The 72,089-nt window shown below is 38.8% G+C and overlaps 4 protein-coding genes and 1 pseudogene across 6 annotated transcripts; 3 read left to right on the forward strand and 2 right to left on the reverse strand.

Moving 5' to 3' along the window:
• Positions 1 to 794: 794 nt before the first annotated feature.
• LOC130726684 (photosynthetic NDH subunit of subcomplex B 5, chloroplastic) lies at positions 795 to 2,593 on the reverse strand. Its single transcript, XM_057577982.1, has 5 exons — positions 2,231 to 2,593; positions 2,098 to 2,161; positions 1,459 to 1,521; positions 1,307 to 1,365; positions 795 to 1,165 (listed from the first exon to the last, which is right to left on the reverse strand). The coding sequence occupies exons 1-5, from the start codon at positions 2,441 to 2,443 to the stop codon at positions 935 to 937; spliced, it is 630 nt and encodes a 209-aa protein (XP_057433965.1). The 5' UTR covers positions 2,444 to 2,593; the 3' UTR covers positions 795 to 934.
• A 7,206-nt stretch (positions 2,594 to 9,799) lies between these two features.
• LOC130722781 (acylamino-acid-releasing enzyme-like) lies at positions 9,800 to 19,313 on the forward strand (annotated as a pseudogene).
• On the forward strand, positions 19,148 to 38,017 carry LOC130722319 (acylamino-acid-releasing enzyme). 3 transcript variants are annotated; one of them, XM_057573011.1, is made up of 18 exons: positions 19,148 to 19,338; positions 19,429 to 19,592; positions 19,694 to 20,009; positions 20,122 to 20,343; positions 20,420 to 20,635; positions 20,719 to 20,787; positions 21,440 to 21,578; positions 22,325 to 22,476; positions 22,569 to 22,651; positions 22,739 to 22,860; positions 22,958 to 23,036; positions 23,807 to 23,984; positions 34,564 to 34,624; positions 34,779 to 34,901; positions 36,771 to 36,968; positions 37,394 to 37,462; positions 37,585 to 37,661; positions 37,740 to 38,017. In XM_057573011.1, the coding sequence occupies exons 1-18, from the start codon at positions 19,166 to 19,168 to the stop codon at positions 37,801 to 37,803; spliced, it is 2,505 nt and encodes an 834-aa protein (XP_057428994.1). In that variant the 5' UTR covers positions 19,148 to 19,165; the 3' UTR covers positions 37,804 to 38,017. The 3 variants fall into 3 exon arrangements, with proteins under 3 accessions (XP_057428994.1, XP_057428993.1, XP_057428992.1); XM_057573010.1 differs by having other exon boundaries at positions 19,432 to 19,598; XM_057573009.1 differs by having other exon boundaries at positions 19,149 to 19,338; positions 19,429 to 19,598.
• A 7,483-nt stretch (positions 38,018 to 45,500) lies between these two features.
• On the forward strand, positions 45,501 to 50,423 carry LOC130724476 (pentatricopeptide repeat-containing protein At3g23020). Its single transcript, XM_057575702.1, has 5 exons — positions 45,501 to 48,281; positions 48,507 to 48,603; positions 48,903 to 49,019; positions 49,675 to 49,779; positions 49,867 to 50,423. Exon 1 carries the CDS (start codon positions 45,698 to 45,700, stop codon positions 48,149 to 48,151), a length of 2,454 nt encoding a protein of 817 aa, XP_057431685.1. The 5' UTR covers positions 45,501 to 45,697; the 3' UTR covers positions 48,152 to 48,281; positions 48,507 to 48,603; positions 48,903 to 49,019; positions 49,675 to 49,779; positions 49,867 to 50,423.
• A 1,403-nt stretch (positions 50,424 to 51,826) lies between these two features.
• LOC130723186 (CBL-interacting serine/threonine-protein kinase 7-like) lies at positions 51,827 to 53,476 on the reverse strand. Its single transcript, XM_057574145.1, has one exon. The coding sequence runs from the start codon at positions 53,407 to 53,409 to the stop codon at positions 52,144 to 52,146; it is 1,266 nt and encodes a 421-aa protein (XP_057430128.1). The 5' UTR covers positions 53,410 to 53,476; the 3' UTR covers positions 51,827 to 52,143.
• Positions 53,477 to 72,089: the final 18,613 nt, after the last annotated feature.

Raw genomic sequence — 72,089 nt, forward strand, 5'->3', positions numbered from 1 at the left:
CAATTCAAGTAGAAAAGATATACAAGTCTTAAACTTACTTAAAATGCATGAAAGGTCCCTATAAAACTATGAAATTACCAAAACAAAGTAGAAACACAAATAAAGATAAAAATGCATGAGAATGCATGAAACACTACATGAGACTCAACAAAAAGACTCAAAACAAACTAAGAAATGACCCTAAAAACACTACTAAACTAGGGTCATCAACAGGATAACAAAGTCAGTTAGTTTGTTAATAGTCAGTTAGGAAGTTTGTTAGGACGTTAGAGTTAGTTGCAGAATTAGTTACAGTTGCTTTAGGCTAACTAGATTAGTATTTAAGCTAACAGCTGAGAATGATGTAAACTACAAATTCATTTTTTCACGTTTCTGAATAACAATCATCAATTCTCAATAGTTTTGATTCACCTTCTGTAAATTTGTTTCTTTCCCTCTTCTTTCAACTGTCATGGAGTTGAAACCAAAAAAAATACCAAGAACTCATAAATTAAAACGGTTTGTGCAAGAACTAGGTGTTAGATTTAAGAACGAAGAATTCCACATCAGCACTCTCAAATGCTTAAGAACCAGTTCTTAGCCTAAGAACTAAGAACTCACATCTATGAACCAGGGATCAAGTAACTCTTTATTCTATGTGGCATTTCGGACATACAAAAAGAGTGATAAGATAATAACTTAGGTAAATGCCTGAGATATGATAACTCACTAGTCGCGAAGTCTTTAATCACAAGAATTTTGACTAGGATGTTACATTTTTCTGTTTGTTTAATGACAAATAAGAAGAGGGAATATACACCTTTTGATCCAACATTAACATAAAAGAGGGAAAAGTATACAGTGAAAACAACATAACAAACTTAAAAGGGTGGCCTTAATATTGATGAATCATTATATTCAAGAATTGACATCAAATGGCATATGTTCTAAAGAACTATCTGGTGATTATGTCATCCTTCTTGATTGTAAAATCCCAAATGTCCCCATATTTTTCATTGAAATCCCATATGCTCATGGTGTTGTAGTCACTTATCAACTTGTCTCGAGATCCCCTCTCCATGTTGTATATTTGAGGTTCAAAGTGGTGAGGTTTATCAGGTTTATCCATCTCAATAACGCAAAATACAATTGTAAATATGCCTGCTGCAATGTACAAGTACTCCCCCTGAAAAACAGCTAAAAATTAGGATTTGGGATTGTAAACTTAGAATGTGTTATATGCACTGTTTATATCCAAGCAAAATCGCCAAGTGATAATTTGTATAATGATCCTTCTTCATTAATGGCAATTGATATTCAGAGTTACCGGAACATCGAAGAACACCCCAGCAGCGATAGCTGGTGGGAAGAGCCATGAAATAATCCCTACACAAGGGTGAAAATAAGAAGCAAACGATGGTCAAAATTGACAATTGTAATAAAAATGAGTAAATGATGAATAGTGTGGGGAAAGCACACCCTGGAATCCTGTGGGGGGCTCTGTTGCTGCTATATCTTCTGCAATAGAACCCCAAAATGTTCCTGAAATGCATATTCATTAGGAACTTTGTCAGGAAAACAGATGCACTTAGTCAGGAACATCTTTCCTTTCCTCATAATTTGGGAATACAATCAGCAGAAGATTCTATCTTTAATGAATTAAACAAAGTGCTATCAGATTTTATACCAAAGAAAAGCAAACAAAAATTTAATGATTTCCATAAATTAAAAATATCATCTGTAACGTGTTTACCAATTCAGGTTCAAATGTTAAAAGTCAGCTAGCTCTAAGAGTAAGGATTGTTCTACTTTACACACTCTCTTAGGTCCTGAACTCAACATATGAAATGTGAAGTTTGTAGGACAGCAGTCACAACACCTCTTATTTATGGATGGTCTCCAATGAATAGATCTAAAATAGTCTCTAATATAATGTTTAAAATTTCGGCTCGGTTGAACTCTGAATAAATCATGGGAAAGCCAACATCCTCCTAGTATCTCAATTAACCATGAGAATTACCTCCTCCAATATCAATTAGAAAAACAAAAGTGATACAAAAAAAAATGAAATTAAGGAAGTAGGCATTAGTGATACTGTGAGAGTGAGCAAACAAATACCTTTCTCATGTTCTCCTTCATAGTAAGTGTGATGTCCATCGAAAATTCCATACTCGAAATCTTCCTGAAAAGAAACGAAACTCATAAATAACAAAAAAAATATAAAAGGAGAGATTAAAGTATAAGAATGTACAGAGTCAATGCTGTTAAGGGCAAACTGATCCCTAGGATCTTCGTTGAGGTCAGGCTCAATCTCATTAAAACCAGCTTTCAAAGAGAACCTGTTAGTCTTGGTCAAGAGGCCATGCAAGTTGGGTGGTATTGGAGATGAGAAGGATTTGGTGGAAGTGAGTTTGGGCTGGGAAGTGATGGGAGGGAGTAACGAGAGTGATGAACAAAGCGCCATTCAAAGAGTGGTGGTTGTTTTTGGCTATCTCATCCGTTTACAGATACTAGTGACCCATGAATTTTTATCTACTTAATTGACAGATATCAGAGCTTCCGCGAGAGAGAAAAATTAGCTGTTGGAAAGGCTCTCGTTCATTTGGTGGGGTTCAAAACATTTTTTGTTCAAATAATGATTTTCAGTTTAGGAGCCTATTAAGCGAAAGAAATGTTTATGGTGAGAAATGAGATGATGGAATCTTGACCATTTGATCTAACATGAGTGGTGGAGATTAAATGCTAATTAATGATCATGTGACTTTATGTTTTAATCTTGATCATTCATGTTAGATCAAATTGTCAAAATTCAATCATCCCATCTTTCACAATAAACATTGCTCTCACTTGATACGCTCTCTTTCAGTTTAATTTTAAAAGATTAAAAGCTTAATATATCTCAATTAGCCGAAAGGTCTTTGCGACTAAGCAAACACTCTAAAGTGGGTGATATTGATACCAAGAATAACCCTTTTAACACCCAAAACTCTACTAATTACCATTTCAGCTACCCATATGGGCAAAGTTCGGAATGTTTCGTGATTAAATAGATTGTTTGCTTAGTGTATTGTATTGCATTTTAAGTTTTTTTTGTAATTTTACTTGTTTTAATAATGACTATCCCTATATCTCGTCTTTATTACTTGCAAGAAAAAATTAATTAAGAATATAAAATTAAAAAAATAAATTTCAAATTAATTATTAAACTAGAAAGAAAAAAAAAATTAACTCATAATTATTTTAATTTAACTAGTGTTTTTTACCCGCGCGTTGCACGGGGAATTTGTTTATTGTATTTGATACATTGATTAATATTTTAAATTATAAAATATTTAAGATGCTAAGAATGTAAGAACAATCATAATAAAGATGTAGATATTTAAAGAACATAAATTCAGACACTCAATTTTAGTGTTTTGTAAGCATACACTTCATTAACTAATATAAAGATTTTGAAAAACACAGAAGTTAATAAGCCAAAAGCTTTATGTTTTGCACATGTGAGGTATAACTGAATTTTGTTTGTGAAGATGTACTCGTGTTGCATAAAGGGTAATGTTTTTGTGTTTTAGATATGTAATAATACATAAATATATAATTATTGTTTAAATTATTAAAAATACACTTAAGTTATAGAAAAAATGAATTTTTTTTTAACTCCTACAAATTTTCATTTTACATATAAAATGTTCCTCCCCGTGAGATCTCGTAACTCTAATTTGTTAGCACTAATAAATTTAGGTCATAATTTTATAGTACATATGTATTAATATTTTTTACTCCTCGTACTTTTCTTACTATCCAATTATTATAGTTATAAACATATATAAATATACACTCTTAAAATTTTGAAAACAATACTAAAATTAATTATATTAAATTTTTCTATTAAAATAATATCAATCAATTAGTTTATAATATAATGATTGTATAAAAAAGTATAATGATACTTTTTATATAAAATAAAATCTCAAGTAGGTAGCATTATAGTAGTTTAAAATTAAAACATATCAATTGAAAATTATACGCAAATACAAACAATAGCCGCTTTTAGGTTTCAGAAAGATAAGCAGTAGAAAATTGTGTGCATCTCCAGAACAAATATCTCTAGTGTTTTTACGGTGAAATTTGCTCTTGTGTTTGAGGCATGGATCAATACCTTGGTTTATGTCTAGCTTTTTGCCCCGTAGGAGCTTTTTCTGTTAAAATGTTCATCCACGTGGGAACTCTTAACCCTATAGTTTAACTTAAACAAAAATACACTATATATGTATTAATGTTTTCTAATCTCCGCACGACACATTTTAATCATCAAATTATCATGCCTTTATATTTATTTCTTTTTAAAATTTTCAAAAAGTTATGAAAAAAGTAATGACATCATATTGATTTTTTATTTACCACTCATAGGAATTAGATTTCGACCTATAAGTTCAAACAATCACTTTTTATCTATGTGTTGCACGAAGAACTTTCTCTTGTGCTTAAGACATGTTCAATACCATACTTTAGCAATATTTTCAGATACTAAAGTACATACTTAATGAGAGATATATAATGCTACATAATGTGTTCCTCTAATTTGATTTCTCTCTATTTATAACTCATCTCGTTCTAGTACTAAGTAACTACTATAATAACATCTAATTAACTTAGCAGCCCCTGATTAATTTCCCCTTCTGTTACATCCTTACATGAGTTTGAAAATTTAAGTAAACACACTTCTCCTAGGTGATAAATGGAAACAATATAGAAACAACCGCAGTCCGCAGCTAATGAGAAACTCTGCTAAATTCACCTAGCAACCATCAAATCTCTGCGTGTCCATGGTAGCTCTGTGGACCCTCAGCACCAGATCAGCTCCCTTTTCCTGGAATTAATATTTAATAAAATTAAGACAAATTAAGAAAAAATCAAGAAATAAACAACCTAAATCCTAATCAAATCTAAAATTTAAAAAGGTACTAATTAAAGATAGATAAAAACTATCAAAATCTAGCAAATCACAATAAAAGCTTATAAAATCATAAATTAAATAAAAATCCGAAAATTCAATAAAGACACCATAAAAATTAATTAATAACCTCAAAATAAAATAACAGATCCAAGATATAATCAAGAAATAAACAACCTAAATCCAAATCAAATCTAAAATTTAAAAAGGTACTAACTAAAGATAGATAAAAACTACCAAAATCTAGCACATCACAATAAAAACTCATAAAATCATGAATTAAATAAAAATCCAAAAATTCAATAAAAATACGATAAAAACTAATTAATACTCTCAAAATAAAATAAAATACCCAAGAAAAAAATCAAGAAATAAACAACTTAAATCCTAATCAAATCTAAAATTTAAAAAGGTCAACATGTGCTTGGATAACTTGTTGGATTTTTCTTCATATTTTTGGTCAACATGTGATTTTTTTTATAAATGCCTTAAATTTAAATCCAGTTACCTATTCAAAAAATTAATTCAAACGGCTTTTTGTGTTTTCCAATATACAATTTTTTAAAAAAAAATATACACTAACTATTTAGAATTATTCAATTTGTATATATTTTATTAAAAACAACATTCAATACAATGTTATAACTAATAAAATAGGGTCAGGAATAACAGAGTGAAGTATGCAACTTTAGATGACACTATGTCAGAGAACTATATCACTGTTGATTAAACAACAAAGCTACATGCATATGTATACAGTAACAAACACTGAAGTTATTAAATTCTAGAGTGCAGTCCACAATATAGATGAGGCAAATCCAAGAAAAGAAAGGTGAGCAATAACAATGATCACAATTCAAATAACATATCAAAAACATAAAACACAAAACAGTTTCTATTTCTATGTTAGCTTACCTCTTCAATCAATTTATTCCTCATTCACGGTCTCTGAAATAGACACCTTGAAGGTCATCATTGAGAAGGATCTGTGGGAACATAGCAATTTCAAAAATTCTCACATCGAACCTGAATCAAAACACATTTACTCTTTGTCGGTCAGGAAAAAATTAACTAAAAGTCAATCATTCAATCAAGAAGGTAGTCTCCATGGATTAAAGGTAGCATAAAGCAGCAGAAATAGAACAAAATATTGTCTATGAAAAGGGAACAAAGCAAGTTGTACGAATAGAGAAGATAGGGAAGAAGAAAGTCCTAAAAATGCAGAGAAGCCAAAGACATATAAGGACTCTGTTGAATATCTGTTAAGATTTAGTTTATTATTAATCTAACAAAGAGATAAAAAGTGTGATGCCTTGAGCTGACGAGGGCGAGGATTGATCGCCTTCTATGTGGAGGGACGCACCACACCCGAACAAGAGGTATTCCGAGACTGTGTAGGGATGGACTATACAGTTGAGGAGGGCATATATGATTTGATTGTACTACCCATAACAACAAGTTGCAACTTCTTTTCGGGAGCCCAACTCATAAGAACTCCACAGTTAAGTGTGCTAGCCTTGGAGCAATATTATGATGGGTGACCTCCTGGGAAGTTTTCCCAGGAAGCGCGCGAGTGAGGACAAAGCGTGCTGAAAAGACTCGTGTTGTTACCGTGAGGCCAGTCGTCAAGTTAGGATGTTACAAAAAGAAACTAAATCTATCTAAACCTATCTCTATTTAACTATTTAAGTAGATACTAATCTAAAATAGAGTAACAAATCTAAACTATATCTCAATGAGATAAGACTAATAATAATTAATCTAACAAATAACAATAAAAACAAAACAAAACAAAATCTTTAAAAAATATTTTTTATGTAGATACTAATCTAAAATAGAGAAACAAATATAGATAAAAACTACCAAAATCTAGCAAATCACAATAAAAACTCATAAAATCCTGAATTAATTAAAAATCCAAAAATTCAATAAAAATATCATAAAAATTAATTAATACTCTAAAAATACCTGAGAATGACACGTGGAATTTTTTTTTATGAGAATTAACGTGAGAATGACATGTCACTAAGAATTAATCTGGTGCTGACACGTCATGCTAGAAGTTGTTCTTTTCTAATCTCAATGAGATGAGATAAGACTAATAATAAACTAATCTAACAAATAACAATAAAAACAAAACAAAATCTTAAATTTTTTTTTATGTAGATACTAATATAAAATAGAGAAACAAATATAGATAAAAACTACCAAATCACAATAAAAACTCATAAAATCCTGAATTAATTAAAAATCCCAAAATTCAATAAAATACCATAAAAATTAATTAATACTCTAAAAATACCTGAGAATGACACGTGAAATTTTTTTTATGATAATTAACGTGAGAATGACACGTCACTAAGAATTAAACTGGTGCTGACACGTCATGCTAGAAGTTGTTATTTTCTAATATATATTGATTTTGATTTTAATCGATAATTGTTACTAATATATAATCACAAAAACAAAAACATAAAAGAAAATAAGAATATAAAATAAAAGTGGTGGGGTAGGATGTTGAATTTTATCAAACAAAACCATTGTAGTGAGTAAAAGTTGAATGTGTGTTGAATTATTAGATGAAAGAGAGAGAAGATGATGTGGAGTGTAAAAAGTGAAAAAAGTGGGGGTTGAAAAACAAAACCATTGTACATAGTCTTACAAAAATCTGGACCCGGATCCTCTCCTGCAAACTTTTTCCTCCAGCCCCTCCATCAGTAATATTAACCGTTTGATGGATCCAAGGGTTCAGATAATTCAAGTGTTGAAATTATGATAATTATATGAGTAAAGTACACTCACCCCCCTCAAGGTTTGTTAGAATCTACACCCCACCCCATTTTATATAGAGGCAAATTTAGTGACGAAAAATATTCTTCATTAATAATTAGTTATTATTTAAATTGTTAATAGATAATTTTAAATTTTTTTTTCAATATAATCCAATAAATTTAAAAAATGAAAACATCACAGTCATCCTCATTCTCTCAATCGCGTTCTTCCTCCGTAAATTCACAATGCAAACTTTGCAATAGCACACCTGACCGATTGACAAACCATATCTCGAACATAGTGAAACATGCTTGTGTTTTCATATTTGAAAATAATTTAATTTTAATCAAAATAATTTCTTTATACCTCCAATTTTCAAAATTGGATTGTAGACCCAAAAAGCAACATAAATGGGTGAAGAAAATAGAGAAACAAAACTAAGAAATATGAAGTGGATCGGAGGTTAATTATTAGAACCCAACGATGCGGTGGAGCACCGTTTTTAACAAAATCCAACAACATTTTAAACCTACAGAGCGTTCACTCACAACTTAAAGGGGTGAAGTTCACAAGAAGTAGTTGAACAAGTGGCTTTGGGGATGTGCGATTCACATTTTGGGGTTCAAGTCGCAACAAAACTTTGAGGCATGGTAGTGCCATGGGGTTTCAAATTCTGGGACGGTGACCGCCGTGTTAAAGGGAGCAAAGGCTTGGTGGTGACCGTTTGCGGTGAGAAATATGATTTGGAGATAGATGAGACATGGACTTAACAGACAGAGTGGATGGTTTTTTTAAATTTAATTCAGTAAAATTATTTTCATAAATTAATGTATGATAGTGTATATGCATTAAATTTATTTAAATTTTAACTAAGTAGTAATTATTTTTTATTAGTGACCAATTTGTTTTCGTCACTAAATTTTGCCTTTATAAAAAATGGGGTGGAGTGTAGATTTTAAAAAAGAATGGAGTGGAGTGTCATTCTTGCAAACCTTGAGGGGGGTGAGTGTATTTTACTAAAACTATATCAGCTGTAAGATTAATCAAATGGTTGGAATTTAATAGGAATTAATCAATGAAAATCCCAAATGAGCCTGCTTCGTTCTCCTTGGTTCCTCACTGCCTTCGTTCTCCTTGACTCCCTCCACTGTCAGAGACTTCCCACCGCTGGAATCGGTTGGTGGCAGCGAGAAAAGAAGGCAACCTTGACGCCCTACACTGCCAGAGATTCTTCGCCGCTATCGCCGTAGTTCCGACCACCCTCTACTACTGGAATTGCTGTGCGAGACTAGTTGGTTTTTACTTTTTATTCTTAGCACCATCCACAGATTAGATCTATCCATTATCTTCCTTGCATTTTACCCAATTTTGGTATCTGCAATTTCCCTTTTACTGCACTTTTTTGACAGACAGAGTGTTAATGAACTCAAGAATACAATAATGAAAAAATGGAATTGGTCAGTTTAGGAAAATTGTGTCAATTTCATAGCAAGCACATGAACAAAAATGAAAAAAACAGAAGGAAACGGTGGAGGTTACAGTTCATGGAGAAAGAGAGGCGTGGGAATACAAGGAAGAAGGTTATTGTTTTGCATCTTATTTGTGCACCGCTGGATGGATCTAATGGCTGTCTTTTAATGTCTGAAATTTCTTTAGTCATTTTATTTTAGTTATTTTTCTGAACCTTGGATAGATCTAACGGACCACATTACTGCTGGAGGGGCTGGACACAAATATTTTCTGGAGAGGATCGAGATTCTACAAGTGGACAAATCTCACTATTACGTCTCCGTAGGATAACTCAAGTGGTAGGAGTTGGAGATCCGTAGGATAACTCACGTGGTAGGAGTTGGAGAACATATGTGTTAGGTATGAGAACATCCATATATCGATTCCTAGCGGAGACAATTTATGTTTCCGATATAATAAAAAAACCCCATAAAAAAACATACAGATTATTAGATTATTAATCTGAGCATACTTTCATTTCATTTGATCTCTTGAATCTTGAATCAAGTTTTAGTTCTTCCTTTCGATAATTCACTGTCACACAACAAAACCAAGCAAGATTGTCGTCTAATCTGTGACCTGGAAATGGCACACGCAAGTGCAACCACCGAGGAAGACTATGCTTCTCTTTCCAACATACTTCAACAATTCACCAGTATTCCCACCGGGAGTTGGGTTTGACACCCTATCTATGGGGCTTGCCACCCCACTTTATCAAATACGGAATTTAAAATTCCGTATTCTCCCTATTGAATACGGAACTTAAAATTCCGTACTGTATTTAAGCATGCGTGTCACATTTTCAACCACTCATTATATACTAAAACAGATACGGAATTTTATTTTCCGTATTGATACGGAACTTTAAATTCCGTATTTAATAAAGTGGGGTGCAAAGCCTAAGGGGTGGGGCACCAAACTCAATTCCCCCACCATTGACAAGGCATGGCTTTTCAAGTCCGACACACACAGCAGTAGCAGTAAGCTAAGATTCATTCATTTCTTCTTCCTTTCCTCTTTCATCCTCAATGCTAATGAGTTTTTGTCCACAGCACTGGGCATGTTTTCCATTACCCAACCACATCTCTTAGCAAACCAGAAGAGGACGTTCATCCTGTCATGTAGCCTTCTAAAAGAAAGTGAAAGTTCTGTAAGTTTCTGTGGGCTCCATTTCCAGTTGAGATGTCTAGCATCTGTTATTAGTTGTTTGGTTTCTAATGTTCTTAGGTTTTGAATTGCAAAGGTAATGCTACCTGCCATTTTTGCTCTGACACTTGCTCATGATAAAGTCATTCCTTTTTTTTTTAATCTTAATTTAGGTTTGAGGGTGTCTCTTGGAACTTGGATGAAACGTTCATAGCATATGTAGCAGAAGAGCCCTCTCCTGCAAAACCCATATTTAATAATCTTGGCTACAAGAAGGATGGTAGTAGTGCAGACAAGGATTTTGGCAGCTGGAAAGGTCAAGGGGACTGGGAGGAGGATTGGGGAGAAACATATGCTGGAAAGAGACAGCCTGCACTTTTTGCTATCAACATCAACCGGTTTATTCATCATGTCAGATAATATTTAGATACATTACTCTGTTATGTTAGGAAAATTTAGTTTGACTAGGATTTTCACAGTGGAGAGGTACAAGCTGTTAAAGGAATTGACAAATCTTTGAGTGTTGGTCAAGTTGTATGGGCTCCATTTACCAAAGACTCATACCGATATCTTGTTTTTGTGGGGTGGTCATCCGCAACAAGAAAGCTTGGAATGAAGTACTGCTCTAACAGGCCTTGTGCATTATATGCTGTTAGAGCACTACATTATGAGTCTCCGAAGGACCGGTGGTGAGTCACTTCAGTAAGATATTGTATGTTCCCCCAAACCTTTTAGGAAGTGTCTATTTGTAGCTAATTTTGGTTATTTCTGAACTGTCTTATGAAACTAATGTTTTACATGTAGCTTAACTGAAGAATTTCATGCACTGAACCTTACTCCTACCATAAGCAGTGCACTCTTTCCGCGATTCAGGTAAGCTGGTTGAATCAGGTAGTGTTTAGAACTTCAGTCCAATATTTATTAGGTTATAAGTGTCCATTTATATATTAGTCTCCATTTGTTTCATATGCTTCATGCTTGAGGGTGAACAAACATTTTCTGCACAAGTTTCTAGTTTTTGGTGTGCACGCATGTTTGTTTAAAATAGGATATAATATGTAGTCAAAGACGATCAGTGGCTAGATTCAGTTGTTCTCCCCACTTATATCAAGCTAGCAGTCAACGGCAGTGACAGGCACTAAACTGTAGGGTCTAGTGGACGGTGGTTGAAGTAGAAAGAGTGCGTTAAGTTTACGAAATTAATTTCTATTCAAGAAGTTCTTTTGCCTTTGTTTTTTCGAACTTATAAAGATCTGTATACACGATAGATTATTTCTCCATTTACTGGAAAACAAATATGAAAAATATTTCTTGAAAGTTACTTTTGTATCAAAGTTGAAAGGAACAGAGTTTCTTATTATTGCTAATTTGTCAGTAATGAAACTCGTGTGCTATAGAAAACTGTCTACTACTATTCCTTTTGCCTAAGAGAGGTAATCATCTAGTGGCTTTATGAGTTATTTACTCACTTAGCACTTACAGTCATTATGAAACTCAAGAATGCTTAATAGGCATAACTTGGTGTTATGTTAGAAATGATTCATGATAGCTTCTTTAATTCTTCTCTGTCGCATATGTAGCAGAAGAATCATCTTCGTGTTAGTCTTTGCTCCTTCTTTATTGTTATTCACGTATTCGACCAATTTAAGCCACTGCTTTAGCATAGTGATTCTCATTCTAGCTATACGTTCCCACAGTTTACAGAGACAATATCTACACTATTTTTTTCAGTTAGAAATGTTATATTATGACATGGCTGCTTGTACCTCATTCTTGCAGAAATCATCAAAGTTCTTCTCTGCATCAAATTTCATTTGTTTTCTTTTGTAATACCTCTGTCTCATGGATTTCCAGTTACCATATATGTTCTAGACAGTCAAAGTGACTTGCCTCATGTTAATAAAATATTGACTTTCCAGTTACCAGTATGAGTTGTGTCCCTAACACCCTTACCTTTATTGATGAATTTTGTACCAGCCCAAATGGAAAGTTCCTTGTCTTTTTATCTGCAAGAAGTGCTGTGGATTCTGGAGTGCACAATGCTACAAATTCACTGCATAGAATCAATTGGCCAACGGATGAAAAACTGTTCCAGTCTGTCAAAACTTATGACATTGTAAGCTATTATGTGGCCAGTTTAATTTGGATGTATTTGGTTTGATTATATTACTTTATAATTTAGAGTAAACCACTGAATTAGTCTTCCAAAAATTATAGTATTACCATATTTTTCTATCGAAGAGTTTTTTTATTTGTTCATCAAATGAGTTCTTGTAGATCTAAAATGTCACAGCGTTCATCTTTATGGATAATTAATTTTGTCACACAAAATGATGAATTTGATAACTGTTCTGTGTATTTGAGCGCTTAACTTGATGACAAAAATCTTTTGAAGGGCTAATGTGTTCCCGTGTTAATCTCTGGAGAACTAATTTAAGGTTTTACCATATAATTTATTATGGGCTTCAAAATTTTGATAATGATCTTCTGCTTAAAAGGTATCCTTGAGAAACTCAAACATCGTACTGTGGACATTATATGTTCAGTCTAGTTGTCTGTTGTGTTTGTAGTCCTTAGACACTCATGCATTGCTACTTTTAATGACCGTGAGACAGGTTATGTTTTTCTTGTTACCCGACGGTAAGCACTCTAGGGAATTTGGTTTAGTGAAATATCCACGCGGCCACGCCACCTTCAAAATTTTAACTTATTGTGACAAAGATTCCTTGTAATAGTTTCAGGAACATTTTGTGGACTAAAAGAAGAATTCATTAAGAGAGAGATATTGAAATAAATGCAGGATTTGGCAAATGGTTTTGGTATCTTGGCTAAATAACATGATTGTTATTCAGAATGCACGGTAGAGGTTTTACTGGAACTCCATATTTGCTTTCACATCTAGTTCTTTTATTGAGACCCTAGATTCTATATTTCTATTGTAGTATAGGGCATTGGATTCACAAATCGCCACATAGGTATTTTTTCAAATGTGAGATTGTTTATACTGTAATTAAAGAATTTTCATCATTCACAATGTTTTATAAGGTAGACACTTAGTTTACTTGATAGATGGTTAGCTCTTAACTCTTAAGGTATTATTTTGTGTTTTGCTGTAAGTTGATTTTCAAAGAACAAATATGACATGTCATTTGGGTGCCATAAATAAGATAATATAAATGTATTCTTAGCTTATTCTATCTTGCCAAGCAATAACATTGGTTTGAAACATCTAGTATACGTATTTATTTTCAATGTGTAATCTTAAAGGAAGTCTTTGAGTGCATTTTTGGTCATCTGATGACTCTGGCTTTTAAATCTATTTTGAAGATACCTGTTGCAATGTGTGCTGAGGATGGTTGCTTCCCTGGGCTTTATTGTACAACTATCCACAATAATCCTTGGCTTTCCGATAACTGCACAATGATCATATCATCCGTCTGGCATAGCTGTGAAGTTCTTCTATCTGTTGATGTATTGAAATAAATATTTAACAATAGGAATGTTTTCTATCCATTTATTGAAGGTTTATGTATTATTTATGATGAACTCATTTTTTTATCATACTATAGTGGGGAAATACTTCATATCAGCCCAGCAGACAAAAATTTCTCGTGGAATCTTCTTGCGCTGGATGGGAACAATATTTTTGCCGGTAACAAAAAATGCTCGGCTTATCAGTACTTTGGTCTTTTGAAGCGGAGAAGCATGTTTTCTCCATTTTGTTGTTATTTTTTGCAGTTTCTAGCAGTCCAGTCAATGTTCCTCAAATCAAATATGGAATGTTTATTAGGAAGGAAAACAGAAATACCACATGGGTTTGGTCAAATATATCCAGTCCCATATTCAAATGCTCTGACAAGGTTTATTCTATTTTCTTTTAAGATACTAATAAAAACTGTTGTCTCAAAAATATATTATTTGTATACTTAGAAGTGAATCACTGGATTTTGGATGCAGGTTAGATCTTTGCTGTCCTCTCTCCAGTGTAGCATATTGAAGATCCCAGTCCAGGATGCTTATGATGGTCTAACAAAATGTCTTTAAATTACTTTGGTTTCTTGCTCATGGATATTTAGATTATGTTGAATGACATAATGAGATTTGAGACATGTTTTAAATTTCATGTCTTTATTCTCACAAATTAGTTGAGGCATCTGATTCCATCTCTTGAAATTCAATCTGTATATGGCTCGTCCATAATGAGGTGAATTAATCTGATTTATATAGCAATGATTATCCTTATAGAAAATCTTAGGGCTTGTTTGGCTTGAGAAAACATTTTCTATTGTCAATTTTTATTACACAAATGCTGCATTGTTTTTACTCGATTCCCTGTTTACGAGATTTGTATTGAAAACAATGTAAACAACAAAGAAGTTATTTATTATTGTCATTAAAAACAAAACATTAAAAAAAAAAACATTTTATCAAGCCATACTGATAGGTAACCCTTTTCTTGGTTAGTTTAGTTAGGTAGTTTAGTAGATAGTTTAATGGATTTGGTTAATTAGTTAGAGAGTGATAAGGAATATTATAAATACGGGTTAGATAGTTCAACCTCTTTGGGATCATTTGTAATTGAGAATTAGGGCGATGTTCTCAGACTCTCTAATTAGTAATTACTCAGCAACTGTAGTAGTTTCTATTCTCGAATAATATCCGTTTTCTTCTTATTATTGGCTGGTATCTGTCACAGACAGGCTCTTACTGTTTCTGCCCTCCTCCCTTACCATTAGGACACACGTGACACGACCTCTCAACATAGAAAAAGAACAAAAGATAGTTTTTGATTTGTGCTTTAGGATAATGCAATCTCTTAGGTTCTTCTTAAAATCTTGGGAAAGCTTGATTTAAAATGAAATAACTGGTAAAATGAAGAACAAGAAATTAGAGAAGGGTTAAGCTTTGTAGTTTACAGTGCTCAGCATAAGGGCACAAGTTTTTTTGATAAGCAATAAGGGGCAAAGTATAATCATTTGTAACTGTAGACATAAGAAAACTTTATGGATCATTAGTTATGTAACCATTGAAAGCACATGACACCTTAAAATGATTAAGATCGTCTCCATACAATGCAACCATTTAGTTGGTCATAGCCATTGATCTCAATCAAATTTTGGGATCAGATACCTGTCTCGTTAAAATCTATGTTTTTCATTTTATTTTATTTCAGGAGCTGCTAAACCTTTTGAAGCTATATTTGTGTCATCTAAAACCAAGAACAAGAATGTAGTTGATCCACTAATTGTGATTCTTCATGGAGGGCCACAGGATGTCACTTTGTCACACTTCTCAAAGTCTTGGGCTTTTCTATCTTCAGTTGGATACAACTTGCTGATTGTAAATTCCAGGTAATATGTACTCCTGAACTTCCAAGCATTAGTAAGGGGCAGTATTGTTAAAATCATGCCAAGTATGACGAGTTCTTTCATATTTCTATTGGTTCCTGTTTGAAATATGAGATAAAACCATTCATGTGTCTTCTTCACCCAACAGTTTAAGCTTTTGGGATAGTTGGTTCATGACATGGTATCAGAGTCTCTATAACCAAGTGGTCTAGAGTTCGATCCTTGTTCCTATTATTCTAATATATAATTTAAATTTCCGCCCATTGGGATTCGGTGAGGAAGCATTACAATCTCTTCCAGGAAAAGTGAATTTATAGAGTTTAGGAAAGAATGTTAGCCTTTATGGATGAAGACTTATCTACTAATTGACTGTTTTAAGGTTTCTTAATTTGTTAATATTTCTCAGAGGTTCATTGGGATTCGGTGAGGAAGCATTACAATCTCTTCCAGGAAAAGTTGGGTCTCAGGTATTTATTATTTTCTACTTCAAGATACGTAGTTTTATTTTTGGGTAAGTCAAATAATTTTTGGTAATGCTATTTGAGCAAACATTTACTTTATAAGTAAGTACACAGAACTTTCTGGTAGGGTATTGATTTTAGTTTTTCATCTGTAGGATGTCAATGATGTTCTCTCCGCTATAGATCAAGTTATCAATTTGGGTCTTGCCAGTCCATCCAAGATTACAGTGATGGGTAACTCACATGGTGGTTTTTTGACAACCCACTTAATTGGCCAGGTGAAATAAGCCCAATTACTGTGACTTGACATATCCATATATCTATACATGTTCTATATCTCATTTTCTTGCAATACCAATTTTATTGTAATATATGAACTCTGCATTGTCTGTCAAGCATCCCTTAACTGGTTATTATACTACTACTAGTTATCCTTTGCCTTGGACCTGTTGTGGTTAACATCATTTAGAGTTTATTACCAAAGTGAAAGCAACTTATATTATTTTTGTTGTAGAAATTGTTTATTAGAGGTATGTGATGGATTAAAAGAAGCTTGCAATTGGAAATATTGTCAAAAACTAAAACAAACGGGGGGGGGGGGGGGAGGTATTGTAACAAGCTATGGGATATAGTTATTTTCAGAAGCCTAACATATACTAAGCAATTAGAATGGTTTAAAAAATAACAATGTATACTTAAATGGCAAAAGGGATTCTTATTTCAATTGAGACTGATACTTGTGAATTTTCCGTGGTGTGGTGACTTTTGTTGACCATAGAGCATTGTTTTCTTGCTTTCTAATTGCTGCAGGAACCGGAGAAGTTTGTGGCAGCAGCAGATAAATTAGAAGGCCACAAGAAGGTTTAGTATAGGCCTTTGAGCATCAATAATCCCTGCAAGCCTTTCAATGTCTTTCTGAGGCCTAGAGCCCATTTGGATATTGACTTATTGGAACTTCTACTAGAAAAAGCACTAAATTAGCTCCAGTAAGTGCTCTTTAGTTTGTATCTTCCTAGTATTTTGAGAAAACAGTATGGTCTAAATTGTTTTTTCTTTCAAACAGATACAAAGCATGCATTTCATCTCCTTTTGCCCTTCCTTTCCTTTCTCTCACGTTTTATGTAGCTAAATTGTATTGTATTCCCATGGAGAAGTGGATCTCCCAAGGGGAGTGTTTTTCACCTTAAGATACATGTTGAGATTCTCACCTTAACCTTACTGAACAATTCAGCCAATAGAGTGATTTGAAAAACCATGTCAACTAATTACAGTTCTGCATTGAGTGGTATATGAGTATATCTCTCTATTCATTACCCTACATTCTAATATTTCATATAATTGAATTTCATGATGAATTGATAAGATAAAATATGTCTAAATCATGATTATGATATATCATATTAGATACAGGTGATTTATGTCATTGTAGTTTTATTTCAATAAATTCTGCAGGTAAAAGCACCAACACTTTTCCTATTAGGTGCTCAAGATCTTCGTGTTCCAATTTTTGATGGGTTGCAAGTAAGATTTTATGAGCTTGAAGTATAGTTTTATGGGTCTCGTTATTGGTATTGTATGAGTGACAGTAAAACTATCACTTTTTGAATGTCTAGTATGCCCGGGCTTTAAAAGAGACAGGAGTAGAGGTCAAAACCATTATGTTTCAAAATGATGTTCATGCACTCAAAAGGAAGACAAGTCCTACTTAAACCCTTTGCCTTTCAACTGCATAGAATCATGGTTTATAATTTTAATACAGTATGATTCTTTTTTTTTTAAATTATCTGATAACTTTGCAGGCCACAATCCGACTGGGAATGCATCCTTAATATTGGGGTGTGGTTCAACAAGTATTGCAAAAAAGTGTGAGTAAGAGTCTTACATTGGGAGAAAGATGAAAGTATTGAGCAATATATAAGTGAAATAAGTGAAAGGACTCATACACCCAATGCCTTAAGGGGTTGGGTGAAAGGTGTGGTGTTCATTCATATATCATATATGTGGTTTGCTCTTTGTCCAATGTGGTGTGAAGATCCCCTCTTGAGCCAACAGAGGGAAGATTGGTGGCACTGAGGCGGAAACTCTATCATATCCCTGGTGCTCAAAATGGGGAATATACTTTGTTATCCTCTACACAACTTGGGTAAAGTAAAGACTTGCCCTTCACATTCAGTAACCAATATTTAAACGTGTTTGGAGAGTGCAAATGATACCTGTGACAAATGAAATGCAACACTAGATTCATATTTAGTCACTTACATATTAATCCTGAATGATTGTGAAATACACTGATGATTTAAAAACGGGAATAGAGGAGGGCTATTACTATTAAATCATGGGAACAAGTGCCGGTTGCAGTGCATTGTACGTATGTCTTCTACATAATTAAAAAGAGGCTCTTTAGAAATAAAGTCATGATGTTAGGGGACAAAATGACGATCGTATAATATGTAAGATCACCACTTATTAGAGCTAATGTTCTTCCCCATCAAAGACCACAATTTAGCTCCTTGAAAATCACAGCATAAATCGAAATAAGAGCATTCCGAATATATTATCATGTATGCAACTGCTGATGAAGGGATAACCGATGATACGAGGCATTACATACAACAAACCACTTTGAGCTGAAGAAATAGGCACTCCCTGCAATGAGAATGAACTGAAAATTAACACCATAAGAAACTGCCACTATTATTTAAAGGAATAAGCCACTTGATTGAGACTTGAGAGGAAAGGAGAGAGAACTCATTCTGATGAACTCATGCTAGTTTAACCTAAGATCTTGTCAAAGAATGAAGCACGTATCCGTTGAACCAACCACACATTCACACTCAACTAACCTAACTAATACTACTGAACTAATTTGTTTAGCCGGTCGCTCTCTAATAAATTAACAATTATAGGATAAGGACAGATGTTTTTTTTTTAAGAGAAAGGACAGATGTTAAAATGACATTGGATTGGAGAAGAAAGGACCCAGAGTGAATGTGGAAATGGAATGCAGGAGCCCACTCTTGAGCATCAGCACTCATTCACACTGGTTTTTAGCGTCAACTCGCTTCCCCCAATTTTATTCTCTTCCTCTTCCAGTTCCTTTTAAGTATCTATCACCTTTCCCTTCCACGCTCAACGCAACAACCACACCAAAACCACTCTCTCTCATCGCGTAACCCCTCTCTCTCTCTCTCATTCATCACACGATGCTTCTTCTCCATTATTCTGTTATTTATTTATTTCCTTGTTATGTAATCTGCAGCAGAAGATTCTCAGCCACGGCCATGGATAATCCAAAAGGTCAAGAATCCCCATCGGTATTGGATGAAGAAGCATTCGCACTTCCCTCTAAGTTACTTCAAGAATTCACATCCATGTCCACCATCGACAAGGCGTGGCTTTTCAAACCTGACACTCACATTGGTGGTAATGGTAATGCTAAGTCTCTCTCTTCATTTCTCATTCTTCTTTACTTCAACTTAGTTAGTTTCTACTTGCTAATGATGATGGAAATTCGTTATTTTCAGCTTCTACTCAGGGAATGTTTTGCGTGAGTCAACCGAACCTTTTGGCCAACAAGAGAAGGAAGTTCATTCTGTCGTCTACAATTTCCAAACAAAGTGACAGTGGTTCCGTGGAATTTGAGTGGGCTCCATTCCCTGTTGAGATGACTGGAGTCTCTGTGATGGTCCCTTCTCCATCTGCATCCAAACTTTTAATTGTTCGGAATCCCGAAAGCGGAGAAGGTACTCCTTCCTGCTTCGAAATTTGGACCTCCTCTCGTCTCGAAAAGGAGTTCCACATCCCCCAATCCAAGCACGCGTCAGTGTATACTGATGGATGGTATTGCAATTGTTTTATCTATTGGCTTGGCTGTGAATGATAATACAAAACTAAATGCATTAAAATCCAAAAGATTGTGTCATTGTGTGTGTCTTGTTCTGTGATATTATAGGTTTGAGGGAATCTCTTGGAACTCGGATGAAACACATATAGCGTATGTTGCCGAAGAGCCATCCCCTCCAAAGCCTGCATTCAATGATTTGGGCTACAAGAAAGGTGGTTCTGATGACAAGGATTACGGTACCTGGAAAGGTCAAGGGGATTGGGAGGAGGGCTGGGGAGAAACATATGCGGGGAAGAGGCAGCCTGCGCTTTTTGTCATGAATATCACTAGGTTTTCTACAGTTTATATATTCATTCAATAATGAAGAGTATAAAAAAGAATACTAATTACAATAGTGGTTTTACAGTGGTGAGGTACAGGCTGTCAAAGGAATCGACAAATCCTTGAGTGTTGGGCAAGTTGTCTGGGCTCCATCGAATGAAGGCTCTGCTCAATACTTGGTCTTTGTTGGATGGTCTTTTGAGACAAGAAAACTTGGTATTAAGTACTGCTATAACAGGCCTTGTGCAGTATATGCTGTGAAAGCACCACACAAGTCAAAAGCTAATGAAACTGAGATTCAGTAAGCCACTTTGGTTTCTATTTCCTATTGTTGAGTTTGGTTATGCTGGAGCTCGGCTGAATTTTGAAGGTGTGCTGATGCAGGTCTGTTGAAGATGTCCAGGCGTTTAACCTAACTAGAACCATAAGTAGCGCTTTCTTTCCACGGTTCAGGTAATATGGTTCTCACTTTCCCTATGCTATGCATATCAGAGTCAGGATATTTTTCATAGCTCTGTTTACACCCGCTGAAATAGAATTTTAAATAGTTTTCCAGATTCTAGTGTGCAAGTAATGTATAGGTTGATGACAAGATAGGAAAGTTGTCTAATGATGAAGGTAAGGGGTTTCTGGCTTGAGGTGATTGATTTCCACGTCTATCAATCTCCAGATTCAGAGAGCTGTACCAAGCATTCAGCATTGAGGGTGGGGGGTGTTTGCTAAAGCAGAATGAAGAACTTTTTTGGGAAAACTATTTTTCATTTTGACAATTTATTTGTTTTTTGGTTTCAAAAGGATTTGTAGAGTATTGTTTAATTATTTGAAGAATATGAAACAGAATTTATGGGACCAATATTCCTGAAAATATCACAGATTCTCCATTATCAGTTTTTAAAGTATGAATACTTATGTGGTTTAAAACCTATCTGATATCAGTCTAAACCTTCACCTCAGTAAGTTATCTCAATTCTAAACATATTGTATCTTTTTCAGTCGCATGAAACTTGTTCAGCCTTTTCTAGATGTTAAAGCAATGAGTTATTAATGACAAGTGTGTGAATTTGGTTTCTATGATCTTGATTCCAATGCATGAATTTTCTACCAGCCCAGATGGAAAGTTTCTTATATTTTTATCTGCAAGAAGTTGTGTTGATTCGGGAGCCCATTCTGCTACAAATTCACTGCATAGAATTGATTGGCCTAGGGATGTGGAACCTTATCAATCTGCAAAAGTTCATGATGTGGTAAGCTTTTTTTTTCCAGTTTAACTTTAATCTTATTGTTGCCATCGAGCTTTATGATCTATCGTTGCTCTTGGTATTATTTTATAGTTTTCTCATATCAATTAACAGCATGAGCTTCTTCACAATCATACACTTAAGAATATGATTTGGAATACATAAAATGTTGACTATTATAGTTTGTTCTTATTATACATGTGATAGTTTTGCTTCAAGAACATGCCAAATGGTAAGGTTTTTCTTTAACTGTTGAATGAGTGTTTGATCTGGTTGAATATCTGTACACATCCATCATTGTTTCCTCTTCGGATTACCTATTTTAAGTTGGTTTTGGTATCTTCACTGATAGAACAGAATATTTTGAAAGCATGCTCTATGGATAGCATATTCAAAATCATAAGTTAATTTCCTTTCTTATCTTTTTCTTTTTTCCGAATCCTGATCTCAATTTTCACAAATTTTTTTTGCACCTTGCTTGCTCTTGTCGGGTATCAATTTCATGAGGCTGTTTGTACTGGCCTCAGATTTCTTGCTGTTAACAACGGTTTAGAAATTAGAACCTAAATACTAGTAGTCTTGAATAGATGTTTTTCAGGTTCTCATATGACTGAAGCATCTTTAAAATCTGAACTCATTTGTAAAAATATATTTTCCAAATTTAGTTTTTGTTTACTACATGAAAAGTGCTTATTGTTTCTGTAAAAATTCTTGATAAAATTATTGTGACTTTTTTGTATAACTTTTTTAAGATTCCAGTTGTGCTGTGTGCTGAGGATGGCAGCTTCCCTGGGCTTTACTGTTCAAGTATCCTTAGTGATCCATGGCTTTCTGATGGCTACACTTTGATTATACCCTCTATCTGGCACAGCAGTCAAGTTTTACTTTCTGTCAATGTGTTGAGGTAACTAGAGCAGTATGTATGATTTTTTTATGTTTTCACTGACCATTACGCAAATAATCATGAGCAACTCTGTACATTTTCTTCAAATCAAGTGGAGACACATTACGTATTACCCCTGCCGACTCAAATTTCTCTTGGAGTCTCCTTACGTTGGATGGGAACAATATTCTTGCTGGTAACATTGGATGCTCATTTTATCTTTAACCTTACTATTCGAGTGAAGCAAATGTTACTTAGTTCTAACTTGTCCAACTTTATGCAGTTTCAAGCAGTCCAGTAGATGTTCCTCAAGTCAAGTATGGAACCATTGTTAAGAAGGCAGCTGATAGTAATGACTGGAGTTGGTCAGATGTATCAAATCCTATATTTAAATGCTCTGACCAGGTTTTGGTTAAGTTTCCTTTTGGATTATCTGTATGGATAATTTTTGCAAATAAAAATAATCCTATGCTAAAATTGTACCGTTGGAATTGGGCTACAGGTTAGATCATTGTTGTCCTCTCGTATGTTCAGTGTAATGAAGATCTCAGTCAAGGATGCTTCTGAAAGTACAACAAAAGGTATATTCCTTACTCTAGATTTTTAGGCGATTAAATGCACAGATTTATCATAATGTAACTCTTGCGTTCGGATTGGTGAGTATACAACTGATAGCGTTATGTGGAGCTTTGTGTCTTTAATTGTTCTGCAACAGAACCAATTAACCACTCAGGGAGAAGAAAGGATGAAGTCCTTGAAAATAATGTTCATTGAATTTTTGTAGTTGTGTAGTATGGCATATGGGAAATATTTTTTATTCTACTGTCTTTTCCTAGTTCGTACGGCCCTTTGAAAGTTAAGGAAAGAATAGAAAATGGCCAAATGGCCACCTGTATAAAGGTGCTGAAATTAAGACTGATAGTTGCACGATGATAATAATATAAATCTGTAAATCAAATGGCCACCTGTATAAAGGTGCTGAAATGGAAATATAGCTAAGCTAAGTTATCAGATGGGAAAAAATAGAAAATGAAGAACAAGAAATTTGAATAGAACTAATTAAATTTTTGGTTTATGGGTAGCAGGTTAAGTATAGCTAAACTTGCATGAAAAAACTGTAAACGGAATTACTTCATAGTTATTCTGTTATATCATCACTAAATCTTGCTCATACCTAGTGCTATAAGATTGGTGGCCAAGTTGAGTTATTGAAAAATGTAAGGAAATTTCAAAAAACATTTTATTTGTTTACCCTTTGATTTTATCATGTAAGTTAGTATGGCCATACTAAAAAATTTATTGAGGAATTTAATTTTATTCTGAATTTTTTTTATCTCAACTTCAATTTCAGGTGCTAGTAAACCTTATGAGTCTATATTTGTGTCATCAAAAACTAAGAAAAGTGACACATGTGATCCACTAATTGTGGTCCTACATGGAGGACCGCACTCTGTCTCATTGTCAGGCTTTTCAAAGCCATTGGCTTTTCTTTCTTCACTTGGATATAGCTTGTTGATTGTAAACTACAGGTAAATGACATCTTCCTTGGTGCCCGAGCATTTAGTCAAGACCATACGTTTTAAATTTATTATAATTTGATGTGTTGCATCATATTCCTGTTGATTATATACATTGTGCTTGATCAAGATATCAGTGCTAGGATAGTTATAGTGATTCTGAGCTTGCAATAGCATACATATCAGGAGAAGTGGCCTCTAATGAGCTGTAAACCTGCTATACGTCTTTCATGTTAGTAATAAGTATTATTTCTTTTAAGCACTGCTGACCAAATACAAGACCCCACTTGAGGGGGATGTTTGGACTTTCAAAGGGGTTTATCAAGATTAAAGGTAGTATTCATTGAAAAGTTAGAAACTATGGAAAGAAAATATTTGCACAATAAAACTACAGTGTGATGAAGAAACTAAATCCTTATATTTGGGCTAAGGAGCCCAGGCCAAAAAATTTCTTTTGTTTAATGTGATGAGGTTCCAAAGGAAACTTCCATATCCATTTTCCCGCCAAAGCAATGTTCTAAGACATCAAGTTTCCAAGTCCAAAACCCTTGTCCTAAGGAGGACAAGGAAAGAGAATCCTTTGAAGAAAACTAGCATAAATAGAACGAGAGGAAATAAATGAACATTGCAACTGACATAAGAGAGAGAACAAACAAGGACCCTTGGCAAGATATTCAGGAAAAAGATAGTAAGATACTCATGCATTTCTAGTATCACGGAATACCAAAGCTTAATTGTTTTGATCTTATTCTTTGAAGTCCTAAAAGTCATACCATAACAGGTGACCGCTGTTGAAATCTGTCTCTGGATGCTACTTGTAAAACATAAGTGAACCAACTTGATATTTTGGTTTTGGCATCATGTGGTAAAGACATACACCTCCAATAATGATTTAGATATAGAAGTTATTTCATAAAATTTTAACTATATGCTACATACTTTTTTTAGAAATGCACGACATTGTCAACACTCAACACCTTTATGAGATAGCCATTAGCTAATGTTCTGTATTAGGGAAAGCTTACGTAAGATAATGACAGAAAGTAAACCCTAGCAGAACACTCAAAATAGCAATGTTATCATAAAAGGAATATTCTCATTAATGCTAAAAAGTCGTCTGGTACAAGTTGATGACCTCCCCTTTTATAGAGGGTGCGGTCATGATGTGGATTTTTGCTATATTTGGGCCTGACAATCAGGGCCCAAACCCCTATGCATATAAGACAAATCCAAGAGAATCTTCCAGCTGGCTTGCGGGTCCACCTGAGGAAGAGCAAAGCTATTACACCGTGTCGTTGATTCTCGCCAGGCTGTCTTCATTAGCGTGATTGCTCCTATTTGGGCGGGCACTTTATGTCCCGCCCAGTCCACATGCCCCCAAGACATGAGACTCAGGTAACTTGAGTCGAAATGTTTTTATATACTGTTTTGTCGCCCGATGTGTCGTGATATTGTCTTTCGCTGATTGCAGGTATGTCGCCATTCTATTGTTTATTTATTCATCGCCAGCGTCGCTGGTGAATGCAGCTCCGGGAAGACCTTCAGATCTGATCGCTAAATCAGATCCAGGCGTTCGGCGGCGTTCAACGCCGCCTGACTACGTGAACTTAGAAGATCTTAAAACCACTGCTCCACGGAGAGCGCAGGAGGCAGTGACGGGTATCACGCCTGCGGCTTTGCAACAAATGTTAGATACCTTACAGAAGGTGCAGTCCTAAAACGAGCAGTTGCAAGCCCAAGTTGAGTATCTTACTCAGAGGCAAGATTTCAAGCAGGGACAACGTCTGGAGGCGGAGGACGTAGTTGAATTTCAACCTTTTGTTCCAGCCATCACCAAGGTGGACATACCAAAGCACCTGCAAACCATGACATTGGACGCCTTTTCGGGCGAATCTGATCCTATGGAGCACCTGAGGTATTTCAACACTAAAATGGTGATCGGCGGGGCAACGGATGCGGTAAAATGCCGATTATTGCCTTCCACGTTCAAGGGCATGGCGATGCAGTGGTTCATCCGACAACCGCCCTTTTCCATCGATAACTTCACTGATCTGTCTACTAAGTTTCTGACTCAATTCTCCGCCAATAAAACCACAAAAGCAACAATGTTTGATCTTATCAGCATACATCAGCAACCAGGCGAGAAATTAAAAACCTACATGGCACGCTTTAGCAAGATGGCGGTGCAGTTGGAGGAGGATAACCCGGATGTATGCTTGGCATCGTTCAAAAATGGTCTTCGGGCGGGAGATTTGAATAGAGACCTAACAAGGCGGCCGGCGAAAGATATGATGGATCTTCGTGCTCGCGTACAGGAATTCATATTGATTGAACAAGATGATCAGAAGAAACAAGAAAGAGAGGAAGGACGCAAGCAGTCTCAGTCTGGCGGTGTTCCACAGGAGAAACCCAAGGCGGGGAAGGAAACCAGGGTAGCGCAAACCCCCCGTGTACCAAGACCGGGACCATATCAAAACTCCAAACCTGGCTTTCAAAATACATGGCACAGAAATTCCCAAGGTCCCGCTGCAGCCACAATTGGTCAGCATGGTGCTTCGCCAGCGCCAGTCCCACTTACTAAGTTGAATGCACCCTTAAGTACCATTTTAAGGGCAGTTGGGCAGACAAACGTTGTGCAGTATCCGCCACCACCACGACGGCCCCCGGCTAATGTGGATACCAATAGGTGGTGCGAATACCACAAGACGTTGGGGCATACGACAGATAATTGTTGGAACTTGAGGCGGGAAATTGATCGCTTGATTAAGGCTGGCCATTTGGCAAATTTTGTTAAAGACACAACAACGCCAGAGACCGCTAAGATAACCCACGGGGACAAAGGCAAAGGGAAGGAGTTGGTTGAAGAGTTAGGCGATCCTGTTGGAGAATGCTCGTCTATTGCAGGAGGATTCGGCGGGGGTGCAATTTCAAGTAAGGCTAGAAAACGCTATGTGGCGGCAGTACACTCAGTACATGAGGCGAACGAAGGCGAGTGTTGGGTGAATCATTCCCCTATTATATTTACCCCTCAGGATTTCGCGCATTTGATCCCCCATGACAACGATCCAATTGTGGTAACAATTAGGGTTAACAATTACGTGACGAAGAAAGTATTTTTAGACCAGGGATCTTCGGCGGATATCATTTATGGAGATGCCTTTGATCGCCTGGGGTTAAAAGAATCAGACTTGAGGCCGTATAAAGGAACCTTGGTAGGATTTACAGGGGACCGTGTCACTGTGCGGGGATACGTGGAAATACCAACTGCCTTTGGCGAAGGAGAGTTCGTAAAGAAATTTCAAGTGAAGTCCTTAGTCTTGGCTTGCAGAGCCAATTACAATGTACTCTTGGGGCGGGACACCCTCAACAAGCTATGTGCGGTCATTTCAACTGCTAATTTGACTGTTAAATATCCAGCCTGCAATGGAAAGGTCGGGGTATTGCATGTGGACCAAAATGCAGCAAGAGAATGTTATTTAAGAAGTGTGGCGCTCTATGGGCGTAAGGCCGCCAAAGAAAGTCACAGAATCACAGAAATCTTTCCACGAGGGATTTAGTTTGGATCCAAGAGACGATGCTGATGATTTCCGCCCACAACCTCTGGAAGAAACTAAGCAAGTGCAAATTAAGGATAAATTTTTAAAGATTGGCAGCAGTTTAACAAAGGAGCAAGAGGAAAGATTGATTACTCTACTGGGTGATAATTTGGATCTCTTTGCATTGACCATCAATGATGTACCAGGGATTGACCCCAATGTGATCACTCACAAATTGGCCATTCGACCAGGGGCGACCCTAGTCATCCAGCCAAGGCGAAAAATGAGTGATGAAAAGAATAAGGCAGTACAATTAGAGACGGAGAAACTAATCAAGGCCCGCTTTATCCGTGAGGTGCAGTACCCAACATGGCTCGCCAATGTTGTGATGGTCAAAAAATCCAATGGGAAATGGCGAATGTGTGCAGACTACACAAGCTTGAACAAAGTGTGTCCCAAAGACTCGTATCCACTTCCCAATGTTGATAAGCTTGTGGATGGAGCGTCGGGGAATGAACTTTTAAGTCTCATGGATGCTTACTCGGGCTACAATCAAATCATGATGCATCCATCGGATGAAGAAAGTACAACATTTATGTCCAATCAGGCGAATTATTGTTACAAGACAATGCCTTTTGGTTTGAAGAACGCAGGAGCCACGTATCAACGGCTCATGGACAAAATTTTTTCAAGACAAGTAGGCAGGAATATGGAGGTATATGTGGATGACATGATTGTAAAGTCCGCCAGGGCTGGTGATCATGGCGGTGATCTTAAGGAAGCATTTGCTCAATTAAGAACATATCAAATGAAGTTAAATCCTGAGAAGTGTCCAGGGAGGAAAGTTCTTGGGATTTATGTTAACCTCAAGAGGGATAGAAGTGAATCCAGACAAGGGGAAGGCGATCTTGGAAATGAAAAGCCCAACAAGTGTAAAGGAGGTGCAACGTCTAACAGGACGAATGACCGCTTTATCACGTTTTTTGCCAATGGCGGGTGACAAAGCAGCCTCATTTTTCACATGTTTAAAAAAGAATTCAAAGTTTCAGTGGACAGAGGAATGCGAACAAGCTTTCGCCAAGTTAAAAGAAACATTAGCAACATTACCGGTACTCTCCAAGCCAACGCCAGGCGTCCCTTAATACTTTATTTAGCAGTCACTGACAAGGCGGTGTTGCTTCAGGAAGAAGGAAATAAGCAGAAGGTTATATATTTTGTAAGCCATACTTTGCAGGGGGCGGAGTTGCGGTACCAGAAAATTGAAAAGGCGGCTTTGGCGATTTTGAAAACAGCAAGGCGCCTCAGGCCTTATTTCCAAAGTTTCCAAGTAAAAGTTAAAACTGATGTTCCTTTACGGCAAGTATTACAGAAGCCCGATTTATCAGGACGATTGGTCAGCTGGTCAGTGGAGTTATCAGAGTATGACATACAATATGAGCCGAGGGGCCAAGTCACAATCCAAAGTTTGATCGACTTTGTGGCGGAGTTAACACCCACGGAAGGCGAGAAAACTCAAGGAGAATGGGTCTTATCTGTGGATGGGTCCTCCAACAACACTGGAAGTGGGGCTGGGATAACCATTGAGAGTCCAGATAAAATGATAATCGAACAGTCTCTAAAATTCGAGTTCAAGGCAAGCAACAACCAATCTGAATATGAGGCTCTGATCGCCGGTTTAAGGCTAGCCATTGAATTAGGAGTCCAAAAGTTATTCATCAAAGGAGATTCACAGTTAGTGGTTAAACAGGTGAAGAGCGAGTATCAGGTGAAAGACCCGCAACTTTCCAAATACTTGGAAGTGGTGCGCAGATTAATGATGGAAATCAGAGACATTAGAATAGAGCATGTCCCGAGGGGTCAAAATGAGAGGGTTGATGTGCTGGCAAAGTTGGCAAGTACAGGGCGATTAGGCAATTACCAAACAGTCATTCAAGAAACCCTGCCTCGCCCAAGTATTGATTTAGTGGAAGTGAAGTTCAAAGCAGTAAAGTCAATAAGTGAAGGCGAGCCTTCATGGATGGAATCAATCAAGATTTTTATACAGAACCCTCCATAGGGTGACGACTTGAACTCAAGAGCAAAACGTAGAGAGGTCAGTTTCTATACACTGGTAGATGGTGAGTTATATCGGCGAGGCATTATGTCTCCTATGCTGAAGTGTGTGGACACCAATGATGCCCCGGGAATAATGGCGGAAGTCCACGAAGGAGTATGCTCCAGTCATATTGGTGGGCGATCCTTGGCAGTAAAGGTTTTGAGAGCAGGATTCTACTGGCCCACAATGAAGAAGGACTGTCTGGAATATGTTAAGAAATGTGAAAAATGTCAAAGTCTTTTCTGACTTGCATAAGGCTCCGCCGGAGGAATTAACCACCATGATGGCGCCTTGACCATTTGCTATGTGGGGGACTGACATTTTGGGACCATTCCCAGTAGCGAAGACACAAATGAAGTATATCGTCGTGGCGGTTGATTACTTCACCAAATGGATAGAAGCCGAAGCAGTGGCGACTATCACGGCAGCCAAGGTCAAGAATTTCATGGGGCGAAGAATTGTGTGCAGATTTGGGGTTCCCATGGCTTTGGTAATGGACAATGGAACCCAATTTACAAGTAACGTCACCCGGGAATTTTGCGCACAAATGGGAATTGAAATGAGATTTGCCTCGGTAGAACACCCACAGACCAATGGACAGGCCGAGTCAGCTAACAAAGTTATTTTGAAAGGCTTAAAAAAGAAGCTGGATGAAGCAAAAGGGCTTTGGGCGGAGGAACTACCAGGCGTTCTTTGGGCATATAACACCACTGAACAGTCAAGCACAAAGGAAACCCCGTATCGTTTAACTTATGGGACTGACGCCATGCTCCCAGTGGAAATAGAAAACCAAAGTTGGCGAGTGGCTCGGTTTGATGAGAATGACAACGGAGAAAATCTGATAGCAAGCCTAGTTATGCTGCCTAAAGAACAACGGGAGGCGCATATAAGAAATGAGACGGGAAAGGTGAAGGTCGCTAGAAAATTTTCAACAAAAGTGGTGCCAAGAAAGATGAGGGTGGGAGACTTAGTGCTCCGAAAAAATACCATACCTGACAAACACAACAAACTGTCGCCCAACTGGGGCGGGCCTTACAGGATTATAGGCGACGTAGGAGGAGGAGTGTATAAAGTGGAACAACTTAACGGTCAAAAGGTTCCACGCACATGGAACGCCTCCCACCTGAAACAGTATTTTAGTTAAAAGAAACAACAAAGGTGAATGAAGCCGCACTCTTTTTCCCTTTCTTCGGAAAGGTTTTTAATGAGGCGGTATATGTAAGAACGAAGGAACAATTGTTTCCATATATGCAAGGTAATGAAACGCTCATTTCAACAGTATTGCTTATCTTTTGATTTACATTACGAGTTTATGCAGTGCAAATCGTATCAAGGTATACAATACCGCGAGGAAACCTTTCGGAATAAGAAAGTATCGCCATCAAATGTTAAAAGCCTTGGCAATTCTAGTGGCCACTAGAAACCAAACCACGTTGAAAAATTGGCTAAAGTATATGAAGCCAAATGAAAAGAACGAAAAGAACAATTTAGTAAACAACAACTTAAAAGTAACAACGATCGAAATTAAAACAAGTCATATTGAAAAAAGATAAAGGTGCGAAGCCCATACATGATTTAAAACAACAACGAACAAAAAGGGCAAGGCCCAAAGCTTAAATTTAGACTTAGCAAAATAAAAACAAATTCAAGCTACGTTCTCGTTGTTGGCGCTGTTTCCCTGGCTTGCAACAGCTTGAGGGTCTTCCTTTCCTTGGTCCTCGCCCTGGTCCTGGCCATCTCCATTTTCGCAATCTTCTTCTTCTTCGGGCTCACTTTCATCATCAAATTGAGGAAGGAGATCGAGGCTAACATCATCCTCGCCAACCACTTGGCCATCCTTAATGTTCTTCAAATAGCCAATGCGGGAGAGATCAAAGCCTGGCTCAACCACACTTATCTGCTCTTTGGCCGCCAGGAAGCCTTGAGCAAACTGGAGGGAGGCGCGCCCCAAAATAGAAGCATTCAGACGATCATACTTCTTTTCCAGCTTTTGGTACTTGGCCTGAACAGCAGTATGTTTGTCGTTGATGGCTTCTTTCAGAGACTTGGTCTTTTGAAGGAGCAGGTCCGAAGCCGCCAAGTCGTCAGTTAACTTAGCGCACTTCTCTTCAGCAGATATCTGCTTTTTGTTGGCAGCCTCAGCGTCAGCCTTAGCTCGCTCATATGCAGTCTTGTAATCGGCTGCCTTCTTCTCAAAGCGGTTATTGGTTGAAATCAACTCCTTCACACACTGAGCCATCCCCGCCACAGTGCTGGCGGCAGAAAGGGCGTGATGGATCGCCACAGAAGCAATGTTGGGGGGGCCCTGTCCGGAAACATCCTTATGGATCCGGTTGTCAAAAGTACGAGTCATAAAGTCCAACCCGTTGAAGTGAGGATCAGATAAGTTCAGCAAAGGGGGAGGAGCCTCGCCACCAGTGGCTGAGCTAGGGTCAGCTTGGCCAAACGGAGTTGACGGGCGGTTGATTATGCTTGAGTCTTGGTGGGGCGGCGGGACGTTGTCGTTTCCTTTCTTTTTCTCCGCCGGATGACTTTTAGAAGTTAAACCGGCTGGATCGAGTGTGGATTGATGAAGAGGTTTGCCACCAGCGGTGCCTGAAGTCCTTTGGCGCTTGGGGTCCCTGACGTTGTCAGAACCCGAAGCACCGTCATTCTTCTTCTTTTGCTCAACTTCGGCGGCCCTCTTCTTCGCCGCCGCAGTGGACTGGGCGAGGTATTCCTTCATCTTGATTGGGTTCGCGTCAACCTTGCTTTTTCCCATCGTAGCTGCATGGAAAGCACCAATTAGGCGAGATACGTGAACAAAAAGAAAAACAAGTTATGTGCAAAGATTATAAACTTACTAAAAAATTGATTTAAAGTGCCGGATTTCGACGCCTCAATCAAGTCATGACCAGAGATTACTGGTAGTGTGCGAAGGTAATCGGCGATGCCTTGCTCAGATTCATCCAAGGCGTCGTATGAAACGGATATTTTTCGGCGAGGGTTTTTTGTCCAGTAAAAAGGGAAGAAGGGGTTATTGTCGGAATCTCGGAACAAGTTCTTTATTTCGGGCGACTCCATAACTTTGAAATATTTTTTCTGCCATACTTTGTAATGGCTTTTAAGGGCGGTGAACCGGCTCATGTTCTTACGGGCCAAAAGGGGAACCCATTTCACAGAAGTCAGCTTAGTGGTGACTGACTTATAGAAAAGGAAAAACAAGGGGTAGGTCGGAGTGAAACTCAAGTGTTCACAAAGAATTTCAAAGCAGCGGATAAAACCCCAGGCGTTGGGTTGGAGCTGACAAGGCGCCACATTCAGAAAAGAAAGAACGTGACATATAAAAGGCGAGAAGGGAAGTTTGATATTCAAGTCTAAGAAGAAATAACCATAAACAAAAAAGAAATCAGGCGATTCATCGACTGGCTCTTTGCGCAAAAGAACACAGTCATCCTCGCCACATGGAAGAACATTCAACTGAAGGTCTTCATTATTGGAGGTGGCGGGGTTTATCTTCGTGAACCCTTGGGCAGATATTCGAAGCGAATTAATGCTCCCAACACTGCTCCAGATAGAACGCAAGAGACACTTATTTTCAACCAAATGTGCATTTGAGCGCCATTCGGGTGAAGATAACTCTCCATTTGAGGAAAGAATTGAATCTACAGAGCCGGCGGGACCGGAATCATCATGAGTAGAAGGCGAGGAGTGAATTTCAATGACAGTTGGGACAGAAACTTCCCCCTCCGTAGAAGGTGAAGAAAGCTCCAAGGAATAAATACTAAAATTTTGCAGTGACATACCGGGTAGTTTCATAAAAAGAAAAAGGAAGACGAATAGACTCAAGAAGGAAAAGCAAGAAGAGGAACAGATTCAAGAAGAAAACAGAAGTAAGTGAAGAATTTCAAGAAAGAGGAAGAACTAACCGGAAGATGAACTGCAAGATTGAGTAAGGAGGACGTCGGCTATGGGGGAGCACCGCGCAATGACGACGGCCGGAGCAAGGGAGGTTTGCCGGAGTTTGAAGAGAGAAAGTGAGGAACCGGAAAGAAGTTTTCAGGAAAGAGTTTTAGAAAAGTGAAAAGTGAAAAGTGAAAATGGGGTTTTTATAGAAGGTGAAGGAGGAGAGAGAAGGAGTGGGGGAAGATCGTGAAGAGACGTGGGATTCGAAATTTGAAAAGGTATGAACTGAAAAGATGTAACTCCTCGAGACGCACAACAGCATTTATGGCAAATGATGACGAAATCCCGGAAAACAAGGATTACGTGCGTCATTTGAAAAGACGTGACTAACGGTTAAGAAAATGGCGGTGTATCAGCAAGATAAACATGAAAGTAGCGCCATAATAGTGAACAACAAAAATGGCGATGAATAAATAAACAATAGAATGGCGACATACCTGCAATCAGCGAAAGACAATATCACGACACATCGGGCGACAAAACAGTATATAAAGACATTTCGACTCAAGTTACCTGAGTCTCATGTCTTGGGGGCATGTGGACTGGGCGGGACATAAAGTGCCCGCCCAAATAGGAGCAATCACGCTAATGAAGACAGCCTGGCGAGAATCAACGACACGGTGTAATAGCTTTGCTCTTCCTCAGGTGGACCCGCAAGCCAGCTGGAAGATTCTCTTGGATTTGTCTTATATGCATAGGGGTTTGGGCCCTGATTGTCAGGCCCAAATATAGGAAAAATCCACATCATGACCGCACCCTCTATAAAAGGGGAGGTCATCAACTTGTACCAGACGACTTTTTAGCATTAATGAGAATATTCCTTTTATGATAACATTGCTATTTTGAGTGCTCTGCTAGGGTTTACTTTCTGCCATTATCTTACGTAAGCTTTCCCTAGTACAGAACAGCTAGTATGATCCCACATCGCTTGAAGCCTTCTTAGATATCCAACTATAGTTGAAGAAATTTCTAGTACTTACTCTCTTCCAGTTTCTTACATGATAATATTTCTCAGGGGTTCATTAGGATTTGGCGAGGAAGCCTTACAATCTCTTCCTGGGAAAATTGGATCTCAGGTACTTAGTGGTTTTTTTTTTTGAAGTTCTAAATTCTTATGTTGATAGTATCGGACAGTGGTTCACCTTCATAATCAAGTTCCCAAATTATTATGATATCATGGCCTAATTTTGTTCATGAGGTTGGACCTTGATCTTAGTCTGTCATATGCAGGATGTGAATGATGTACTCACTGCTATTGATCATGTTGTAAACTTGGGACTTGCCAGTCCATCAAAGATTGCGCTGCTTGGTGGTTCACATGGTGGTTTTCTTACAACCCACTTGATTGGCCAGGTATTGTCCATATACTATGATTTTTGAAGTCTGACATATTTTTCTATAAAATTCTTTTATCTCATCATTTTTGCATACTGTGACAAATTTATTGTTGACATATGAGCCACAGATATTTTGTCAAGATAGATTAAAAAAGGGTTTTCGCATGCAATTATTTCTGCTAAAGATTGGAGAGTCACAAACTTAGTGGTTATAGTACTGTTGGCTGCTTGTGTATTTTTAGTAGTGATGCCACAAATACATGTAAGAGAAGAAGTTAAAGGTGGCAGCTATAAAATTGAGTCATTATGCCTTAGTTTGGTGAGACAAGAAGAGATATGATGAATTATTAGTGAATACTTTGGAGGAGATGAGGAAAATGATGAAGAGGCGTTATGCACATTCTTCTTATCATAGAGAACTCCACCATAAAAAGAAAGAGGAGAAAGTGTACTTGAACGAAAACGAGATTAAGAGTGAAAAGAAAATGGAGAAGATAGAAGTGATTCACAAATTCAAACAAGAGACAAGAACAATGAGTTCAGAAACCTTTAGATCCTGAAATTCAAGAAACTTAGGAACCTAATGTTCAATATTTACTCTTCCTTCAAACTAATTGTTCAAGCACTTCCAAATCTCATTTTTCTTTCCCTTATTTTTAACTCCAATTTTGTTTTGCTTTGTATTTCAACAATTAAGTTCAGCCTCTACAATCTCAGCACAATTCAAACTAAGGAAATCTCAATCAAGTTTGTCAATGTTCATGTGCCTTACGTTCTCATCTAGTAGCATTAAATTTTTCTTATCGTTAGATTCATTTTACTACAACAACAGCATCACAGATGCAGCTAGAAATAAGGCGATTTCGGGGCCTAGCCCCTCCACTTAACCCAATAAAAAAAAGGCGGTTTAATTGAATCCCAAAATATATTGATTTCTAGAATTGCTTGAACATTTTCAGGAAACTAGGGTTGTGTACATCGACCAGAATTGCACAACAGTATAAAACAGTAGATGCAACTTAGAGTTTGATTGTGCCTTTTGGGTGTAGCCTAACGGTAGAAAAGAATCTAAGCAATTAAATATTTAGAGCACAATTAAATACTACTATTAGATTACATAGCTAGAAATGTCTATATTATCTACAATGTGTCAATGTGGTATACATGATCATCAATATAAATATTTCCACGATTGGATTGGTTGATTTTGCACTTGAGTGTCTATTTCTTGCACCTAGTGTCAATGAATTTGACTCCGGTTAATGTGTATCTAATTAGATAATGTAACAATAACCCAAGCTTTTTCTCAAAAGACGATACAAAATAAAAATGGAGTATTAAATTTTATATGCATATACATCACAAAGGTGTGGCTATGATGTTCAAAGTTAGTTACCCCGTAAATATTCACTTCATTAGTGGGGTGGCTTTGTCTATTGAAAGTTTGGGCTTTCACAATGATAGCACTGGTTCCACAATGGAGAATGGAAGAGAAAGAAAATGGAGCCAAACACACAAGAACAGAGAGAACACGAGAATTGTTATTGCAAGAAGAAGAAGTAACAGAAACTGAGAATTACTACTGAAGCTCAACTGAATCCCAATTCAGTTGAGAATCAGTTCCTAACCCTAACTGAATTCCCCAATTCAGTTATTCTAACTCCCAAAATGACAAAGGTAACTAGCTATGAGATCTAGCTCTTATTTATAGTAACTTCCAACTAACCGCTCACAGTCAGTTATTTCTGTTGGAAACTTGCTGGCGCCTAGTGTAAACATTTGTAATAGGAGGCTTTGGCATCCTCTTAATCCTATGACACAATTTTATTATGCGTTTTGTTTTTGCGTCGCTCACTCTTTGATCATATCTTGCTGTTTGCTATAGGCACCGGAGAAGTTTGTTGCAGCAGCTGCTAGAAATCCTGTTTGTAACCTTGGACTGATGGTTGGTACAACTGATATTCCTGATTGGTGCTTTGTGGAGACCTATGGAACCAGTGGCAGAAATAGGTTCACTGAAGCACCTTCAGCAGAGGATCTGGCTCTGTTTTATACCAAGTCTCCAATTTCACACCTCTCAAAGGTGTGCACACCCAAATAAAATGTTGAAATATTGAAATATTGAATTTGCATACGCACTTATAGCTATAATCCCCACAAGAATATAATTTTGACGACAAGGGTTAGCTGAGCCTCAATATTTTGAGCAAACTGCATTTACCTTTTCAATGGCACCGAAACCTTTATTGTTTAGAATTTTATTTATGTCATTAACTTGTTCCTCTCATTCCTATTTATTTAGTATTTAGTTTTTAGTTTTTAGTTTTCAATTATCTTTGTGATTCATTTGACTGCCTTGACAAACGTTTTAATGAGCAGAGAACTGGTCTCAATGTTAATGTCCACCATACTAAAACCTGCAGATTTGTATTTATTATATTTCATTCTGCATGCTGTTGAATTCCTGCATTGTAGATTTATAATTTTATATTTTTTTGATATCTCCAGGTAAGAACACCAACGCTTTTTCTATTAGGTGCCCAAGATCTTCGTGTTCCAATTACGACCGGATTGCAAGTAAGTATTTTGACCCTCAATTCAATAGCCTCAACAAAATAACTGGAGATGCTTAGGTGTCTGCCTTCTGAATGAGAACCATGTGAACTTGTGAACGAGAATCATATTGTTTAAATTTGCAGTATGCTCGGGCTTTAAAGGAGAAAGGAGTACAAGTTAAAGTCATCGTATTTCCCAATGATACTCATGGAATTGAAAGGTAAACAAATCTTAAACATCTCTTTTTTGTCTAATAGAATTGTAATTGATAATATAGTTTACTTTAACTTTTGTACAGGCCACAATCCGACTTTGAAAGCTTCCTTAACATTGGGGTGTGGTTCAACAAGTATTGCAAATGAGCAGCATTCCCATTCCAGTGATTGAATCATGTGACATTCTGAATATCAGTGTTGAAGTAAACACAAAAGACACGAAGGGGTTGAATTGTGTCTAAAAGTTTTCGCATACTTTGAATATGTTGGATGATAGTAAAAATCTTTGCTAAAAAACTTTTCAATAAAACCCCTTGTTAATTGCCGCGGAATAATAATAACAAGTAAGTTTAAAGACCAAGGATTAAGAGAAAAGACAGTTTATACCAGCTCACCTTTAAGTCTTGGGTTACCTCCAGTTCTTGGTCATCACCAAATGTTTCTTCTAACTTCAACAAGTATTTTTTCTTAAGCCTCTTCAGGCTTTAGATCCTTTACAGTGGTAAAGAGTTAACTCTGCTAAGTTTCTCCTTAAGAGAGAGTAGTTGACAATGCAAGCTCTAGGGCGTTCTTGTGTTTTTGACAAAGTGTTTAAGCTTAATTACTACATATAGGCTTTACAAAGATTGCAAGAAATAATGAAAGACTAAAGGGTTGCTTGCGCGTATGAAAACTTAGATTGAGTCACTAAAGCCTGAAACACTAAAGGGTTGCAAGAAATAATGAAAGACTAAAGGGTTGCTTGCGTGTATGAATTACTACATATAGGCTTTACAAAGATTGCAAGAAATAATGAAAGACTAAAGGGTTGCTTGCGCGTATGAAAACTTAGATAAGTCTTCAAACTTCTTTATCATCTCCCTTTTATAGCCCTTTGAAATGTTAATGTTAAGATTATGGTTATGGTTCTTCATCTTCAAACTCTTTCTTGCTTCAAACGGTCTCTTACTAAGCATTTAAAGCATATGGCTATTTGATGTACCATGAAATCTTCAAAAACAACAATAGTTTGATTTTTGCAAAAAAAAAATGGTAGAGTAAATGGTAGCCTTCAAGAATGTGATGTACAAACATTTCCAATTTTGCTAAAGCTTCATGACTGACTTGAGAGAATATATGCATATTAGGGGCACCTACTCTTTGTCCAAGTATAATCGGAAAAGACAAAAACTACAGTTTATTTTAAAATTGTCATGTAAGTTTATTTTAATTCAGTTTCATCATTTCATTATCATTTTTATGGTATCACACCATTATTTAGTTCACATCAAACACAATGTGAGATAACTCAGGATAAAATTACTAACTTATTAAATGTAATTCGGTGTGCATCAAGCATGATAACATTTGACAAAAAAAAAAGAGCATGATTAACAGGTTATTCTATTCTTATCGTATTGTACTACAATCCAACTTTTATTATTATCATTGATTATTCCACCATGACCACAAAATAGACTCTTAGCAAAACTGGTAGATAATTGGGTTTCTTACCTAAGTATCTAATCCAATATTCGATTTTTATGCGGTTTGTATGAAGAAGTATTTATTGGGAGATGTCTACCCGAATATGATATGTGAGACTCAAGAGATTAATTTCATGATTATTCACTGTAAAGATAACTTGAGGAGAAAAAAATACTTAGATAATAATGCCACTTTTATCTTATCCAACACTCTTTAGCCACACCCAAAGTTTATCATTATCTCAATCTTATACCATTTAACTTTCTCAATCATAAACAAAACTTGTAACTTAACCTATCCACCAACACTCTCTTTGTAATCATCACAGTTCTTTTAGTTTTTTTAACACCATTATATTCCAATGGTCTCAAGGTATTACTATTTTTTTTTCTTCAATGGAAAACTACAAGAAAGATGAACGAACGAATAACGAGTCCCTCAACATGAGGTTTTCAAGCTCCAGGTGAAGCCTATCAACAATATGAATTCCCAAGTCATGTGTGTGAGCCCCTCACCTAGCGAGATGATCAACAACCACATTTCCCTCACACCGAATACAATGCAAGACCATCATCCGCTCCCCACGCACTAGATCGGTAATCTCTTGAAACACCGGCATTAGCTCCTACTGTCGAAATCCTCCAACGAAGCCAGGATCTCCGCACAGTCAACATCACACACTAAATTTGTCCAACCTCTACTCACCGCCATCACCAGGACATCCCGGAGAGCCATGGCTTCCGCCAACAAAGCGGTGCCCCCGTCTCTGAACGTATGAAAGCCCAGCAACCAGGTGCCCTCTGAATCACGAAAACCTCCCCCACCACCCATACTATTTAGTATTTATTCCTTGTTAACTAAAGGAAAATATATGTAACTATATACTTAGAATTTCAAGAAAGTATTAATTGATATTTTTCTAAGTGAACTTTTGTGAGAAAATTAAATGAGAAAATATAAAATACATTCTAAATGGTAAAATATGAAAACAAATAATATTGTGTGAAAATTAACACAATTAATTAGATATTGTAACACCCTGATTTCGGTGGCGTCACTTTAGTAACCAAAAAGAAAACAAAGCGCAAAAACGTGAATATTTTTTTTTTGATATTTGTTTTAAGTAAATAAAAGACTTATCGAAATAAAGACTCATCGACGAAAGATAAACATGACTAATGTACAGATATAATTACAGCCCCCGCTGTAAGTAGCATGCCACGTCACGAGTAACCTCCAGTGACGGAAAGTAGTGCTTGCCGGCAAATATGTACAAACCAAAATAAAAGGTCAAGTATTCAGATTACAGTCCTCCAAACGAAAGAAGGTCAACCCAAAAACAGCCCGAAGACCTCCTAGTCCGACCAACTCTCTGTGAATCCTGTAAAGAGAACCACTCAAAAAGCTACAGGTCGGGGACCTACCCTGCCCCAAAATTGAGAAACTGAAGACCAGAGCCACGACGCTACTCCTACCCTAATCCTGACTAGAGGAGCACACCACAGCACTCCCAACTATGCATCACCAAGGTCGTCGTCTGAATCTGAATCCAAGACGACTAGGTCTATGACTGCATCTGTCTCCACAGCTGGTCATGCGGGTCCTGCACCCGATCCCAAATCAACAGCAGCCGCAATAGTGGATGAGCTAGAGTCTGATGAAGTCCCTCCCACAGGCACCTCCTCCGAGGGGTCCTCGTCGTCCGAAGGCGACGATGGTGGTGGTACTACAACTCCAGGTCCACAGTGCACACCCGGTGGTAGGTTGAAGCTGACGGTGTAGCGTCTCAAAACTCCGTGCGTCAGGTTTCCCATCCTGTCGACGCGGTCCTCCATTATTCTCCCCGAATAGATAGCTCGGTGACCGGCGGGGTCGACCACCCATGAGCCCGGGGTGTCCTGATCCAGCATCTCAAACCTAGTCCCCCCCGAAGGGACGACCATCTCGAACCAGTCCGCCATCGACATCTGACAATAAGGGCATACATAGCCCCCCAAACATAGGTAGCACGCGCGAGGGTCAACTCAAAGAATTACATAATAGTACATCCAATAGGTAAAGTTTAAGAAGTATTTATATATGCTTAGATATGAATGACAGCATTATAAATTGTATATCTTACCAAATGGAAATAAATAACGTTTACTGGCAATTAACATATCTCAAACAAAGTTAACAAGTATCAAACACACTCGGCAACTAAATCAGTATGAATGGTGCATGAATGCAATGACGAGGAACAAGATGAAATCCGGAAGGATGTGCTCCATCGAGTCAGCCCTAACACCAGCCACGATGGGACCATTTCTGCTCGGGCGTCTCTTATACCAAACAAAATGTAGTCAGATCAGCAGTGAACCCGTAGGTCTGCCATTTCCGTCTGCTACTAAGAATCACCGCAGTGTTCTTATGTGGAAATCCGGGTCTTATGACCATTTTTGGAATCCACCGAGGTCTGGCATCCCACCGTGTATTAACCTCAAAATGTGTGCATGAATGCAAAGTGATTAGCCAAACAACGTCTCCGACCTCACTCGTCACGTCGTCACGTGTTCTAGCTAACTTATTGTCTCTAAAAAGAATACCCTAAGGTAAATGTCGATTTTGCGACAAAAGACAATTAATTATCAAAAGTATCTCATGATGATTTCTCGAATCATCCAACTCATCTCCATCCGATGGTCAAAAACTGCTCAGCGAGCAAAGAGTACCAATGTACTTGGAAACTATCCGTTTCCCGGCTTATCTTTTAGATAGCCAAACAACAAAACTGCTCATCGAGCAAAGAGTATCAACATACTCAAAAACTTATTAGATTCCCGGCTTATCCTTTGGATAGCCAAACAACAAAACTGCTCATCGAGCAAAAGAGTATTAACATACTCAGAAACTTATCCGTTTCCCCAAAACTTGGATTCGACGACACTTCTCATTTTCCAAAACTAATATTCAAGTCCTAAGCTCTTATTTGAGATTGTGATCATTATTTAAAGGTTCAGAGGTTGTTTAGTGTCTTATGAATTTTCCTTGTAAAATAGTTTCCATTTAGTTTTGTCTCTAACCTTATGAGTTTAAAAGATCCCATAATCCCAAGTAATTCCCAGAGAAGGTCTCGATCCATCAAAACAATAACAAGGGCCCGAACCTCTGTTCGTCCCGTCAAACTTTCCCAAAACTTCATGATGAGTTTGGCATAACTGCCAGTTATCCTCACTCTGACGTACAACAGATATATGTGTATTTGCATAATCAAAGTAACACAATCCAACAGTCATGACACATATATCAACACATCCTAGATTAACCATTTAGCACATAGCATGTGAATCATTATCAATACATCTTAGATTAACCATTTAGCACATAGCATGTGAATCAATCCAAAAAACAATTCAAGCGATAAATGATTATCAATTGTCAGCCGTAGCCTCAGAAAACATTTTTCCCAGTCAAACACAATCAAGTGCATAAACAATAAATCAAGTCGAATTCGTCGACACCTAAAGCATTAGCTAGTATTCAGTGAGTAGCCCTCACCTGTAACTCCTCCAGCGTGTTCCTCAAGCTCTCCTTCACAACCTTCCTCTTCGGCTCCACAGAATTCCTCAAACGAACCTTAGAGCAAAATCACAGAATTCAATCACAATGAGTCAGAAACTCAGCAAACAATAAGTACTAGGGTTACACGAAGCATTATAAACTCCGAAGTACGATAATCTAACGCGTTAAGACAAGTTTTCGAGAAACAAAATTTTCCTCCCCCTATGGAGGTGCTCTCGGCCACACACTAATTGTGTGCGCCGATTTTTCTTCGATCAAACTTGGTTCCTAGGCTATCATTAGTGGTAACTAAGGCGAATCAAAGCTCGGAAAAATTATCGGATCGAAAACTGTCGCAGGGGTATTTTGGTCAATATTTTTAGCTCAGAATTTCAAAATTGGAATTTCGAAAAACAAATTGGATGGGGACGTTACCAACGACGTTTATGACAACTAATCCTACTAGCGCTAAGCTAAGTCGAGAGTTTTCAGCCTAAAGGATGAAACTTTGGCTCAAAATGGGTTTTTCAAGCAGAATTGGAATTCGGCGGCATTTCGGCGACATTCGGCAAAATGTAATCTGCTAAACATGCTCTTGGGCATGCAGGGAATAAGTTTAGACAGAGAAATCGAGTTATTTGGACAGTTTTACAAAAAGCTCAAAACTTTGAGCACATAAAGACATAGAGAAAAACGACAGAATTGACGATCAGAAGTGAGAGATATCATCTATACCTCGATGTCTTCGAGTAGCAACGAACGGTGCAGCGATCGGGCAAGAAACGGCGAAAATCCTCTTCCTCCTCCTCCTCCTCCTCCTCCTTGGTGCTCGCGGGTTTGGGTTTGCAATGGTGAAGGGTTTTGAAAATTTTATCCTATTTATAGGTTGTGGAAAATGCGGAAAAATGAAAATTTCGCGATTCCGATTTTTCCTGTGCCATCCTCCGTGAATTCTAAGATAGGTTCTGGCGACAGAATTCCAAAACTCAAAAAAGGTTTCTTGGAATTAAGGCAAACGATCCAAAGTTGGTGTGAATCGATTTATCCCGAAAAACTACTTTTTGCAGTTGATGTAGGATGAGAAAACTTCGTTCTGAAGAAAGATTCAAAACATCGACAGAAATAGGTGTACGTGTGTGGAATCTTCGTTTGAAGCTCCGAATAGAAAAAGTCTTCATCGTCGGTTGATTTTAGGGTTCTTGAACTATCAGGGATTTAGTTTCGGCAAACTTCCGAGTATTTGAATTTGACCTTCGTACATTCCAGGGTTTCGTATCGAAACGCTTGTTATGGAAGAATTAAGAGAAGTTCTAACATTTCTCTGAAGATTTTTGGAATTAGTTTACATCGTGTCTTTAAGTGCAAATTAGCTATTTACTAGCGCTCTTGCCCTAGGTTTAAGCGAATACTAATCGTGCTATAACTTTTATCGACTTTGATACAATCTTTAGCCTTTTCCTGAACTTTCTCCTTCACAAATTAATTCCATTCGATAAACTTGTTCAGATTTTCCTTCACGTTACATCGAAACTAATCGTGAATAGGAATTTTATTCGGTTTATTCTAAGCTTAAAAACTTGGGTCTCACAGATATCAGGGGTTAGTTGAAACTAGAAAGCATCAATGTTTCCAGTTGTTAATAAATTGATACGTCTTTTAACATTATCTGCTTCAACAACACCTACAAAGCGAGTTTTTTGTACAATGAAAGTTGTTAAGACTCGTCTTCGCAATAAGGTTGAAGATGACATTCTCATAAATTTATTAGTTGTATATATTGAGAGATAAATTGCTTAAAATATCATGTTGATACAATAATAGATAATTAAATTTAGTACAATAAAAGAACAAAGAGTTATATTTAAATAATTTTATTATTATTTAAAGTATAAATAATATACATTGACAATTTATTTATTATTTTATTTTGGTCTTCTAACAAGAAAATTATGGATATGTCCCAGACCCAAAAAATTCTATAATGTCCTTTTAAAAATTTAAGGAAATCACTTTTTAGTTTTTACTCATTTTTATTACTTTTAATATACCTCAATTTCTCTTTTTATTTTTATTTTAAAATTTCAAAGATATGTATATAAATAGTAAATAGCCATATTTTTTTAAGCAATATCCGATAAGCCATATGAAAATGGGAGAGATTGTTTTTGGTCTTTCATGAATGTCAGGAGAGTTATATATTCCATTGCAAGATTTGTAATAAAAATAAGGGGAAAAAATAGTATGGGTTTCACCTAAAATAACAAGTTTCAATCCTTCCTTTGTTTGATTTCAAGAATTAGTACTAGTTTTATTGAAGTCTTTCCTCTTTTCTGTGTTCTAATTAACACGGGCACGAGCTTGAGTTCATTTTAACGATATTGACCACTCTAAAAACTACATAGATTTTCATTTTAACTTATGTACACTCGGATGAGTTATAACTTATAACATTAGAGCATCGGTTAAAGTACGGGAAAAAAATCTATCTTCACTCAATAATTTATTTCATTGGTGTCTCTTGGAATATATTGATTTTTATATGACTTTTAGTCAAGATTCATGTATAGCATGATCACATTTTGTTCTTAATTAGTTATTTTATTACATTGTAACATTTTAGGAGATTTTTGTTTCCACTTAATGTAAGTGCTATTGGATAACCCTTCAAGTGAAAAATATAAAATTACTTTTGCACCTCTTTTTCCTATTCTTACCGGTTACCACCCACTTTCATTTGTAAAACTGATTTCTGAAGTAGAATTTTTTGGGAAATTAATCTTTAGAAACTTATTACTATGAGTAGAAAAAGTGATCCCAAACCCCCCCCCCCCAAAAAACTCTCTAGTCTCTATGTAAGAAGATGCCCAATCCTCCCTACAATACAAAGTACAAAAACTGGATAAAATGAGAAGAAAATGAGACTCTGTCAAATCCGATACGATAAGAAAAAAGAGTAGTAGAGAGTGAAGCTGTCGTTGTTAGTTGTTATCGTTCTTCCTGTTTTGTTTGTGTTGATAATTCTTCGGAACCCCAAATGCTTCTGAGGCTTCAACTTTTAGAATCCGCTACTCTTCCACTTGAAAACTCTGTATCCATTCCCATCCCCAAACATCACGCACTGCCCCATTCTCCCAATGGCATACACCAAGAATTTCGACTAAAGAAACTGAATCTGGAGAAAAATGTTGACTCTGGGATTCCACAGAAAAGGGGTGATAATGGGTCTGTTCTGAAGCAGCGCAAGGTGCACTCCAGATGTTCGAAGAAATGCTCATCTTACAGTGGATGTATTCCTGCAGTTCTACAAGCTTTGAATACCATTCAGGATTTGGATGAGGCGCTCAGACCATGGGAGGAGAGTTTCTCCAACAAGGAAATGAGTATTATTTTGAAGGAACAGGTTTCTTGGCAGAGGGCATTGCAGATTTTCGAGTGGTTCAAGAAGAAAGGTTGTTATGACTTGAACGTGATTCATTATAATATAATGCTTTGGATACTCGGCAAAGCCCGAAAGTGGAGCCTTGTGGAGAGTTTGTGGAATGAAATGAATTTCAAAGGGGTTGCGCCTGTCAATTCCACATATGGAACCTTGATTGATGTTTTCAGCAAAGGTGGACTTAAAAAAGAAGCACTTGCTTGGCTTCAAAGGATGCAAAGTCAAGGGATGGAACCTGATGAGGTCACAATGGGGATTGTCGTTCAATTGCACAAGAGGGCCGGAGAGTTCCAAAAAGCTGAAGAGTTTTTCAGGAAATGGTCAAATGGTGAACCTTTAAGATTAGGGATTAATCATGATAAGGTGGACACTGCACATCTGAACAATGAGGGATCACATATCAACGTTTGTTTAAGCTCACGGACATATAATACCTTGATTGACACATATGGAAAGGCTGGTCAACTTCGAGCAGCATCTGTAACTTTTGCTAACATGATCAAACAAGGGATACCCCTGACCACAGTGACACTCAATACAATGATTCACTTGTACGGAAACCATGGACGTCTACGGGAAGTTAGTTTGCTGTTGCAGAGAATGGAAGAGCTTCAATGCCCACCTGACACACGGACATATAATATCCTCATTTCTCTTTATGTCAAACATAATAATATCAACATGGCAGCAAAATATCTTGCAAAGATGAAAGAGGCCTGCCTTGAACCTGACCATGTGAGTTACCGTACCCTCTTGTATGCATACTCAACTAGGAAAATGGTCAAAGAAGCTGAAGAACTCGTACAGGAGATGGATGAAAGGGGTCTTGAGATTGATGAATTAACTCAATCTGCTTTGACTAGGATGTATGTAGAGTCAGGTATGCTTGAGCAGTCATGGTTATGGTTCAGAAGGTTCTACCTAGCTGGGAGTATGACTTCTGAATGTTATTCCGCCATTATTGATGCATATGGCAAACAAGGTTACACTTTAGAAGCAGAGAAAGTCTTTTTGTGCTGCAAAGAAAGGAAGAAGCTCAGCGTCCTTGAGGTTAATGTGATGATTAAAGCTTATGGAATAGGGAAATTCTATGATAAAGCATGTCTATTATTTGATTCTATGGAGGAATTTGGTGTTGTTGCAGACAAATGTACCTTCAGTTCTCTCATACATATTTTGGCCAGTGCTGACAAGCCAAACATTGCAAAACTTTATGTGAAAAAAATGCAGGAGACAGGATTGGTGAGTGATTGCATCCCATATTGTGCAGTGATAACAAGCTTTGCAAAGTTTGGACAATTGGAAATGGCAGAAGAATTATACAAGGAGATGATTGGATATGGTGTGCAGCCTGATGCCATTATTTTTGGTGTATTAATCAATGCTTTTGCTGATGCGGGAAGTGTTAAAGAAGCCATCAGCTATGTTGATGAAATGAGAAAGGCAGGCTTGCCAGGGAATCCAGCTATATGTAACTCTTTGATAAAGTTGTATACTAAAGTAGGCTACCTGAAAGAAGCACAAGAAACATACAAGTTGCTTCAATCATCACAACAAGGCCCTTCTGTATTTTCTTCAAATTGTATGATTGATCTTTATACTGAGCGAGTTATGGTTGAACAAGCAAATGAGATATTTGAGATCTTGAGGGAGAATGAAGTTGCCAATGAGTTTTCTTTTGTGATGATGTTATGCATGTATAAGAAAATTGGTAGACTGGATGAAGCCATTCAAATTGCAAATCAGATGAGGAAACTAGGACTCTTGACTGATCTATTGAGTTATAATAATGTGCTTGGCTTGTATTCTATGCGCAAGAGGCTAAGGGAAGCTAAAGAGACATTCAAAAAAATGATAGAATCTGGCATTGAACCTGATGATTTTACTTTCAGAGCTCTTGGACATCTTTTGCTGAATTGTGGTGTTTCAAAGCAGGCTGTTGGCAGGCTAGAAGTAATGGTGAAGAGGGATGCTCCTCGTGGCTTGCAATCGTGGCTGCTGACACTTTCATGTGTGCTTGAAGGGGATGGTTATAGCTGTACAAATGAATAGAAGTGGTTATTTATGGATGGAGCCTACCTATTCTGGCCTTCCTCCGTGGCTGATTTTATGCTTCTTTACTAGCTTAAAGGCTGAGGCTATAATTGGAACCATTCAATCATGGCATCTGGAATAACTACTGGTAATTTCTATAATAATATGTTATTTTCTGGCTGGGTAGTTTGGATTGTTGTCCATAAAATGAGGCAAAATATTAGGATATTCATAATTTGATATTAATTTCATATTTTTCTACAGGTACTGAACATTGCACTTTATTTCTCAAATATTATTTTTTCCACCATAATTTCCACATTTGAATTTTCCTACTTATGACCACAAGTATCTTCTGACTGCTGTTTTGCAGGATTCTGGGATGGGAACAAGTTTTCACCCTTTCTGAGTATTCATTGAAGGTTAGCAATGGGAATCATATAGTTGAACCCTCTCTGGAATTGTATCATGTATGAGCTACCTTTTCCCCTTTTTCTTCATTTTGATGACAGAAGTAATTAAATATATGTGAGGGATGAGGATAGGAGTAAAAGAAAATAGAAACAAAAAACTAGAGATATCATCTCCATATGAATGTGCACTTTACAAACATTCCTCAAAGAGATATTCAAACTAAAATCATCCCATAGTTGTACCAATGAATGATTTCTACATATAATCATTGGTTATTGGTGTTTAAAATGCATGTGATTTTGATACTATAATATACATGGCTGACCTTGGATGATACTTGTATGCAAATGATCAGATGAATCATGTCCAACTTTGAATGGTGTTTGCTGGAGATATTGATCCTGAATGCTTCTTTGGAGAAGATATGGCTTTACCACCAGATGATTTTAATTTTCTACACCTCCTTGTTCAGGTATAGTTAAATTATTACAAGAGAGCTAACATTGAGTATAGCTTCAACCTCTATTTTTTAATAGCTGCTATTGTCATTTGCAATTAAGGGGTTGTTTCTGAGTTAGTTTTTGGAGGGAAAGGAATAGAAGGGCATATTTTTTATTTTCAAATAAATAATATTTAATTTGATGATATTTTAAAAAAAATCTATGAAATGATAAATTAGCATCAGCACAACATACTAATAACTTATTTATTATAAAAAATATTATGTAAATCTTCTAATTTGAAAAATAAGAATATATCCTCCCCTTTCTTTCCCTCGAAAAACCTCCAAAAACTAACTCGCAAAACACCCCTAAATGAATTCCTATTCTAAAAATTGTGTTAATACATATTTGGATTCTCATTGGATTAGCCTAAATCAATTCTCAAGGGTAGAAGCTATACAGAGTTGCTTCTCATTTTACATTTATTCCAGAATCGATTCTGCTTTAACTTGGGAAACCAACTAGTTTCCAAACGGCAAACATGCAATTACTCCATTTGCTAAGTCAGTCTTAATACTCGACCAGTTGGTTTTTTCATTTCTCAGAATATCATACTTATATCTGCACGCAATTCAAACAGTTAATGTCAGATTGAATGTGAAGATATTTTTCTGCCTATTTCAGGACTCAAATAGCCTGTATTCAATGAAGTCCCTCAATCTGACAGTTGTTTTTTGATCCTATACATTTGGCCAAATCTCAGCTTTGCATTTTTCACTCCAATAAAAGGTTGGTAGTTTTGCATTCTATCATTTGGCGTGAGTTCTTTCAGTATTTATCAATGTTTCCCCCCCCCCCCCCCCCCCCTTCCTACAGGGATAAGAAAGCTACTTGTAACGAGCAGAACTGGATATAGAGATGTGCAAAGCTACAGGAGAGTCTGTTTGCATCTGCTTTTCATTATTGCCAATAATAAAATTTCATTTTCTTTTTTATTACATTGTTTGTAAAGGCATCTAAGTTCTGAAAAAATTAGAAGGACTTCCCTTGTTTTTGAAAATTACACCTGGCTCTGAATCTTATACTAGCACATACATAGTATGAGCTATCTCTTCTTGTTTCTAAAATTACACAGAGCTCCCTTATATAAATTCCAGTATACCTTACATTTCCCAGGAGATATATGGGAGGTCACCTTTTGTTGCAGAATCAAGAAGGGAGGTCTGTCTAATTTTATCAAACCTTGTCGGGTTTGTGTCTATACATTCTTATGAGAAGAGAGTGAATGATTCTGTTACTGTGTTAACATTAAATTCTCATGAGAAGAGAGTGCATGGTTCTATTACTGTGTAACATTATTTTTACCTTCCGCAATATATTTTAGATTGCTCAGAAAGATAATGAATATGAAAATCATATGGAAGTACATGAAACCTTGCTGTTCATTATGTTGGTTTGATCATTATGTATGGTACTGAACCTGATCTTTGATAAGAAATGCACCATCATGATGTTGCTCGTGGAAAAAGGCTACAGCATTCTTGAATTGCTGATAGTATAGGGAAGCTAGAAAGTCCAAATTTATATAATCAAAATATTTAAAATATAAGATTTGAAGTAAAAAGAATAGTGGGAAATTGCTTCTATTCCCATGGGAATGTAAGATCCCATCATTGAATATGAGAATGAAATTTGGAGAAAAATAATGTAAATTACATGTTTGGGAATCCATAATGCTTGGGAATGATTTTTTTAAAACTTGTACCAAACATGAAAATGTTACATTTCCAACCTTACTTACCCGGGAATGTTTAAAGATCTCTTCTACTAAACACCCCCAAATTGTTTATATTTTGAATTAGTTGATGACTGTATGAACTTATTGTTGAGAAAGAACAGCTAAAGTTGCAAATACTTAGCTCATATTTTGAAATAATTGAAGCGTATATGAAATAAATTTGAAGTACTGAGGTCCTTGAATGTTTGAGTGGAGTTTTGTAGAGCAGTGTGTCGATGCAGCAGTGAAAATATTGAGCGGTGACAGAACTCCTACTTGGTCTAAGATTATTTCAAAATGTTTTTCCTGAGTTTGTTGAATAATTGCAAGTAATGTGTTTGTAATATATTACACTAACTTACTATTAGGTGAAATCACATCTAAGTTTCACTGAATAACTCAAGTCTCTAGTATTGGGATGAAGAAACATTTTCTCTAATTTTTTTTGGCTAATAAACATTTTCTCTTATAATAGAGCGTTGAACAAAAGATACTATAGAGAGTTATTATAATTGGTTATGGACTTTGGACTTAACCATCAATATATTTTATTTTATAGAAAAGAAACCATCCTAACCACATGTCGCTCCTTGAAAGGGAGAACTAGTTTCCTCACCCTCCACATTTTTTTTCCTTATACATTATTCATTTACTTTGATAAAAGAATATTTTCAAGCATGCGAATTAGAGCTGGGTAAGCGGGTCGAAGTCCGCGGGCCGGCCCGCGAGATCGCGGACTAGTGCGGGTTATAGCCCGGAAAATAGAGGACCGCTAAAATGCGGGCATACGCGGAGCGGGCCAGCGCGGGGCACGTCAATGCGGGCGGGCCTACGAGGGCAAAAAAGGGGGTGAGAGAGGCCAAAGCCCGCGGATCGGCCCGCGAAACTGCGGACTAGTGCGGGCTATAGCCCGGAAAATAGAGGACCACTAAAATGCGGGCCTACGCGGGGCGAGCTTGTGCGGGACGGGCCTGCGCGGGGCGGGCCACCCGCGTACCCAGCTCTAATGCGAATGAATGCAAGACTAGTAAAGCTAAAAACAGTAAATAATTCTCACACTTGTACGGCGAATGATAACAATATGAGGACATAAAATTTGGTTATTGATTCATACAAACAGCACCAACATGGGCCACCATTCTGCCTATCTCATCATGTACAAAGTGTTCTAAACGAAATTACAGACCAACATAGCAAACTCACCCAGCCAATTGCAACATCTAACTAAAATCAAGTAAAAAAATGTGTATCAGGGTGCATGCACCACACCACCAAACACTTGTTCTAGCAAGGTCTCGAGTTCCAACAAGATTGTTATTCTAGTTTATGCACAACTCTTGGGTCCGAACATGAGGGAGTGAAAATGGATTCATTCATTATGCTAAGAAAGAGAGAACAACATCTTGAAGACCATTTTCCCAATCAGTCCAATCAAACTCCAAACCACCATCCACCAATTTGAGAGACACCAACAACAATTGAGATGCAATCTGAAAAACCTCAACCACCACACCCACTTTCCCCTTCCCCAACCCAATTGCTCCATTCTTCCCAATCTCAACCCTAAACCCTAAACTCACACCAACCTCCTTCACCTTCTCCTCCACTACCCCAACCTCCTTCTCCGACGTGAACCTCTTCTCTCTCTTCCCCGACGACGCCGTTTCGAACAACCCCCTCAAGTCCAGCCCTGAAGACATTGATATTATGTAAAACGCGTTCATCCCCAAGTTCTTGTAACCCTCGCCGCCACAACTGCACCACTTGTTGTACAAATCCGACTCGAACACGCTCTCTTCCGGTTCCGCTCTCAGCGATTTCTTGTACCACGCGTTCTCCAACACCCTCTCCAACCGCATTCTGGTCTTCGGGTTCGGGTCCAGGAGTTGGTGTATCAGGTGCCGCGCCGCCTTCGATACCCACGCCGGGAACTGGTAATCGCGGCGGCTGATCCTCTTGCACATCGCCGCGAGGTTGGAGTCGTCAAACGGGAGGTAGCCGGCGAGTAAGACGTACAGGATGACCCCGCAGGACCAGGCGTCGGCCACGGACCCATCGTACCTGACATGACGGAGGATCTCCGGCGCGGTGTACGCCGGAGTTCCGCAGGCAGTCTGGAGCAGGCCGTTGCTGAGCTGCTCCGGCAGCGCGGAGAGGCCGAAGTCAGAGACCTTGAGGTTTCCCTCGGCGTCCAGGAGGAGGTTCTGCGGCTTGAGGTCGCGGTGCGCGACGCCGTTTCGGTGGCAGAAACAGAGGGCGGAGACGAGCTGCTGGAAGTAGCGGCGGGCGAGGGGCTCCGGGAGGCGGCCTCGGCGGGAGATCTTGGAGAAGAGCTCTCCTCCGCCGGCGTAGTCGACGATGAGGTAGATCTTGGTCCTGGTGGCCATGACCTCGTGGATTTTGAGGATGTTCGGGTGGTGCTGGAGGCGTCGCATGGCGTCAATTTCTCGCACGATCCGCGGCTCCATGGAGGCGTCCACCGTCTTGGACTTGTCGATCATCTTGACGGCCACCGTGGTGCCGTCCGTGAGAGACACCGCTTGGTACACCTTTGCGAAATTACCGCGCCCCAGGAACCGCGTGAGCTGGTACTTCCCCAGAATGATGCGCGGCGGCGAGGTGGACGGTTGCCGCCGTTCCATTTCTTAGGGGGAAAGCAGGTAACCTAAGTGAGTGTGCGTTGAGGTGTGCAGTATTTACATTTTATGCAGAAATTATATATTTATAGCGTTTCAAAAATTGTCATGATTCCCATTTTGCCCTCTGTTGCTCCAGCTCATTCTAACTGCACCAACCAAGCGCGTAGCATTGTTGATTTGTTGTCTTCCGTGACTTGGTCTTACTGTGCATTGTATTTGCATGCCTGCTTTTTTCTCTCCTGACTCCCTCACTTGTTGTTGTTGTTGTATCTAACCAAATCATTTCAAATAACTAAATTCAATTTTCTGAATTCAATTTTCTGAATTTTGTTATACAGCGAATCTTTATTTACTATTTCATTGCCTAGTTCACGGGTAGATCTCCCTCGTCGAACCTCCTATATGGGTGGAGATCCTCTCAAGTGAGAAAAAACTTAAAGAAATAATGTGAGTGATCTCAACCCTTCATTTCTTTCAAAATACATTAAAGGCTAAAGATTAAATTATGTTATTTATGTGTGATGTACCCAATTCTTTCCCCTCTTTCCCGGTTGATCAGTTTCTCTACCCATAACCCAATCCTTTCCCAAGCCCAACAGTGCTGAGTGCTGACAAACGGCCGCTGCAACAGGAACGACGGACGATGGCCGGACCACCCTCCTCGAGCACAAATCTGGTCATAACGACGGGAAGGAGGCCAGCACAGATCCAATGGCCAGAGACGGAGAGGCAAGATGGAAAAACCCAAAGGAAGGAAAGACAGGCGGAGAAAGGAGACGGGGCTTGATAGAGAGAAGTTACAGAGAGATTTTGTGTGCAGAGAATAAAACCTTACCTATCCGAATTAATTAGAAAGTAATGAAATTGTCTAATTGAAATTGCAAAGTGGTTTATAACCAGAAATGTGATATTTCAGACCTGCCTTTTAATTATCTCTTTGATATATAGTCAAACTAGCGAAACCAATCCATTTTTCTTGTAATTGTTAAATAGATATCTACTGATATGATAACATTGAGATGATAAGAAGAAGATGTAGTGTGAAGTTGAATTATGTACAGTTTTTTTTTTTATCCGTGGCTTCATCGGAGAGGAACAAAGAAGAACAAGTGAACGAAATAGAAGAAACTGAAACCTTTTTTTCTCAAGGGAAAAGATTGAGAAACTGATCTACAGGGAAAGGATTGGGTGCTTATCAAAAAAAAAAAAAAAAACAAGGAAAGATTGGGTACATTACACATAAAAGACACACTTTAATTTTCAGCTTTTGATGTACTTTAAAAGAAATGAAGGGTTAGGATTTACTCACATTATTTCCTCAAGTTTTTTCTCACATGAGAGGATCTCCACCCCCTCCGATATAATTGTTTTTAGTAAGGTCTAGGCTTTGAACTTCGTTGCTAGGATGTTGGGTCCATGATGAGACAGGGTTAAAGGAGTCACTTTGATTGGTCCAAGAATCGTTGTGCTTGTCTAAGCGCACTCGACGAGAGACCCCTGCCGGAGCATGGAGCATGTATGATATACTAGATTATATTCTCTTGTGTGCAAATTTTCTTATATCAAGTGAAATTTTAATGCATATGGGAATAGAGGATTAAATGGAAATTTTTAACATGAAGGGACATGAATGAATTTTAACATGGGATGAATTATGCATCTATATGATATTATACGTGAGTCGTGTCCTCTACGTCTTAGGTCTTGTGAAGTTGTAATTCTCTTGGGGGCAGAAACAAGTGTTTAGGAACGTTCATATCAGTTTCCAAAAATATGTGAGCGTGACAATCGGGCAATCAATATAAGTGAATGTATGCTTTGCAGTTTGCAGTTGGACTAGAAGTATCCGTCAATGAAAGCAGCTAGCTAGTTTCACCTTAAGTCCTTAATGCATGCATGTTGTCGACCCAGAACATTCACGGATTTATCGTGAATTAATGTTTGCAAGTAACTTGTTTGAATTGAGGTCTTTCTCTTTTGGTTTTGTTCTTTGAATATTGTAACGGTTGGATGGTCAAACTTCTAATATTGCAGTTCATAAGTCATTAAAGGAAAGTTGACAAAAATTAGTCATTTAATCAAGAAAGGTCTCCGAGGGTTAGCTCAAGTGGTATGAGCTAGAGACATAAGGGTGGGGAGGGTAAGGTTCAGGGTTCGAATCCTGGAAGGAAATTTTGAAGTAATTTTCTAACTTACTAACAACTAACCACTAACATTTGCCTATAAAAAAAAATTTAATCAAGAAAGAACAAATTAAAGGCTCTATCTCTCGTAGAGTTTCAATATTAATTTTTGGCGTGTTATGCGACCAATATGAATAAACCACATGATGATTTGTATAGAAACTAAACAAGTGAATACTATTAGAATATAATATAAAATTATTAAAGTGGCCCTTACCCAATAGCTTAAGCTTTTGGGATTAAGTGGTTGTTTGACATGGTATCAGAACCTCTATGGCCGAGAGGTCTAGAGTTCGATCCTTGCTCCCCTCACTTTCTAATTAAAAAGTGGAATTTAATTAAGCACATGGTAGGTGAGCCTGTGCAGTTATCCACGCTTCAAGCCCAAATGGCTCTTGCGTGAGGGGACGTGTTAAAATATAATATAAAACCATTAAAGTGACTCTTACCCAACAACTTAAGCTTTTAGGATTAAGTGGTTATTTGAAAAATACTAGCCGAGAGTACCAAACTCCAAAAACAATACTATGAGTACCAAACTCCACAAACAATACTATAGTAGTATCTATATGTCTGAGACTCATGTGAGGAGGGATTGGTAGAAGAAAGCCAAAGCCCCACCCATAAGAGTATAAGACCCTCATGTCATGTGTGTGGGTGTTGTTAATTTGTCTGGTGCAAATATTATTGAGAATGAACCAGCCAACCAAAGCAGTTGCTAGAGTTGCAAGAGTTGCTAGGTAACAAAATGAATCATATACGTTTTTGGTTTTTTATTTTTTTGCGGTCCCAGAAATGCCATGTGACAAATATGTAGGTACCTCTTGCTTTCCAGAACTTTTTAAAATAAGCGAAATATACAGCCAATTAAAAAAATGATATATACGGGTTCAGATTCTCTCCATCACGTATAACATAACATATTTAAATTGACAATTTAATTGATCTGTTTTATAGCATAGATTGAAACTGCCACCCAAAAAAACTGCAATCTTTGAACGGACGGTGGAGGGCCTGAGTGTTTTGTGAGTTTTACTAGACAGAACATACGCCGACGGTCGAAAACAAACCGTAACCGGTCGACAGACGACCCTAACAACCTCGTTCTTTTTCTAGTTAAGCCTTTCATCGATGCAACCATAGAGGCAAAAGGATGTTGTTGGTCAAAAACTTCACAAAAAAATTGACTGCAACAAGTGAGTCACTTTCAAGCAAGTGACGTTGATCAGGGTGTTGTGTTCGGCTCTATAGACAATGTTGTATCTGGATTTAAGGTTGAATTAAAAAAACAATAAACAACAGGTGAGAACTGAGCTTCAGTTCAACACTCGCTCCACAAGCTTTGCACTAGAGGTAAAAGGATCATCCTTAAACCAAATGGGGCCTCTATATTTCTCTTGGTATAAAAAGAATCTTGTGGGATCTGACAATTCAATTTTTGCGAGAGAATTGACTATTGAGAACAACTAGCTGGTAACCGATGTAGGGATCATGACAAGGAAATCCCTGCATTTTGGTGTATCTCCACTAGTTTGATGTTTCGAAGAAGGAGTAGGGCTCATTTCGAGGAAATACATCATGATTTAGAGATGGAAGAACCACTAAGGGCCACTACCAACCTTGGAAAACAGACTCTTTTCATCCTTCAATAACTTGAGAGATTGAACATATACACATGTAGAAAAGGGAAAGAAAGAAGGAGCCTGGAGAGAACTCTAACTAGAGGTTATGGCATCACAAAATGACATATTTCGACCATAATACCGGTAGAACTATAGAAAATGAAATACTTGCAGAGACACTAGAGGACAAAAGTGCAGTTTCTTCGCGCCCTTGTTTCTTCGTGTAGGTTGAGAGGAAAAAGGGGTAAAAAGTTCTGCCACGGCTAACCATGATACACAAACACTTGTTACTAAAGGTACTAGCCAAAGGTGGGAGTCCCCCCCCCAGTCGACAAACCCATGATAATTGCAATGTCCAAAAGGCAGGAGACATCATAGCCGAAGGCAGTATAAAGTTATAAATTGTCGTAGAACCGAAACCGAAGGAGTGACTTTCTCTAAGAATATTATAATCATGTCGAAAATTCCCCATTTATTCAACATATCACCTTTGGATGAAGCAATCCAATCCACCTAGAAAGTGTACCCAAGAGTACTTTGACTAACTGGTCATCCTCAACAACTTCTAAACCAAGCCGCTAAATGATACCGGTTGCAGGTTATTGGAGGCTAAAAGCCTCTCGGAGCAACAAAACCATTAAGTACGAAGGATATTTATTGGTTGTTATGGGAATGAGGACCCATAAGGTATCGAAGATTGGAATGTTCTAATGGAACCGATACACTAGAACATTGAATTATCTACGACTTTTTACTGAGGTCCCAAAACTGTCACAGAATCTCGCTAGTACCCATGGACAGGCCATCGGTAACGTGTTTAAAAATAATAATAAAAGCTTTTGATAATTTGCGGCAAATTATTAACGAAATAGCTGTGGATATTTTGTGGCAAAATATTTTTTTGCGGGATATGTTACCGCTAAATTATCAACAGAAAAAGCCTTTGATAATTTCAATTTTTGAAATTGCTGCCTACCAATAACTTGACGGGATTTAAAAGAAATAAAAAGAATTTATTAATGGAAAAAGTTGTCGCTGATTTAAAAATTTGAAATTGACGCCAAATATAATTTGGCGGGCTTTAAAAAATTGAAACTTTTTTATCAACACCATCAGTAATGTAAAAATTAGAAATTGCTGCCTAATGTGGCTTAAAAATTTAAAAATTAGTTAGTGATGGTCAAAATCATCGGTAACCTATAAATATCCCAAAGAAGTTGTTGTTTATCTATAACTAGGAGTTTGCATACCATCTTACTCACACTTCATGGGCGGACCCATGTGTAGGCTGGATGTGGCTATAGCCACACTAGATTTTTTAATTTTTTTTTTGTTAATATCGTATATAGCGGCGGTTCTGGATCCGCTGCTAAAAGTTTTGTGTAAATGTATCGCGACGGTAGAAAGCGCCGCCAAAGCTTAATGAGTAAAAAATCAAAATTCACGCTTAACATCAAATTAGAACTCAGTTTTTCTTTCTTTCTTTCTTCCATTGCTGCTTTTCGGCATTCATCAACTTAAAACCCTTTTTCCCAAAAATTGAAAACCCATCAATCTTCACCTTCCTAAATTTCTCATCGCATGGAGAACCCTGATCACCGCACCAATCAACCACAATTTAAGAGGAAATTCAAATGATTCATTGTCTCACAGGTAAATCAACTTCGTAATTCACCTTACTACGCTACACACAGTTCATGTTGGATGATCTTTTCCTATTTCTATTTTTTTTTAATTTTCAATTTTCATAGATTTTTTTTGTTAATGAACTTGTTGCATGCGTTGAGTTAGATCGATTTTTTGGATGATAATTTTTGCTTTTGAACTTAGTAGATCTGAGTTCTTTGATGGAACCATATTGGGTTTGGAGCAACCTCTCGTTTATTTTTGTTGATGAGTTTTCATGTTTTGATTGTTGCTTCGTGCCTGCAAATTTTAGAATGTTAAATTAGCAGCATTGTAATGTTTTCTCCCAAAAAAGCAAAATTTGTCATTTTTACTGCACAAATTAGTCTTAACTTTTCATGGTTGAATAAACTTTTGTGCTTTTCATGTGAGATTATAGCTACTTCTTGCTAGCTACCTAATATAATTTCTACTTTGTATTTTAGTCTATAATTTTTTTTATGTTTAGCCACACCGATATATGATGCCTGGATCCGCCCCTGTCACACTTCATCGTCCTTTGGCTCCTACTCTTGCTCCTTCTTCTTTTACATTTTTTTAGTAACAAAGGAGTGTTTTTTGTGCAGACAAAATCAATTACCGACGGAAAAAAAATCGTCCGTAACTTAGCGACGAAAACAATAGGTGAGTAAGTGATAGAAAAACTGTCGGTAATAAAAAAAATCTTGTAGTGATACATGGACTGGGGAAGTAGCAGAAGATCCTCCATTCTTGAGAAGATGATGAGTCGACCTCTCCCTGGAAGAAGAATCGCTATTTTGATGTGTTTATAGAGAAGAAGTAGGGGTTTGGTGGTCGTAGAAATGACTAAGGTTTTGAGAATCGTTGTTGTCAAATATGTTTAGAAGTTTAAAATGGTAGAAGGAAGCAAGAGAGAAAGAGTAGGTCGTAATCAGAAAATCGAAGTGTTCGTGCAATAGAATGAGTGGAATGAAGATTTAATGTTAAGCGATGAATATATGTACTATATGGGAATTGTTATTCAGACCCCCCAACGACTATTTAGACCCCTCAAAAAGTGCAAAAATACTAAACTACCCTTAATGAAAAAAAATATAAAAAAGTTCTAACCCCACTCTTCACATTCTCTCTCCTCTCTCCTTACCTCTTTCCTTTTTCTTCCACCAACCACCACCACCCACCACCTCCACCGTCGTCACCACCGCCACCACCGTCGCCGCCACCACCACCACTACAACCTTCATCTTATGTCATTTTTTACAATTTCAAACTTTAGGGAGTTGATTCTAGAGTGCGTTTAATTGCAGAAAAAAATTAAAACGACAGAATCAACTCCATAATGTTTGAAATTTTAAAAAATGACATAAGATGGAGTTTGTGGTGGTGGTGGTGGCAGTGGTGGTGGCGGAGATGGTGGGTGGTGGTGGTGGTGGGTGGAAGAAATAGGAAAGAGGTAAGGAGAGAGGAGAGAGAATGTAAGAAGTGGGGTGAGGATTTTTTTTTTCATTAAGGATAATTTAGTATTTTTACACTTTTTGAGGGGTTTAAATAGCTGTGGGGGGTCTGAATAACAATTCTCTTAATATATTATAAACTCAAATTGTGATTACATTCTGATTCAACGCGTAACGGCTAAATCAAGAACAAGGACAAATCGACATTGGAGGTAAGGGGCAATTGGCCCCACAAGAGTCTTAATTATTCACAGCAAATGTACTATATATATATATACACTATATTATAGAATATTGATTACATAATTTTCCCCACCAAAATTATCAGTGTCCTCATGGCTTTGCATTTTGGAAAAATAGGTTCACACTCATTCTACCCACACTCACATGAGAGAGAATAAAAGATATGATAGATGATGTGATAGGAAAATAAAAAAATGTTAAGAAACGGTGGGTGAAAATGGGTTGAAAAATAAATTTTTAATAAATATATACTATATTTTAATGTTATAAATCATATGTATATATTGCCCCACGAGTTAAAACTTATGGATCCATCCCTAATCAAGAATGCAGTGGGGCAATGTGTTGACACAAAAGATTTGCAATGGCTATAAAAGTAGTTGAAAAAAACAACTTAGTCGTAATACAAGGACTTGATGTTGGCATTCGCATGTCATTTGAGGCATCAGAACTAGACATTAACAAGAAGGAATAAAGAAGACGAATAAAGAGAATCATGCACCTGGATGAGATTTGGGGGCATAATCATGAATCTAGGGTTTATAATGTGAGATATTGGATATGAGTCATCTCCTTTAAAATATGAGTAGTTGTTACCAGAAGCTAGCCAATCACATATATAGAATATTATAGTCTTCCAAGCTGACTAGAAGTGAGAAGGCATTAATCCCAGATGGTAGTAGTCTATGTGGACTAAAAACATGAATTAGTGGTATATAAGATGTCTGAGTGATAGTTATAGTTAGCCGAAGCCTCCCTCTAAATATGAGAGAGTTATTTGCATAAATACACAATCAAACCATCAATAAAGCATACAAATTTCCCGTAGTTTCTCAGTTTATTCCCTTTAATTTTCCAGTATTTATTTATTCGTTTCATCCTTTTACTTTATATTCATGCATTTATTTCTAGTCGTTTAAGTCTTTATTCATCCATTTCACGTAATTACCTTAGTCACATTTAACTTACTCTTCTTCAACCTCTCAATAGCAATTACTAAGAGTTTTTTGGAACTTGCATTGAGGAACTGAGTTCCTTCTTTGAGTAATCGCTTGCACAGGAAATCATTACGTCGGTTTCTCAACTGACCCACACAGCAACCCTAGACCTTAATTTATTTGAACCAACAACAAAATAATCAAGTTTTTTTCTCCTTCTTCAACTAGACATACGTATGATACCCAATGCATGGGTACTAATCGCAATGATCAAAAGTGGTTGTTTGAACCCCTAAATTAAAAGTTATATTGTTAGTTGCACTTTTGGAAAGAAACATTTAATAATGCTGGACACACATACCAAAATAATTGACAAACCTTGATCACAATTCCCTTTATTTATAAATAATATATGATTTTAATATTCTTACAATTTATTTATCAAATTTAATCCGTAGTTTAAAAAATTATTTTAATTAACTTTATCTTTTAGAGTAAATCACAATAAATAACCTTCAATTTTGCTAATATAGGACTACACTTCATTCTTATATAAAATCTACATTGTAAACACTCTTTGAACTTTTAGTCTTTTACAGTAAAATTATATCAAAATCAATGACACCTTTATAGTAGAATCAGTTGAGGCCTGAGAAATGGTGGTTTACGCTGTGGGTTGTGGCGAATGTCAGCAGTTTGAGTTCACTTATCTCCAACTAGCTAAATTTATTTTGTGAATAAGTAGATGAAATTAGTGATAAATTATATGGAGGTATTTCTTTCCTTGGCAAATCACATCACATTTAAAAATTAAAAATAAACTAATTTATGTAACCTTCTTATATGAAAACTCGATCATCAGTAAATGTAATAAAAAATAGATTGATAATTAAATATAATGGCCTATCATATAATTATTTCATCATGACATTATAATTTAATTAAAATTCAATATAATTAAATAATTTAGATAGTAAATATATGATTGGACCTATGAGTAAAATATGTTAACGCTATCAGTGTCTATGAGAAATAAAAATATGGATGCCTCCTCATGCACAATTCTTTAAATTAATTTAAGTTGTCACATTTAGTTAAATGTAGAAAAAAAAAAACATACAGTTCTTAAACTAAGAGATTAATTTCTATGCACCGACGGTGTAAAAAATTTTACACCATCATCCAATCACAATCTTCCATTTTCTATTTTAGATATTATTAAATTCAAAATTAATTGTAAGCTAAAAAAATGGAATGATGTGATTGAATGATGGTGTAAAACTTATGATGGTGTAAAACTTATTTACACCGTCGGTGCATATAAATTAATCTCCTTAAACTAAGAGAAAAAGTTTGATGCACCGACGGTGTAAAGTTTTTTTACACCGTCAACCAATCAGATTTCAAAGATATGCCACGTCAATTAATGAAATTAAATGAAAAGAGAGATTTTCTCACATCTTTAAAATCTGATTGGTTGACGGTGTAAAAAAACTTTACACCGTCGGTCGGTGCATCAAAATTAAACTCACTAACTAATACATAATTCATCAATAATATCTGATTCTCTCTTCACTGGTGACAAATTTTGCCAGCTGGTGGTAAACTGAAATATTAAATTTTGTTCGTAATTAGCTAATTAATTAACTAGTACTACTATTGTTTTAACAAGGTCCGGTGTCGCTTGTCATTGGAAGCTGTAGTTATTTTAGGCCGCATGTCCCTATCAAAGGTAAAAATATCTGTAATAAAGAAAGTGGCACTTATACTAAGCTAGTTTAAAAACGACATAATGAAAGGCAAATAGCACTTCCTTATTGCTTGGTGAACTGTAACCTGTCATGTTCCTTGGAATGATTCGATTAGAGATCATTTTAAAGTTTGCCCAATGACAAGATTTTATTAAATGCTTTGGACCATTAAGAAGAGAGCATTTGATTATGTCTATGTCATGACATTATTTTCATTTCTTACAGTTTTCATTATGCACAAGAAGACGGGAAAAAAAAGTTTAATTAGAAGAGCCATTTGATTCAAACGGGTCAACAAAAAAATATTACAAAAACAAAAAACACACACGGACGAGATAGAGAAAGGGTGATTAATTAGGTGGCCTTTTGATTGAGCTAGAGCCGCATGACCATCAAGATGGTTTAGGTAGGAACTCTAACGTTTTATATATAGTTCTAATCTTGCTGCAGGAGGAAACATAATTTAAATTGCTTGATGTAATATGTCTCACAAAGCAACTTTCCCCTCGGGAAGGAAGGCCGATGTCCGTGAATGGCCCGAGCCAGACAGAAATCTTCCAAGTAATGCAGGCAACGCGAATGGTCGGCGAGCCAAGGGCACCCAGGTGACCAGGTGAATGGTGCGAGTACCACCGGGCGACGAGCCATGTTACAGAGGAATGCCGCGCTTTGTAGCGCGAGATCGAGAAGTTGGTGTCGGCGAGGAGGCCCATGAGTGCTCAGGGCGGTAATCGCGACGAAAATGGCAACTTTCCCCTCGGGAAGGAAGGCCGATGTCCGTGAATGGCCCGAGCCAGACAGAAATCTTCCAAGTAATGCAGGCAACGCGAATGGTCGGCGAGCCAAGGGCACCCAGGCGACCAGGTGAATGGTGCGAGTACCACCGGGCGACGAGCCATGTTACAGAGGAATGTCGGGCTTTGCAGCGCGAGATCGAGAAGTTGGTGGCGGCGAGGAGGCCCATGAGTGCTCAGGGCGGTAAGAGTTCAACGTCTAAAGAAGTGGGAGCGATCGCTGGAGGGTTCGGAGGAGGCGGAGTCACAAATGCGGCGAGGAAACGATACTCTAGGGCAGTGAATGCGGTTACGGAGGTTCCTTTCAATTTTCCGCATCCTGACATTACACTTTCATCTGCTGACTATTTTGGAGTAAAGCCACATCTTGATGACCCGATTGTAGTCCTGCTCCGTGTAAACAAGCTCAATGTACAACGAGTGCTTTTGGACCAGAGGAGTTCGGCGGACAACATTTACGGCGACGCGTTTGATCGGCTCGGTTTGGACGAGAGAGACCTCACTCCCTACACAAGTTCTCTTGTGGGGTTTGCGGGCGAGCAGGTGTGGGTGAGGGGCGTCCTCGACCTTGATACTACATTTGGCGAGCTTGAGAACGTTAAGACATTAATGTAAAGATACTTAGTCCTGGGGGCGGTGGGATCTTACAACATAATAATCGGCATAAACACTTTGAATCGGTTGTGTGCCACATCACATATGGCGGTCAAGTATCCGTTGGCAAGCGGGCGCATCGGAAGAATTAGTGTGGACCAGAAGATCGCAAGAGAATGCTACTACAACGCGGTGGATCGGTAGGGACGGAAGAGTGCCTCGACCGGACACCAGTGCCATGAGGTCGATGTGCCAGAGGAGAGCCTGGATCCGAGAGGCGAAGGCGGCGTTAACATGCCCACACCGATCGAGGAAACCAAGGAGCTGAAATTTGGAGACAGGGTCCTTAAAATCGGAACTAGGTTGACTGAGAGCCAAGAACAAAGGCTATCAAAATTGTTGGGTGAAAATCTGGATCTTTTTGCATGGAGCCACAAGGACATGCCGGGAATAGATCCAAACTTCATTTGCCATAGGCTAGCATTGGACCCCGGGATTAAGCCGGTAACCCAGATACGGTGCATGGGCGATGAAAAGGAGAAAGTCGTTCAGCAAGAAGTAAACAAATTACCGGCGGCGGAATTTATCCGTGATATCAAATATCCTACATGGTTGGCCAACATGGTGATGGTGAAGATGGAAAACGGGAAATGGAAATGGCGCATGTGCGTGGACTACACGGATCTGAACAAGGCATGCCCAAAGGATTCTTACCCATTGCCGAGTATAGACAAACTAGTGGACGGAGCGTCCGACAATGAATTGCTGAGCCTAATGGATGCCTACTCAGGTTACCACCAAATCAAGATGCACCCGTCAAACGAGGACAAAACGGCCTTCATGACTGCCAGAGTGAATTACTGCTATCAGACAATGCCTTTTGGATTGAAGAATGTCGGGGCGACATATCAACGGCCGATGGATACGGTCTTCGCAGATCAGGTAGGAAGAAACATGGAGGTCTACGTAGATGACATGATCATAAAATCCGTTATGGGAGCAAATCATCATGAGGATTTGCTGGAAGCTTTTGGCAGGCTCCGAAAGCACAACATGAGACTCAATCCAGAAAAGTGTTCTTTCGGGATACAAGGAGGAAATTTTCTAGGCTTCATGATAACATCGAGAGGAATTGAGATCAACCCGGACAAGTGCAAAGCAATTCGGGAAATGAAGAGTCCAAGCAGTGTGAAAGAGGTGCAGCGTCTAACGGGGCAGATTGCGCCCTTTCCAGATTCCTCCCTCACTCGGGCGACAAGTCAGCTCCGTTTTTCAAATGCCTTAAGAAAAATATGGCTTTTGAGTGGAGTCCAGAGTGCGAGGAGGCTTTCAATTGCCTCAAGGAACTGCTGTCTGCACCACCAGTTCTGTCAAAACCTGTTCAAGGCCTCCCCTTACATTTGCATTTCTCTGTCAGTGACCATGCAATCAGCTCAGTAATTCTCCAAGAAGTGGAGGGCAAACAAAAAATAGTCTACTTTGTGAGCCATACACTTCAGGGCGCAGAGATCATGTACTAGAAGATTGAGAAGGAGGTGCTCGCCGTGCTCGTGACCGCCAGATGCCTAAGGCCTTACTTCCAGAGCTTTCAGGTAAAGGTAAGAACTGATCTACCTTTGAGGCAGGTGTTGCAGAAGCCAGACTTATCGGGAAGGCTCGTCGTGTGGTCAGTAGAACTGTCGGAGTATGGTTTGCAGTATGACAAGAGAGGAAAGATAGGAGCGCAAGCTTTAGCAGATTTCGTGGTAGAATTAACACCGGAAGCCGGCGAGAGGGTAAGTACGCAATGGACGCTGTTCGTCGATCGATCGTCGAATGAGAATGGAAGCGAAGCAGGGGTCACACTGCAAGGACCTGGGGAATTAATACTAGAACAGTCTTTGAGATTTCAGTTCAAAGCAAGCAACAATCAGGCGGAGTACAAAGCATTAATCGCGGGCTTGAAGTTGGCCATCGAGGTTCAGATCGACAATTTGCTGGTTATAACAGATTCGTTGCTAGTAGCAAATCAGGTAAATGAGGTATTTCAGGTGAAAGAGCCCGCCCTGATAAAATATCTGGAGCGCGTGCAACTCCTAATGGGTCGACTGCAGGAGGTGGTAGTTGAGTTCGTGCCAAGGGCGAAGAATCAAAGGGCGGATGCCCTGATAAAGCTAGCAAGTACCGGAAGCCTGGGAATAATCGGAGCGTGATTCAGGAGACACTGGCCAATCCGAGCATAGAGGGGGAGTTGGTGGCCAGTGTCGAGCGCCAGGAAACTTGGATGGACCCCATCGTGGACATCTTGGCAGGGGAGCCGGGCGAGGTAGTAAAGTACGTGAAGGAGCAAAGGCGAGAGGCGGGACACTACACGCTGATCGATGGCACACCTTTTCGAAGAGGATTTAGCTCGCCCCTCCTAAGGTGTCTGCCGCCCGGAAAGTACGAGGTCGTCATGGCGGAGGTTCATGAGGGAGTCTGCGCCAGCCAGATCGGGGGAAGATCCTAGGCGTGCAAGGTCCTCAGGGCAGGTTTCTACTGGCCCACGATGAGGAAAGATTGCGCAGAATTTGTGAAGAGATGCGAAAAATGCCAGATGTTTGCCGACTTGCCCAAAGCCCCGCCAGAGCAGTTGGCTACGATCGCGTTGTGGCCCTTCACCATGTGGCGAGTCGACATGGTGGGACCCTTTCCGACCGCCAGATCACAGATGAAATTCATCCTCGTGGCGGTGGATTACTTCACAAAGTGGGTAGAAGATGAGCCCCTTGCGAGCATCACCGCAGGAAAGATCGTAAGTTTCTACTGGAAAAGGATCGTGTGCCGGTTTGGGGTCCTAAGGGCGATCGTCTCGGACAATGTGATGCAGTTTGCAAGTAAACAGGCAAGGGAGTTATGTGAGGAAATGGGCATACAACAGAGATTTTCTTCGGTAGAACACCCTCAGACCTATGGACAAGCGGAGTCAGCAAATAAAGTGATCTTGCAAGGTTTAAAGCGTCGACTCTCTGAGGCAAAGGGAGCCTGGCTGGACAAGCTCCCGGTTGTGATTTGGTCCTACAACACGACGCCACACTCAACCACAAAGGAAACTCTTTTCAGAATGACCTACGGGGCGGACGCCATACTGCCTATGGAAATAGACAACGGCTCTTGGCGGACAACACCACAGTTCGAGAGCGAGAATTCATCTAACATGGCTGTGGAGCTGGACTTGCTGTCAGAAACGCGGGATGAGGCTCGTGTCAGAGAGGCTGCGATGAAACAGCGGGCTGCGACAAGGTATGCCACAAAAGTCCGCCCAAGGGCGATGCAGGAGGGAGATTTGGTTCTTAAGAAACAGACTGGGAATGTGGGGAAAGGGGCCTACCACCTCGAGAGTTTGGATGGGAGGTGAGTGTCGCGATCTTGGAATGCATCAAGCCTGAGGTACTACTACAGCTGAGGATTGAGGAAGAGATCGGATTGGGACAGGGGAAATCGACTAAGCTAGACTCATGAAGACCGCGGGATTAAAAACAAAGACATGTTCTTGTTCTCCATCTCGGGAGTTTGTTGGCTAAAACGCCTAAATTGTAAAAACAAAGACACGTTCTTGTCCTCCATCTCGGGAGTTTGTTGACTATAACGTCTGATTGAAAATACAAAAATTGTATCAAGCGATTTCAATCACACGGAATTGCGGCAAGTGCTAGGTGGAAAAATTTTCCTGAAGGTGGCGATCCCAACACGACCTTGATGTCTGGGGATCGCTCCGAAAAAGCCGACGTTGCTCGCCGTCACCCGTTGGCGACGTGTGCGGATAAGCTTCTTATCCAAACAGCCTCCCTGAAATTTGGGCGAGCGAACCTAACTAGGCTAAGTCTAGGGCAACACACATGACCATTGGAACTCGAGCCACCGTATGTCCTCGCCAAGCAAAACTGGCAAGGCCACACCTGATCTTACGGGAAAAGCGTGTGAACAAAGCCTCAATTCAAAACTGAGCAAAATTCCTAGTTAAACCCAACACACCATCAATGTCGTAAAACGTAATTCAGACCCAAGGAGACTGAGAGGGAAGCGTGGGAAAATTTCGGAAAAGCGTTAAACATACATAGGAAATAAAGCTCAACTAATTAACTTAGAATCGAAACATGCAATTGAAATAAATTCATGATTGAAAGACAAAAGAAGTACTAGCATTACAATTATTAAAGATAGTTAACATTATATTTTCTTCTCTTGTTCCACAGCATCCCCGAGATCAACATGGGCAAAGGTGGAGGTGTTTGACTTGGGCCTTGGCGATGAGGAAGCCGTGAACGCGCTTTTTGGCCGCCGCCTGGGCAGCTTCCTCTCTTATTTTCTCTTCTTGAACCTTGGCTTGGGCGTCATTTTCAGCCGCGAGCTTGCACTTAGACGCCAGATCCACCTTGGCCTCGGCGAGTGCCTTACCCTTACTCGCCAGTTCTTCACGCAAGGTGGTGATCTCTTTATCTTTGGTGGCCAGGTTTTCCTTGTAACATCCCGATCTGACAACTGGCCAAACGGTAACAACATGAGTCTTTTCAGCGCGCTTTGTCCTCACTCGCGCGCTTCCCGGGAAAACTTCCCAGGAGGTCACCCATCCCAATATTGCTCCAAGGCTAGCACACTTAACCATGTAGTTCTTATGAGTTGGGCTCCCGAAAAGAAGTTGCAACTTGTTCTCCTGAGTAGTACCAATCAAATCTTTTATGCCCTCCTCAACTGTACAGTCCATCCCTATACAGTCTCAGAATACCTCTTGTTCGGGTGTGAGATCGGTTCATTCATGTGCCCCTCCGCCTAGAAGCCTTCCAGGAGCCGCTCCTTGTCCGTGCCTCACTGCAACGGCGATCACTCCCCGCCCTCGTCAGCCCCAGGCGTCACAGGCCCACCAGCTTCCGCTTGGTTCGTCCCCGAACCACACCATACTGGGAGAGGTCGGCTCTGATACCATTTGTAACATCCCGATCTGACGACTGGCCTCACAGTAACAACACGAGTCTTTTCAACGCGCTTTGTCCTCACTCGCGCGCTTCCTGGGAAAACTTCCCAGGAGGTCACCCATCCTAATATTGCTCCAAGGCTAGCACACTTAACCATCGAGTTCTTATGAGTTGGGCTCCCGAAAAGAAGTTGCAACTTGTTGTCATGAGTAGTACCAATCAAATCTGGTATGCCCTCCTCAACTATATAGTTCATCCCTATACAGTCTCGGAATACCTCTTGTTCGGGTGTGAGATCGGTTCATTCATGTGCCCCTCCCCCTAGAAGCTTGCCAGGAGCCGCTCCTTGTCCATGCCTCACTGCACCGGCGATCACTCCCCGCCCTCGTCAACCCCGGGCGTCACATTCCTCCTGTAAGGCAGCAATGATCTCTTTGGCGTTGAGGTCCCGTTGGAGCTCCTCAATCCGGGTCTCGAGTCCTTCCCCTTTCTCGTTCGCCGTTAACAGTGCCAACCTCGCCTCCTTGAGCTTTTGCTGCATCTTTTTAATCTTGCCCTCCTCTACTGTTAATTGATTGGACAATTTAGAGCAAGTATCATTCACCCGAAGGTTGTCGGAACGCAGCTTCTCTACTCCTGGCAGAGCTCGGCAACTCCTGCAACAGGTCGTGCTCGATGGGCCACTTGGGCGAACAAGCACCCGACGCGGAGGATGTTAGACACAGCTTCCTGGGCAACATCCTGCGGGTCCTGACTAGAAGCCTCCCTCAATTTCTCAAGATATGGGTGAGAAAGGAGGAAAACAAAGGGATCTTGGGAGGAGCTGTTGGAAGGACTCTTCGGGCGGTCCGCAGAAAGATTCCCTCCTTCGCCACCAGCCCCGGGAAGGTGGGGGGTTGATGGGTCAAAGGTAGTCGGGCCGGGTGAGGGAGACGGCGGGCGGATAGAGGAAGGTGATTTTTGCCCTTCCAATGGGGCCGCGGTGGGAGGGGCGTCTGGAGGCAGAGAGGTGCCCGTCTCACCATGACGAGTGGACACCAGTGGGTCGCGAGCGCCATTCGGGGGGGGACCCACGGCGGCGGATTCAGATGCGACGGGTCCTCCATCTGTGCTGATCAAAGGGGTAGCTTGGGGGTTTGGCTCACCCAAATTTCTTCTCCTGGGCGAGCTGACGCTCACCGACGAGCATTTCATTTTTTCCCAACTTGGGCTGAGGAAGACACCTTAGCATTCCCAGAGGTGAAAGCCTTCAGGAGCTCGGCAGTGGAGAACTTCATATTCCCTGAAAAAACAAAAGGGAAAGTTGTTAGCAACGGAAAGGTCAAGGGGAGACCTGAAAGAACATTTAAAAGGGGAACCTACCCGCGGGAGTAGTTTGGAGCCCGTAGGAGCGCCGAGTAACTCAGCACAACTAAGGCGGGGAAGTCGGGAGAGGATCCCGAGGTCGAATTTCTCTCTGGCAGACAGGAGTGCTTTAGAAGGGTCGGCTACGGGTTTAGGGCACTTGGTCCAGTAAAACGGGAAGAGAGCTTTCCCTTCTCTTTGTGTAAATGACGAGGGGTAAGCTGGGTGAACGAAGACCTGGAAGTACCGGCGAGCTAGACGGGGTTCAGGGTCACCCTGGTAAGGGATGAGTCGTTCCCGACCCAGGCGGGGCGCCAGTACGACCCGGCCATGGGATCCCAATGATCGGGAATTCACTTTAAAGAAAAAGAAGAAGAGGGCAGTTGAAGGAACTACATCGACACTGTTGTAGAGAATTTCAAAACACCTCAAATAAGCCCAGGCGTGGGGATGAAGTTGGCAAGGGGAAACGTTAACGTCACTCAGCACTTGGCTAAGAAATGGGGGAGAAAGGGAGTTTGACGCCAAGGTCAAGGAACATATATTCATATATGAAAAAGAAATGAGAGTACTTGGGATTCTGCAGATTCGCTGACCTTTGCATTTCTTCAGTACGTTACATGTGACCTACACGCGTCAAGCCACCATGATTCACGGCGATCACAGCTAGAGCTCTGCGAGAGGGCCAAGCACCGTCGCCACAAGCCTACCTGTGGACTCGTGGACTCGGGGAAACTCGTGAAGAGAGTCCGAAATTAGCTTTAGCTTTACTAGCTATGCCATGTTGGCAATCATTCTTGATCACTAGGCTTTGGCATTGGTTAGTTTTGATTATTAAGACACTCTTAGCTCTCATGCTTCGAGTTCGGTATCTTGTGGACTTGTGGACTGGGCTAGACCCCGGGGGCCCTCGTCCAGGGGCGCTTGCCTCAGGGCGGTGAACGAGCCAGGGAGTTTGGGCCTCCCCCGAGAGGCCCCACTGGCCCACTAAGGACGATTAGGAGCGCTAGGCCCAACCCCAAGTCTATAAATAAGGGGCGGTTACCAATTGTAAGGGACTCTTAGCTCATTTGAGAAATAACAAACTTGAAATTCAGCTAAGTGGTTACACGCTCTCTCTCTCTCTAAATTCTCACATTGCAATCCCTTCACTCTAGGTACCATACCTCACTTCTATGTTCT

Source organism: Lotus japonicus, chromosome 6, assembly GCF_012489685.1.
Source record: "Lotus japonicus ecotype B-129 chromosome 6, LjGifu_v1.2".
In the NCBI taxonomy this organism is placed as follows: Eukaryota; Viridiplantae; Streptophyta; class Magnoliopsida; order Fabales; family Fabaceae; genus Lotus; species Lotus japonicus.

Coding starts and splice junctions, on each gene's coding strand:
- LOC130724476 (XM_057575702.1), top strand. CDS start 45,698: ATGCTTCTGAGGCTTCAACTTTTAGAATCCGCTACTCTTCCACTTGAA.
- LOC130726684 (XM_057577982.1), bottom strand. CDS start 2,443: ATGGCGCTTTGTTCATCACTCTCGTTACTCCCTCCCATCACTTCCCAG. Junction 1,522..2,097: donor TGAAGGAGAACATGAGAAAG/GTATTTGTTTGC, acceptor TATGCATTTCAG/GAACATTTTGGGGTTCTATT. Junction 1,366..1,458: donor GCCCCCCACAGGATTCCAGG/GTGTGCTTTCCC, acceptor ACCCTTGTGTAG/GGATTATTTCATGGCTCTTC.
- LOC130722319 (XM_057573009.1), top strand. CDS start 19,166: ATGGAATGCAGGAGCCCACTCTTGAGCATCAGCACTCATTCACACTGG. Junction 21,579..22,324: donor CTGCAAAAGTTCATGATGTG/GTAAGCTTTTTT, acceptor AACTTTTTTAAG/ATTCCAGTTGTGCTGTGTGC. Junction 22,652..22,738: donor TGGGAACAATATTCTTGCTG/GTAACATTGGAT, acceptor AACTTTATGCAG/TTTCAAGCAGTCCAGTAGAT.
- LOC130723186 (XM_057574145.1), bottom strand. CDS start 53,409: ATGGAACGGCGGCAACCGTCCACCTCGCCGCCGCGCATCATTCTGGGG.